Below are 72,089 nucleotides of genomic sequence, written 5' to 3' on the forward strand. Positions count from 1 at the left end.
ATCAAAAATACTTTTTTTACTCTATTTTTTTCTAATTACTGGAAAAATTAATGAACATCAACATAAGCGTTTGTTGGAACTAAATTAAATAACAGTTCGAGGTCATTGCTTCTATGAAATGTTCGAATACAGTAAACAAAAATAGATGTTATATTTCAAAGTAAGGATATCTCGTTTTGAATATTGAGCATTAAAATCGATGGCAAATTGAATAATACCCTTTTTTAAAAGATTTGTTTAATTATGCATGCAAGAACTGGAGTGTAGGCCAGAGGTGCAGTGGGTGAGAGGACTCAACAGAGTGGGGAGCAGAACAGGTGGATCCACTGAAATCCACAACTGAGGGGAGCAGTGGGGAGATAGGAGAGGTCTCCTGCCCTCTCCTTTGTGGGTCAGCTCCTGGGCTGGGGATCAAACTCCTGAACTTATGCCTCAGTGTCTGGTGAAAGCTTCCATAGCATGGCGACTTTAACTCCTGCACCCCCAGGGAGGGCCCGAATAATACAATTATAAACCAGAATAAACTAGGGTTTGATGGGTTAATTCTACCAAACTTTAAAATTTTTTTAAAGGTTTATTTATTTATGCACACAAGAACTGAGGTACAGGCCAGAGGTACAGGAGGTGAGAGGATTCCCCAGAGAAAGAGCAGGGAGCAGAAAAGGCAGACCGACTAAAATCCACTGCTGAAGGGAACAGCGGGGAGACAGGAGAGGTCTGCTGTGCCCTGTGGGTAGCTCCCTGGCCAACCAGGGATGGAACTCATGCTGCAGAGACTGCCCATAGCTTCACAGTGCTGTGCTGAACCCCTTGTGCCACCAGAGTGGCCCCACTTTTGAAAACATTGTACAAATTCTCTACAGCTCTCTGAGTGTCTTTCTGACAGTAGAAGGTACATGAACACTTCAACATATAGAAGCACCCACATACACACACATGTACAGGCTCACATGCACACACTTGCACAGACACTGTGAAATGCACATACACCTAAAGAACATAGTGCAAATACCTAATGACATACTCATTGGCAGCTCTGCGCACTCTCCTATCTCACTGTGCTATCACCGTGTGATCCACCTGACTTCTAAAATTTTCTCAATGCTTTCTAAAATTTTCTAAATTTTCTTAAATTTCCAGTGCTGATCATAGGAATTTTAAAGCAAATTTAGGTATCTGATGACCCAGGTGTTGGAAGTGCGGGCACGTTCATAAATGAGAAGCAAATAAGGTCGGTTTCAAACAATGATTTAATGAGTCATGGCATAGATACGCTAACAAAGCAATCCATTTCTGAGTGTCTCCATCAGGCCGAGAAACAGCATTCAGATGCCTCCACGCCCCAGCGCCCTAGAGGCAGAGCCGGTCACCTGGAGGTCCCCTCTGCAGTGGGAAGCCAGTCTGCCCATCGCGGCCACCTCCTGCGCCGTCCGGGACCTGCGTGGGAAGAGAAGAGCCAGTAAAGCCCAAGCAGAGAGTGAAGTGTTCAGGATGCTCGTGTGTGAGTGAAATCCCCCGAGGAGCGTTGCACAGAGGTGATTGGGCAGGGCTCAGAAGGAAACCAGGAGGCCCTACCACTAGCTGGCAGGTGAGCTATTCTCCAACTTGGAGCTTCAGTTTTTAAAAGGGGCCCAAGCCAGGGGGACTTCCTACCGTGTCCGTCAGTCAATGACAATGCCACTCAGACCGCAGAGCTCCTGCATCCTCTGCGCCATCCGTGTGCCCAGGCGCCAGCAGCAGGGCTGTCCCAGCAAGGGGGCGGGGAGGCCTTCACAGGACAGAGCCTAAGGTGGGAAGCGAGGCCGTGGGTTCCCCGCCGCCTCTGGCCCTGGGGCCTCTGGGAGCTCCGCCCCTGCACAGCTCCACTCCCCCCCCTTCATCTGTTCAGCTGCCTCCAACCTCCACTCGCCCCCCTTCACCCGCTTTGCTCACCCACCCCTTTCACCGGCTTTGCTCGCCCCCACCCCAGGTGCTGCACCAGTTCCATTGCCCTCCTGGCCCTTCACCTGCTCTGCTCCAGGACATCTGTGCTCCGCGGACATCTGTGATCAGGTCCTGTGTGCGTCATGCTTCTCCTGGCCCCTCTGACTGGGCCCAGGCCCTGACCCCTCTCCAGAGCCTCGCCCTCCCCTGGCATGCTCCTGCTCACTTGGTGGCTGCATTTTGGGCGGGACATCTGCAGGGTGTGGCAGTCTTATTAGCTGTCGGGTGGGTGAACACCCTTGCTGTGTTTTCAGTGGTGTGGTCGGCAGAAACAGCACAAATTTAGCAGGGCATTCATTATCCTCCTGCTGGCCCGCCCGCCTTGGCTAGAGCTAATGGATGGGACTGAGCTTTCATTGTCTTCATGGCTTTCTGCAGGAGCCACCGCATTCCTGCGGAACTTGAGGAGCCAGCGGCCTCTTTGGGGAGGTCTGAGGTTGGTGAGGGGGGGCTGGGGGGCAGGACTGAATGGTCCGTTCTTGCTTTCCTGTTCACCCTCCACCAGGGGGCCTGGCATGGTGGTGGTGCTACCACGCTCCTTGGTGTCCTGCACCTGGGGGCCCAGAATGGATGTGGCGCTTTGCTCTGGGGCATCCTCCTGCAGGGGGTCTAGAATGGAGGTGGCGCTGTCCTCTGCCTGGGGGCCTGGAATTGAGGTGGCGCTCTGATCTGGGGCACCCTCCTGCAGGAGGTCCGGAATGGAGGTGGCGCTCTCCTCCCAGGCATCCTCCTGCAGGAGGCATAACGTGGAGGTGGCGATGTCCTCCACCTGGGGGTCCGGAATTGAGGTGGCACTTTGCTCTGGGGCTTCCTCCTGCAGGGGCTCTTGAATGGAGGTGGCGCTGTCCTCCGCCTGGGGGCTTGGAATTGAGGTGGCGCTCTGATCTGGGGCACCCTCCTGCAGGGGGTCCGGAATGGAGGTGGCGCTCTCCTCCCAGGCATCCTCCCGCAGGGGTCGTGACCTGGGGGTGGCGCTGTTCTCCACCTGGGGGCCCGGAATTGACGTGGTGCTGGGCTCCCGGGCACCCTCCTGCAGGATGTCCAGAATGGAGGTGGTGCTCTCCTCCCAGGCGTCCTCCTGCAGGGGGCCCGGCATGGGGGTGGCGCTGCGCTCTGGGGCGTCCCTCTGCAGGAGGCCTGACGTGTGGAAGAGTCCTCCCAGGCATCCCCCACCTGGGGGCTTGACGGGGAGCTGGCACGGTGCCCTGAGGCTCGGTCCTGCGGGATTTTCACGCAATTGGTCCTGCGGCCGGGGTGGCCAGGAGGCTGAACACAGCTGACGCAACGGCATCCTCTGTCTGTCCAGCCTCCTGGCTTTGTTCATCCCCGGACACCTGCAGGAGGCCCTCCCCGGAGTCCCGGGCACCAGGGGTCACGGCGCGTGGGCAGGGCTCCTGGGGGGCGGGGAGACTCGGCCACGCCTCCCCCTCCTCGGGGCTCCCCTCCTCCCCCCCGCCTCCGGGACCCAGGATGAGGTCCGTCCCCATCACCTCGTCGAATCTTCGCTCCACCACGGCCGTCTGGCTCTGCTGTCTCTGATCGCCCATACTCACCATGGCCTCCGCCAGGGCCGCGTCGTGGTGGCTGGGCGTCGGCTCGCGGACGGCCAGGAGCCCCTGAGTCGGCCGCACCCACGGGTGCTGCTGGATGGCCTCCAGGCTGCTGCGCTCCTGGGGGTCCAGCACCATCATTCTGCCCAGGAGGTCCCGGCACTGGGCCTAGAGGTAGGGGGGCAGGTGGAAGTGCGCGCTGACCACGCGGTCCCGGAGCTCCACGAGGTTGGAGCCCCGGAAGGGCAGCGCGCCCGTGACCATCCTGTAGAGCACCACCCCCAGGCTCCACACGTCCACGGCGGGGCCCGCGTACGGGCGGTGCAGGAAGATCTCGGGCGCCGCATACTCGGGGCTGCCACAGAAGGTGCTGAGGGGCGCGCCCGCGCACTCGATGCTCAGCCCGAAGTCGCTGAGCTTGAGGTTGTGCTCGCGGTCCATGAGGATGTTCTCCGGCTTGAGGTCGCGATGCACGATGCCCCGCGCGTGGCAGTGCGCGACCGCCGCCAGGATCTGCTGGAACTTGTGGCGCGCCTCGAGCTCCTCCAGGCGCCCGCGCCGGAGCAGGTAGTCCAGCAGGTTCCCCCCGCCCGCATACTCCATGACCAGGAGGAGCTCCTCCGGGGTGTCCAGCACCTGGAACAGCTGGATGATGTTGGGGTGCTGCAGCGCTTTCATACAAGCCACCTCGCGGGCCAGGAACTCGAGGCGCGCCTGCCTGGCCTTGCAGATGAACTTGATGGCCACCTCCGTGCCGGTCACCAAGTGTAGCGCCAGCTTGACTTTGGCGCAGGCGCCCGCCCCCAGCGTGCGCAGCACCCGGTAGTTTTTCATGCTGGGGGCCCCGAGAGCGCAGGGCCTGAACATAGCGAGTGCCGACCCGGCGGGCTGTCCCCGCGGCCCTGACTGCGCTGGCGGCCCTGGCGCTGCCTCTCCTGACCTCACGCTCTCCCCGATAGTATTTACAAGGGTTAATACTATATTAACTAACTACACTAACAATATAGGATTAATAGTATACAAAATTACCCACTAAGCTAACTAAATACTAATAAAGCTACCTTAACTCTACCTACAACTACACTAGTCTTACTATGCTAACCTTACTAGAACACTAACACTAACACTAACTATCTACAGCAAAGATAAATGAACATACACAACCAAAAAAATATAAATGATATAAACATTTAAAAACACAATCAAAACAAACCAATCACAAACAAGCCATTACATTCACGAATACAACGTAGAACAACAGCAAGGACAAAGAACAGACAACAGTACAAACAATTAGAAACTGACACCAACAACAAAATAGACCGACGACAAAGGGGAAAAACGAACACACGACAAAATAACAGAAGGGAGAAGGGGGGGGAGGGGAGGGACACGGGACTGGACGGGACGGGGTGGGGGGTGGGGAGGTGACACAAAAAGGAAAAATAAAAAACTAAAATAAAACAGCACAAATTAAAATAATAAAGAAAAAAAATAAGCAAGTAACAAAACAATACAAGAAAACAAGACAAAAATAAAAATACAGTAACTAAAATAAAGAACTAAAATAAAGAACTAAATAAGTAAACAGAAAAACCAGAGGAAAACCACATAAACCACACCACCACGCTACCTTCCGTCCGAGTCTGCAGGTCGCTATCCAGAGGCTTCCTGGCTCTTAAGGACACGCAGAGGCAGCCGGGCCGGGCTTATATAGGCAGGGCCGGGGGCGCCATCACGGTGGCCCTTTATGCGGTCGGCCCTTTATGAGCCGAAGGTGGCCGCTGCCCTCGCAAGGGAAACCCCAGTGGCTTCTCGGCCTTAAGGGAAACGCAACTGCCAAGAGGTGTGTTTCCAGGGCTTCCTGGAGATGGACCTGTCCCCAGCTAAGGAGAACCCAGAGAAGGCTTGGAGGCCGCTTGATCTGTAGCGAGGAGACCTGTCCTAGCTTTTTTGTCCTGCTCTGAGCGGGCGCTCCACACAGTCACTGCCTTCCACGCTGCTGTCTCAAAGCCACGCTCCACCACAACTGACATTGTAAACGACGTCGTGTTGGGCGCAGGAGACCCAACATAGCCCGTTCGTCACATGCCAACATTGCAAGCTCTCTGGGCCGGAGTTTTCCTCCATCTTTGCCCGTGAGCTGAGCGCACCCATCGGCCACCTCCAGGCCAGGCCGGAGGCCGGGGCGGCTCTGGCAGGCGGGCAGATGCTGTAAAGCTCGGCCTCTCGCTCCCCTCTTCCCCGTGTCTGCTGCTCGCCTGGCTTGCCTGCTGGTGCGAGCCCACAGCCCCTTCCCTCACTGTCAAGAGTGTCGCCAGCAGAACGACACGGGGGGTGTGTCCGTCACTCAGTGCTGCCTGCCATGGTCGCGCCCCGCAGTGGGGACACCCCCCTGACCTGACTCAGATCGGGCTGCGGGCAGCGGGGGTTGGTCAGCTCCCACTGAGATTTCTGGCTTAGAAATAGCTGCTTCTTGCTGGAATTGGGGGCAGGTTGGTTGGCCAAAGACAGGTCTGGACGCTGTGACCCTGAGCCCTGGCAGGAATGACCTGCCATCTGGAAACAGTGGGTTCAGGTGAACAACGGGGGTTCTGCTGCTACTCAGACTGCAGATTCCTTTCACCTCCCCCACCCCAGGCCTACCCTGATGGTTCACTCACTGTATCAGCTGAGGACCGAGTCTCGCCTGAGCAGCCTGGAGCGCAGTTGCAGCCCCAAAACTCAGAATCACTGGCTCAGGGGTGTCAGATCTGGGTCTGATATTGCTCCAGTGTCTCTTTTCCCGGGTCTGCAGAGCGGAGAGCCGGATTTGTCTCAGGGTGTGAGGATACGCAGGGCAGGCTCCTGCTGGCCCACGTCCCCCTGGGGACCTGACCCATCAGTGGCTGTGAGAGGTTCTGCTGCTCCCTCCTGCCAACTGTTGCTGCTCCTGAGTTGCCGCGCAGAGGGAGTTATGGTCACGTCCATTTCGGCTGCCAACTCCAATGCTCAGTCCCGCTTTTATCTCAAGCCTGCTTGCATCTCTCCTTCTCTGCTTTGCTGTCCCTGACTGAACTAATCCATCCTGTGGCTTCCAACATTCTCTACAGAGCAGGGGTGTCTGCTAGGGGTGGGGGAATGAGGGGATTCACCAGAGACACAGTGGGGGAGCAGAACAGGTGGATCCACTGAAATAGACTGCTTGGGGGCCAGCGGGGGAGAGAGGAGAGGTCTGCTGCACCGTGTGGGTACCTCCCTGGCTGGGGTGGAATGCAGGCAGCAGAATTGATAGTGTTGAGCCTTCACCCCTAGGCCACCAGGGAGGCCCGACATGGCCCCCTCATAGCCATAGTTATCCACCCGCCCAGCTACTCTGGCCGGAGGGGAGCTGCTGTTCTGCCTCTCTCAGAGTGGGAGTCTTGTGCTCTGTAGCTTGCCTGTGCACACGACCCGTCTCAGCCTAAGGGACTGCAAAACTCCACAGAAGGCTCCACATTCTCTTTGGGAACTGACAATGCACCTACCAGCCTGGGATGGCTGCAAGGTACTAGGACAAGACTGATGCCCCCTCACTAGTTATCCCGCCTTCCTTAAACATCCTCCATCCCACAAGCAGTTGAAGAGTGAAAGCATAGATCACTCGTTCTGCTGCTTCAAGCCTTTCCGTGGTCTTGCTGTGCTTGGAATGTCACAAAAACCCTTTCTTAAAGCCTTCCCTGTCCTCACTGGTCTGATCCTGCCCATCCCCGCCTCCTCTCCCTGTCTCCAGCCCTCCTGGGTGAGCTGTCCTTCTTCCTGACACATCCTGTTGCCACCTGGGACCTTCGCTCTTGTTCTTGCAGGGTCCCTCCCCCCCCACCCCGTGTCTGCCCCTAACCAGCTCTCTGACCTTGCTTTGCTCCAACCCAGACAACACCCGTCTGACTGCCTGCAGGCTGGAGCTACACGTTTCGTCCTGAACCACATTCTCCCTTCTCAGTGTCATCCACACCGAAGTCACACTAACATGTTTTGAGAATTTCACGCTAAAATGGAATTCCCACCTATGCCTTGAGCTCCTGAGACAGTTTAGTTTATGGGAAGAATGCTGTCGGCTGACTCAAACCTAAGACAAGAACATTCTAAGGAGCAGTACATTTTGAATGTCCCCTTGGCTTTTTTTTTAATTTATTTTTATGCATATAAGAGCTGGGGTACAGGCCAGAGGGGTGGGAGGAGGGGGTGAGAGGATTCACCAGAGACAGAGTGGGAAGCAGAACAGGTAGACTGACTGAAACACACTGCTGAGGGAGCAGCGGGCGAGTCAGGAGAGGTCTGCCGCTCCATGTGGGTTGCTCCCTGGCTGGCCGGGGATCGAGCTCGTGCTGCAGAGGCTGCGGACAGCGTCATAGGTTGCGTCTTAACCCCCTGCGCCACTGGGGAGGCCCTCCCCTTGGCTTTTTACATGTGAACATTTTCTCATTCTACATCAGGAAATAGATTCTAACAGTTTTGATTAGGGAAGCTTTGTTTTAAGCGATATCTCAAAGTGCTTCAAATGACAAATGTCACGTGCGAGGTCATAAAGGTTTACATCATATGCCACATTGAGTTTCAAGTGCTCTGTTATGTAAAGCGTTTGTTACATGAATCTATGTGACTGGGGAAGCAGTGAGGGATTCAACATCAAACATAGCTTCATCCCTTAAAGGAGGGTATCTTTTTTTTTTTTTTAACTTAATTTTAACCTGTTGGCTTACTTGCCTCACGGTCCACATCACTGTCAATACCTATGTCTAAACATAAAGGGAAAAATGAACTGAAATGAATGGAGAACATGATGGGTCATTTATTTTAGGTGTAAGCTGAAATTTTAATTCACCCGCCACTTGGGTTTATCTGGTACTTCTAGCCCCGCTAGTACAAGTTCCACGTGATGACTCTTTGGCCAAAACCCGGCCGGCAGTGGCCAGAGTCCCTGTTCATTGGACCATCTCACGCGCTGCCCTGTGTTTTTCATGAACGATGGGCTTTCGGTGTTAGGAGGCGAGGTTCCCTGGAAGTAGGGGAAAAAGTGTAACAAGGGCCCATATGAGCTGAGTTTGGGTGTGCTGGGGCAGGGGTGTGTGGCCGGCAACCAGCAGCCAGACGAGCTGGGTTCCAGGAGGCGCTCGGGTCCGAGGGACCAAGGGCGTCCCGTGACGGGTATTTTCATCAACACTTGGTCCCTCCTCCCGTCCTCTCTCCTTGTTCCATCTCCAAGCCTCGGCGCTTCCTGGCATCTGCACAGAGCCCCCAGGCCTGCCTCTCTCAAGCATCTGTGAGCCCTGCATCTTTCCCTCTCAGATTTGATCTGCCGAGGCTTCCTCCAACTGCAGCCTCCACGCCATGAACAGGAGCCCAGACGTGCCTCACAAGGACCCTGTTTGGAATCATTTGGCCCCTGAACGATGGGGGTGGGGGGCGGTGTTGTCTGTGTTTCTTTCTTCCCACCCACTATAGACTGGTCTGGGCCGGAGCAGAGGTCTGTTCCTTCAGTGTTGCCCACCGCCCGGCCTGACTCTCCGCGGCAGGTGTGTGTGTGGGGGTTTCTCTATGCTCAGGCTCTGTTGGACCTGGGGGATGAGCAGGAGAGGCTGCACTGGGAGCAGCACCCAGGGCAGTGACAGGGAGTGGATCAGGGCGAGGATCTGCCCCCTCATTTGTTCTCTGGGATCCCCTCCCAAAGCCTTGGGGTATCTGGTCTACAGTCACTGATTCTGGGGCTAAATATGGAAACCGTGTTTGGTTGGAGTTTGGACCTCCTGTGTTTGTGTTTGAGCTCAGAATCCTGCACTGTGTCCAAATGTTAATTCTTCAAGGGAACAGCTGTCTGCCTTCCTGTTGGCCTTTCACTCTGGAAAGGAAAGGAAGAAAATGAATTTCCTGAGTCTTCAGAGGCGGAGGGTGAGTCTGAGTGAGGAGGAGAGTCCGGTCCACCTGGCCTGCGCTTGCTCAGACCAGCCTGAGACAGCAACGCGCGTCTGCTCCGGGGGCAGAGGCCGTCCCTGCAGAGCACAGGTGTCCTTTGAAATGAAGCCTAATATTTAAAATTTGGGCAATTTCACACAAACATCTGGGTTTCTTTATTTTCTTAAAAAACAAAAACCTCCTATCCCGCTTTTCTGAAGTGACGTTTCCATGCAGTCACAATTAAATTTTGAGTTTGAAATTTTGAGGTTATCTCACCTCATCCTGAGCAGAGGCATGCGGCAAATTTGAATGTACAAACTCTCATTTTTTAAAGGATGATTAATACAATAGTCTGGGCAATATTTATATGACTGTGAGGCACCCAGTGGTGAGATCATGGCTGGATAGAACTGATCTGGCATCTTTATCGCCCGGCCTGTTCTCGAACATAGCTTTCAGATGATCACTCATTTGGCTATTTTTTTTTTTTTTTTCAGTAAGGCTTGATGTTCTAATCACAAAACACTTCTAACCCCGGAGTAGACAGCACTGTGTCCTTAGCCTAATCCTCAAAGCCTCTCTCGGGAGCTCTGCCCCCGAAAGTCCCAGCAGATTTTGTTCTGTTTGCCTGAACCATCTTAAAATACCCAGCACCATCTCCTGGCCTGCAGCGTGCTGGTAAGAGGAGCCCCACCCTCTCCTGCCTCCCCTTTGCAAGCCTCGTTTATTTGCAAGTTCCTTGTTTCTCTCTTATCCCCAGAATTTTAAAATCTCTTATTTACCTGAGCACTATAGATCTGCTGATGATGGGGTTTCCTTTTTAAGGAAGGTGATTTGTTACCTTTAAGAAGAATTGAGGGACATCATGGCTTTGTTCCCCCCAAGGCCACACATCATCAAAGCCCAGCCGCTCTGGCTTGGGTGAATTCTCTCACCCTCCCACACCTCTCACTGTATCCAGTGCTTGTATAAATAAATAAAAATAAATCTTAAAAAAAAAAAAAAAGAATTCACCAGAGACAGAGCAGGGAGCAGAACAGACAGACAACTGAAATCCACTGCTGAGGGGAGCAGTGGACAAGACAGGAGAGGTCTGCTTCACCATGTGGGAATCTTCCTGGCTGGCCGGGAATCAAACCTGTGCTGCAGAGGCTGTGGACAGTTTCACAGCACTGCGCTCAACCTGCTGTAATCAACCTGCTGCTGTCAACACGCTGCGCCACCGGGGAGGCCCTTCATTACCACAGTTTTATAGTAACTTTTGAAATTGCAAAGTATAAATCTTCCATTTTGTTCTTTAAAACTGTTTTGGTTATTCTGTATCCTTGTTTGCTCATAAATTTTAAGATGCCATTTGAGGCTAAAGAGCAAGTCATACAAGTGACTGCAGAAGAAGGCAGAGCTGACAGTGGGAGGAAGCAAGTGAAAAGGTCCTAAGGCGTGAATGTGCCTGTTTATAGAACAGTGAGGAGGCCAGTGTGGCCCAATGGAGACTAAGAATAATAGGAGAGAAGGTGAGAGAGGCAGCCTGGGCAGGGGATGGAGGAGGCAGTCGTGCAGGGTGTTATAGGCCCAAAAAGAAATTTAGTTTAACTCTGAGCAAGTGGAAAAGTGATTAGAGAGTTTGGAGTAGAGGAAGGACATCATTCAACTCATATCTTAACAGACACATTGTGGTTGCCATGCAAAGAAATTATCAAGGGAGCAAGTACAGCAGGGAGGAGACGAATCAGGAGATGCAGGACAGGGTAGTAGCCCGGAATAGCGTTTAACAGTGAGAACGAGCAGAAATGAGAATTCATAAGATTCTGGATGCATTTTGAAGGTAGAGGCTATAGGATTTAAGACTGATGGATGTAGAATACAAGTAAAAGGGAGGAGCCACAGTGTCTTCAATTTGGGGGCCTGAACAACTGAAAGAACAGAATTGCAAAGCCCAGCTCTGATGGGAGGGAGAGAATGGTATGGAGGGGAATGAGATCCATCTTGACAGGTTGAGTCTGAGCTACTCATTAGACATGGGAAGTTCAAGTCTGGGACTCAGGGGAGCAGTCTGACCTAGATACACACATTTGGGGTCATCAGCACTAAGATTGTCTTCAGGTGAACAGTTAAGTCTGGCAGCAGTCATGACATTGGATGAGAGCCCCTAGGGACAGGTGAAAAACAGAAGAGGTGCAGGGACTGAGCCACGGAGTCCACGGAGGTGAGAAGTTGGGGAGATGAGGAGTAACCAGCAGGGAAGCAGAGAGGGCTCTGAGTGACCAGAGGGTCTGCAAGTCTTCTGAACTCCAATCTCTGGAGGTGGATCACTCTGCATATTGGTACAACTGGGAAAAGTTATTAGCTTCTCTGTGGTTGGTTTCACCAGCAGCATCAGCTCAGAAGTGGATCCTCTTGAGGTCTAAAGTCCCCATAACTTAGGAGTGAGTGACTGACAGGTTTATCCTTCTCAGGGAATATACAATGAAGGAAAAGTTGGTTGAGTGAAACAAACTCCTATTTGATGGGATATGTCAGGAGAGGATCATTTTACACCAGAGAGAACTGTCTGTGTCCCTGGCCTGGGCAGCTCCTGTGATGGTGACAGAAGCCCCCTCCCAGCACGGACAGTCAGGAATCACTGGGAAGGGGAAACACGTGCTTGGGGAAGTATAGACACTCCTGGGCTGTGAGGTCCCAGAGGACAGGGGGCATCTGGGCCCCAAGCACAGATCATCACCCTGCGCAGGCGCACATGCTCCCCTCAGGCAGGGATAGAGAGGGCAAGACCGGGTCAAGCACCTTCCTGACAGAGTTTAACCTCAGCTTCTGACCCATCGGATACTGGTCCCCTTCCCCCGACCCTCCTCCTCTGTCTCTGTTGCCATCTCCTGTCCTTTCTCTCAAGCCCCAGCCTCCTTTCCACGAAACGTGGCAGACATGGAGAGGACGCTCTGCCCACTCAGGTCTCTTTCCCTGTCTGGAGTCTCCTCCTGATTTCCTGTAACTTCTCACGACTCCAAATTCCTCCCTGTCAGTCACCCAGACGGTGCAAAGCAGAGACTTTTTACACCAGTTTCTTCTGCCCAGATCTCCCCACCAACAGCTGCCTCCTCAGTTAAGAAAGGTGACAGGGACATGATGGCGACACAGATGAGTCAAAGGACAGAGCCACGAGCAGGACACTCATGAAGAGGATGCATGAATGGCCTTTAACAAGTGAACATAATGTTAACCACACAGCAAAGGGCAATTTAAGACAGAATGAGACGCCATCTCCCAATCAATGAGTCAGGGTTCTCACCCCCAAGGCTGGCAAGAGGAGGCAGTGCAGACCCCGTTGCTGGAGACTTACCTGGGACACTCAGGTAACAAAAGCCTTAAAATTATGTTTGTCCTTTGACCCTTTGTCTCTATGGGTCCACTTCTAGAATTTTATTCTGAGGAAATAATCAGACAATCATGCAAATATTTAGATTCAAGAATATTTATTGCAATAAATATTGAGATTTAAACTGAGATCTACCCAAAGGCCCTACAATAAGCAATTGGTCTCAAACAGTGGAATATTAGTTAGCCATTAAGAATGATATTGGCGGGCCTCCGTGGTGGTGCAAGGGGTTAAGCACAGCACTAGGAAGCTATCCACAGCCTCTGCAGCATGAGTTCGATCCCTGGCCGGCCAGGGAGCTACCCACATAGCACAGCAGGCCTCTCCTGTCTGCCCTGCTGCTCTCCTCAGCAGTGTATTTCAGTCAGTTAGCCTGTTTTGTTCCTCACTCTCTCTGGTGAATCCTCTCACCACTGCCCCCTGTACCTCTGGCCTGTACTTCAGTTCTTGTATGCACAAATAAATAAATATTTTTTAAAAAAGAAAAAAGGACAAGTTCACGTTTAAAAAAAAAATTATATTGGCTCAGGTGTCTCCTGGGGCCATTTGCTGAGAAGGACACAACATCATTTTTGCGGAATTCCTGCCCCCAAAATGCATAAACTGAAGAAACACTAGACCTGTGAGGTTAGACAAACATAGACAGCAAGTTAAGTTTTGTGTTTTGCTTTTGTGTTTTTTTCACCTTCCAGAGGCCTTCTGGAGGCTTAGCAAATTCAACAGATAGCCCAGAACCTGGACAGTATCTGGCATATCGGGAAAATGTATCAGCTGTAGCTGTGAGCACATAACTATAAGTTTCATCCCTGAACAGTACAAAAAGGGCAGATAGAGTGTCCCTGTAGCTTCACCCCCTGCCACCCTCCCCTTGTGGACTCAGCCTCCTGTTGCAGCAATAAAGCCTTTTGGTGGACCTGCCCAAGGCTCCGTGACTCTTCTGCTTGCTGCCATCCAGAACCTGGTCAGGCTTAGGGTCCTGGCACAATAGCAGACCTAAGTTTAGGAATAGCTACAAAATAAATAATCTGGAAACTTTTAGAAGGTCAATATAATTAATAAAAGCCAAAGTAAAGACAGAGGCTTGTACCCATGTTGAAGTTTTCTGAAAAGACACAACTAAATGCAATGTGTGATCCTGGATTAGCTCCTGGACCAAAAGAAAAAACTTATTATAAGGACATTAAGGGGCCATCAGCAAATTTTTCATATGGGCTGTGGGTAGTAGTGTTGTGTCACTCTAAGTTTCTGAATCTGATGGTTGTGCTGTGGTTGTAAAATACTGTTCTTGTTCTTAAGAAACTCACACCCATGTGTTTGTGATTAAGCGCACAGCTGCCCTGAGCCCTGAGAGGGTGAGGGTCTCCCCTTTCATGGAACACAGCACACACACCCCTGCATCTTGAACCAGAAGCTTTTCTTCTCCATGTGCCCCTCCATTCCTACACCCAGTGAGCCCTTGTTTGAAAGTTAGGGGACTCAATGCTCACATTCCCTAACTGGCAGGCATTTATTGACAGCCTCCTGTATGCATGCGGGGCTGAGGGGCTATCTCACAATCTGGCCTCATCAGGACAGGAGGTAAACAGAGAAAATCACAGAGGTAAGTGAACCAGAAGCTCAGACACACCCAGGGGAGCAGGAGAGAGGGGAACAGAGGTTGCTCTTGGCAGAGGTGCCCAGAGAATCACCCCCAGCTCCAGCCCTGACTCCCCAGGGGAACCCCACACTCCCTGGAACAAGCTGCACCTGCTGAGGAGACCCTGACACTGGAGGGGCCCAGGGCTGGCGGGGGAAGGGTTCAAGGCTGAACCCCAGAGGGGAGGGGAGCTCACAGCTGTAGTCTCCCCCAGTTTCTGCTGAGAGAGAGCCCAGTCCTGAGTGAGGAGAGTGTCCCCCATGGAGCTTCATCTACAATCTGTTAGTTTATTATGACTGCTCTATTTCCCACTTGAGAATACAAACTCACAAGGTGAAATATTTGTCAGATTCACTGATGATTCCAAGGTAGTTGGTACAGTGCAAACACTACATATTTGTGTTGAATGAATGAATGAATCTCCCTTCTTCATATATAGGAGGGTCACCCTTCTCTGGCTCCTTCTACCATTTGAAAGTGAAAGCTGAAATGCAACACCAGCAGACTCCACCCTGCCCTCTGGACAGTGCACCCCAAGGGTGTCAGCAGGGAAACAGCAGGATCAGAGGAGCCAGCAGAGGGGAGGGGCAGGCACCCTGATACCTCTGCAGGCACAGGTGAGGGGCCCACCCAGAACCAACTGTTGAGCACCCACTGTGCCCCAGGCTGCTTTGCTGCCAGACCCAGAACTAGGGATGAGTGTGGGCCCCAGTCAGGACTTACACTGAGCCCCATGCAGGGGGCTCAGCTAATGGGAGCCGCGCTACTCATGTCGTCTGACAAAAGTCCGGGCATGGGGCAGATTTCTGAAAAATCAGGAATCTCGTTAGCTGACTCCAAGATTCTCCTCATTTGTTTATGGCTAGTCTCTACCATTGCTAAAAATACGCATTTAAAAGTAAAACTGCAAATGCTTTTTGAGCAATTAATGAATAACTAATTTGATGGCAAATGACACTGCATGACACAAATATTACATTTTTTATAAAATTAGTCTTTCTCTGCCAAAAGGCAGTCAACATTTGGCCTTACATTAACAAGTAAAAAAACTTCTGGGAACAAAAGGCTGTAAACATCCCTTGGCCAAGTCTTTAATATGGAGATGTGGTCCTTTGAGGCAAGAGCTAATTGGAGAAGGAAATTCCATTACTTTAAAGATAGCAGTTGGGTGGCAGACGTGATCCATTCTCCAAGTGTAAGAACATTTCTGATGAGCCAGGAGGCGCCATAGCTAACTCCTGCTAAATTCTTCCTGTTTGTTTAGGGCTGATTCCCCTGGAGGTGACAGTGGTATGGTAGCTGTTAGAATATGCATTCAAGAATAAGTCAACAGCAATTTTATGACTGGTAGAGCTAAAACAATATAAATAATAATTTCTAAATAAAAGCCTTCTGTTTTTTACTTTAATCAATTAGTTGTATGTTGGTCTAAACTTCGTAGGTTAGTTAGAAATAATCTTTATTTCCCTTCCCCCAGGTAACTTCCTGCCCTTTGTTTCCCTCAGCCCATAGTTAATCGTTCACCATGGCAAACTTAGAAATGTTAATTGTAGACACATACACTTTTTGCCAGTAATACAATAACTGTTAAATTGTTTAAAGTAAATAACTATTTTGAAAACATTTGTTTAGCAACTGTGCCTTCTTTAAGACAAAAAATAATAAATGTTACACCTCTGCCGGAAGGCAAACAGACCCTTGGCGGCTCCTGAAAAGGGACATGTGATAATTGTTATCTTCCTACCTTATGCTTGTGTACTCACAATTTGCTTAGTATAAATAAAGGACTGCTGAGACCCTCAGTAGGATGATGTCAGCACCCTGATCAAGTGTCTGAGTCTCCTCATTCCCTCTTCCCTTACCATTTTTCTCTACTATTGCGCCGACGCCTTCCCATCCTTCAGGAACCCCTGACACCCAGACTGCTGCGGCTGGCTCGCAACACTCAGCCAGTGCCCGATGGTGACCACCCTAGTGACCCCATGGCAGCTGTCACCCCACATGGCAGAGCCTGTGAGCTGCCCCCAGGGGGCCTGTTTTCTTCTCCTCTCAGCAGCTGAGCCAGTAGTCCCACACCTTGGACACCAGGAGTCAGCACTGGGCACCAGGAGCTGCCAGGACCTGGTCCTGCCCACACTGCATGGACAGGGCCTGTGGCTTGTTCAGATGTTAATGTCACCCGAGATCTGGTCACAGTGACCAGACCCTGTCCCTCCACGACAGGGGGTCACCAGAAAGGCCCAATTATATGTCTCCAAGGAAACCATGAAGCCTGGGCCTTCCTCCCCTCTCACTTCCTGTGGTTTCCCCTCTTCAGTGAAGGGCACCTGTGTCCCCCCAGTTATTTCTGCCAGAGACTCCAAGGTCATCTTCACTGTCCACCCCCAACCCAGCCTATTTCCAATACACTGAAAAGATGAAGATGTTTCTCAACTCATATCCACCACCAGCACCCATCCCAAGCCACCCTCATTTTCTCCTGGCCAAGTGTTGATGTTCTTGAGGGGCTCTCCGCCCCACCTCTAGCCTCACCTCCCCCAGTCCATTTCCTTCCAAGGTCATGACCCTCTCCAGTCAGCTCAGGTCAGCTCCCTGTCTCATGCCTTCAGGGGATCCCTCTGCTTAAAGGAGGAGTGCCCAGTCCTCCCCCTCCCTCTCTGACCTGCTTCCCATTGCTCTCCCAGGGGCCCCCTCTGGCTCAGGTGACTCCTCCAATTCAGGGAACTCTCCCAGGTTCAGGCTTCCTTACAATCCCTGATTCTCCTGCTGCCTCTGCTCCCCAAACCCTCTCCTTTCAGGCCTCACCTGAAGTGACCTGCTCAAAGATACCTTCCCTGATCTCCCTTGTGCACCCGCGCCTGCTTATGAGTGTTGGGGGCCTGTTCTTCCCCGCAGCCATGACGTGTGTCATCTGGGGAACCATGTGGGACCTCAAGGGGAGCCCCTGTGAGTCCTGCTCCATGTCCAGCAGGAAAGGGCCTCACCAGCCTCAGCTGAGCTCAGAGGAGATGCTGCTGCTGCCCATCAGCCCCTCAGCCTAGTCCACTCAGAAAACCCCTCAGTCTGCTGAGAACACGAGACGTCACCTCTGACCTGAGCCCCACGGGACATGGCAACGTCCCTCCAGGTACGTGGGAAAGGCCACATGACCGTCAGAGGTGGAAAATGGAGGAAGAAGAGAGCAAAGGGACGTCAGGAGATGAGGCCCCTCTGACCTGAGCATCAGCCCCTGATGGACACAGACTCCACCTGCTCCCTTCTCTGTTTTCTATCACCCCAAAATATAAGGGGTCACTAACTACACGTCACTCACTTGGAACATTCAGCTCAGAAACTCCCTCGGCCTGTCCAGGACTCGGGGTCCCCAGGCAGGGACATTGGCCAGGGGCAACCACCAGACTAGACTCTCAGTCTCTTCAGAAACCTGAGGTCAAAACAGCACTGAGGGAAGGGCTGGGAGTGCAAAAGGGTCATGGAGAGGGGAGAGGAGGAGCAGAGGGGGGGACCAGAGCACAGTGTCTGTGGGGAGACTGTGGTCTTTGCTGTCAGGAAACTCCAGTGACCACAGCTGAGGGGAGAAGTACTATGTTGTGTAAAAAGAAACAAGGATGTGAAATAATGATGTGTTAGTAATATTAGGAAAAAAAGAAGAAGAAATCTGGGGTCAAGAGGGAAGAAAAAAATAAAAATTTCTGTTAAAAATCATATTGAAGTGAAAATTTATTATTGAGCAAGTGAATATAATAAAGATTCCAGCAGAACTTCCAGCCCAGGTGCAATGAACACTCCAATGCAGGCATCATCAACAAGTTTGCTGACTTACAGCTCCTTCCCTTCAAGATTCATGGCCGGGGCCTCAGCACTCTTATCTACAAGGCCGGGCAGCCGGCCAGCTTGTCTCTCTCTCCAAGACCATCCCCGAATACCTGCATCTTCCCCCCATGCCCAGCCCCCTTTGTCTGGGGACTTTGCCACAAATGGCTGTGCCTGCTGAAAAACAATGCTATCCCTGTAACAGACATGGAGACAGTTGTGTATAAAAGGAGCCCTTGGTCTTTAAACCGGTGCTCAGACCTTACGGGGCTGCCCAGGTCTGGGACCTCATGCACGAGTCATAAACCTTTTCCTGACCTCACCATTCCTGAAGTACCGCTTGTTCTTCCTCAGCCTGGTTAAAAGGTAGAATTTATTTCTACAACAATATAATCTCATGTGCTATTTAAATGTGTTATTTTCATAATCTGTGTAATGTTTTACATATTTGTTAGCTGAGCTGCATTTTCTTAAGATAGTATGGAAAGGATGAGTGATCGAAAGAATTAAGATCCCAGGGCCTCCCCGTTGGCACAGCGGTTGAGCGCTGGGTTGCGAAGCTGCCCGTGGCCTCTGTAACACTAGTTCGATCCCCCGCTGCTCCCTGGCCACCGGAGGAGGGTCCCACATGGCGGAGGAGGGTCCCACATGGCACACAGACCTCTCCTGCTGCCTGCTGCTCCCCTCAGCAGTGTACTTCGGTCCTTCTGCCGGCTCTGCTCCCTGCTCTGGCTCTGGTGAATTCTCTCACCCTCCGGCACTTCTGACTGTACCCAGTGCTTGTATAAATAAATAAATAAATCTTTAAAAAAAAAAAAATCCCAACTCCAAGCCCCCACCCCTGAGGGTCTCCTGCTGCCTCTGCTCCCCAAACCCTCACCTTTCAGGTCTCACCTGAAGTGACCTGCTCAAAGATGCCTTCCCTGACCTCCCTTGTGCACCTGCACCTGCTTGTTAGTGTTGGGGGCCTGTTTCCCCCCCACCCCCCACCCCGCAGCCCTGACATGTGTTATCTGGGCTGTGAGTCCTGGAAGCAGCAGGGCCCCCAGAGGGAAGCAGGGCCATCCTGCAGCTCCTGCCTAGGGGCACCAAAAAGGGGGGCTACTTGGTGGGGGAGGAGCCCAGGGGCCAATAGAAAGGCCACCAGGCTTGTCTCCAGGTTCCATGAGTCTCTGCTGCCCCCTGGTGGTCAGTGCAGGGTGGACACTGAGGGAGGGAAAGGAGGATGCAGACAAGGAAGCTTGGAGATGGGGACAGGAGAGCAGGAGACAGACAGACAGACACACACACACACCTGCATCCTGAAACTGAAAGCATTTCTCTCCTCTAGGCCCTCTCCTTTACCCCCAGCCATCCATCCAGGAAGAGCTCCTGCCGCCGACCGGCGCAGTGGCAGAGCAGCAAGGCTGACCCAGGGATGAGAGGCTGAGCTAGGCGGTCAAGGATTCGGCGCAGAAATGAGTGACAGACAGACACACTTCAAGAGTGAAGATCTGAATGTAATTTGCTCAAAATCATCATACACTTTTATACCTTTTCTAACAATGGATGATTTCATACAATTTAATTCTTTCTCAGCATAAAATACTTTGTAAGGCATAAGACATCTACTTTGTTATTCATGTTCATGTGATCGCTGTTCCATGACATGGCACAGTAAACAATCTCAAGGTACTGAATCTACACAATCATTTTTGCTTACACAGAACAGCATTCTTTAAGCTAGCTTTTCTTGATTTATATCCCAAAACCACAATGATCAGAAACATTGATATTTACCTACTGGCACCTTTTACTTTTAGTGATCACGAGCAATATATTCTCTACGTAAGCATTTTGATTTTTATGGTGTTGTCTCATGTGAGAAGTATTATGATTATTTTAAAACTACTATTGCCACACACTATTTTCTTTATCATGCATTTCCTGAAACTGATTGTACACATATAAAGAAAAAGCAAAGTAGGTGAAAAAGTAGTATGATTATAGACAGGTTGCTAAGTTGCTACTATTTCTGAAACAAAGACTATCTGGTTAATGGTTAAACTGCTTTGTAGGTAATTCCATCAGGCTTGTTTGCAGGTGAAGCTCTTAGCAGCCTTGTTTCCATCAAAGGAGTTTTTTTACTGCGGGCTTGTTGCCTAAATTAGGCTTATAGGCATGTAGGCCTTGTTTGATCTGAACGCCAAAGTTTATCATGATGATGTCTTAGGTCGTCAGGAGTCACAGACATGAGGCTGGCCAGTGCCTTCTTTAGTCTGCCCCGGATCTTACCCGTCATTGACTGTCCAGTCCAGCGCACAGGGGAAGGGGGTCTTACTCACTCGGATGTGTCTGAGTGAAAGCCTCCCTCTTTCCAGTAAGTTCACTGGCGTTCAGCGGCAGAGGCTGCAGCAAACTCCCACCAGCATTCATTTGTCAGAGACATTTATTGACAGCTGCTGTTATGCATCTGGGGAGAGAAAGAAAATCTGATCCTCACAGTCTGACAGGACACGTGGTGAAGTGGAGAAATCAGAGTCTAGTGGACCAGAATCTCAGACATACCCAGGGGAGCAGGAGCGGGGAGCAGAGACTGCTCCTGGCAGAGGTGCTTAGAAGCACCCCCAGCTCCAGCCCTGACTCCCCAGGGAACCCCACATTCCCTGGAACAAGCTGCACCTGCTGCTCAACTCCTGCCCTGAGAGCCTCTTCGTGCTGAGGAGACCCTGACACAGGAGGGTCCTGAGGCTCAGAGGGGAGGAGCTCAATGCTGAACCCCAGGGGGGAAGGGAGCACACAGCTGAAGCCTCCCCCAGTGTCTGCTGAGAGAGAGCCCAGCCCTGAGTGAGGAGAGTGTCCCCCATGCACACCAGTCCTTGTCCAGCCCAGTGAGGAAGAGGGAGGAGAAGAAGGAGAAATAAGGGTGAGGGGGAAGCACACACCTGAGCTGCATTCCTGCTGCCTCATGAGAGTATCAGGGATACTGAGGAGCCTGAGCTTCACCTCCTGCTGAGACAGGAAGGGACAGGAAAGGAGGAGCTTGTCAGGGACAGAGCCTGGGGGGACACCCCACCCCCTCCTTCCTCCCAGGGGCCTCCTGCTCCAACCCCAATAGGCAGCTGCATCAGGAGGCCCTGGTGTGATGGGTCCTTAGGGAGGGTCCCCCAGATCACACAGCAGCCATGACACAGGGGAGGATGGAGAGAGGAGGGACAGACAGACGGACCAACACAAACAAGCACAGGGGCAAGGGCAGGGGGCCCATCCCCAGAGCAGCCCCTGTGTCTCCAGACCCACAGCCCCCAGGCAGGTCACCTTGTGGGTCACAGAGCCCCTGCCCCTTCCCCACCCCCTGGGGCTGCTGAGACTCCTAGGAACATGGGTTCACTTTGCCTGGAAGGGTGGGAATCCCAGAAGTTCAAACAGTCCTGAAGTGTGAGATCTATGAAGTTCAACCCCAAATCCCAATCCCATCACCTCTGACATCACCACCACTGAGACCACTCAGGAGGAGCCTCTATTGTCCCTTTAGAGGGAATTTACTTAAACCACTTATTGAGGAATGACTGGCATGGAGAGCGCTGTACACACCTAATCTACACAGCACGATGCATTTGGTGATATATAGACATCTATGAACACATCCCCACAACCCAAACCACAGGTATATCCACCACCTCCAAAATTTTCCTCTCACACTCTTTATTAGAATTAATGTGTGTCAAGATTCTTCAAATGTGGGCTTTCCTGGGCCTTCCTGGTGGCTCAAGGGGTAAAGACACAAACTATGAAGCCATCTGCAGCCACTACAGCACAAGTTCCATCCCCGGCCAGAGAGGTGACCCACATGGCACAGGGAGGGGGCTCCTCTCCAGTCTCCTGACTCGCTCTGCTCCCCTCAGCAGTGTGTTTCATCAGTCTGCCTGTTCTGTTCCCCACTCTGTCTATGGTGAATCCTCTCACCCCCCACATCTCTGGCCTGTACCCTAGTTCTTGTACGCATAAATAAATCTCTAAAAAAAGATTCTTTAAATAAGATTCACTCTCTTAACAAATGTTTAAATATACATTACAGTAAAAATAAATAAATAAATAAATATACATTACAGTATTACAGCTGCAGGCCCTGGGCTGTCCACTGAGGTACTTTTTAAATGAACTTTCTAAATAAACAGGCAAGGGAGTAAATGCAATAAGGACACAGACAAGGTTTCAGGACCAGACTCTGAGCTCTGGGTCCACATTATTCTGAAACCAGGGGCAGCTGCCTGGGGACCTGCACCCTCACTGCATGGACCAGCCTTACCCCTCCAGACCCTCCTTCCCACATCTCCCCAGTGACCCCCAAGCTCCTCCCCAAGGCCCTGGCCTCACCCTCCAGGTCCCCTCTGTCCCTGTGCCCTTCCCACCCCCTCCCCCTGCACTGCTCTCATCATGGCTCCTGCCCCCTGCCCAGCAGAGACCAGCTCCCATGGGGGAGAAGCAGCCTCACTCTCCCTGTCAGTCAGCTCCGCTCCTTCCTCCTGGAGCTGCTCCTCCATCAGGTCACACAGGAGACCCAACTGGCGCCAGAACCTTCTAGTAACACCACATGTCCAAGTGGTCCCGCTGTTATAGGGCAGCCCCGATATTGAACGGGTTGCCTGGCTGTGGGTCCTCACCCGTGCACTTAAAAGGGACTTATGAATACTCCACTACAGGCACACACAAAAGGTTAATAAAAGGTTTATTTACAAGGGAAAAGGAAATAAGGAAAATGTACAACTCAGGGAGAAAATAGGGAAATAAAGTCTTTAATTAGTCCTACCCAATCCACGGACCTGGAATCCCAAAGGCACTCTAAGAGCTGGCTGGATGCTGTGAGCTGGCCAAGAGCCAAAATGGGGGACCCCCCCCCCAAAAAGCCCATGTGTTTGGCTTTATACCAAGCTGGCTGCTTAACCCCACCCCCAGTTCCCAGCCACCTTCCCTTTGGTGGTGATGGGATTTGGAGTTCCCAGTGTCTTTGGCTTTGACCTGGGGTGGGGGTGGAGTCCACAAAACCTGTATGGAATTAGCTTTAGGGCATCCTTTTCCCCCTAACATACTGAGCCCCTCACCATGCCCCCTCTATCCCCTCCTCCTCTGAGATGGCCCCTCCCTTGAATAAAGTGCAGGAAGGCAGAGGAGAGGACCCACTACTGAGACAGACTGTCCCTCCCCAAGGGGACCTGCCCCTGGTCCTAGGCCTTCCCTTCCCCTCCCCCTGCTGGGTGAGGCCTCCTCCTACCCTGGGGCTGCTCTCAGCAGGGGACACTCCTCCCCTGGAGCAGGGTGACCTCTGGCTTCCCAGGGCAGCTGGTCAGAGGCAGGATTCCTAATTTGGGGTTCATGTCTCTGGGGCACCTGAGAGGATGATGTCAGGGGGAACATGGATCATCTTCCTGATCAACACAGGCTATGACAGATCCCTCCAGGTGCATGGGAAAGGCCTCGTGACTGTCAGAGGTAGAAAACATAGAGCTCAAATCAGGAGGGAATGAGATGATCCCCATGGGAGTATCAGGCAGGAGCACCCCCAGGGCTGAAGGAGCCCTGTCTGCTCTGCCTGAGATCAGTGATGACATGGTCCCCGCAGAGCTGGTAGAGGATTGGGGTCCCTATGAGGAGAATCAGAAGCCATATTGGGAGGAGGATACTGAGGACACTGACTCTCCCAAATCCTGCCCTGCCCTGCCCACTTGGGGGCTCCTCTCCCTCTTGATGAAAATCTCACCTCCTCAGATGACTCTCCCTGAGCCCAGAGAGAGAGAGGGAGAGAGAGGAGGGAGGCGGGGTGGGGAACAGCTCACAGAGAATGAGGGGACAAATCCTGCCCAGGACTCTGGGGACATGGACTCTGGGGTTCAGCTGGGGGTAGACAAGCTCCTGAGGTGAGAAGGACCATGCCTTGAGCCAGTCACAGCTGCCTGGGTGTCAGGGGTTCCTGAAGGATGGGAGGGAGTCTACGCAATTGTGGAAAAGAGGGGGTGGGGGAGTGAGGAGATGCAGACACTTGGTCAGGGTGCAGACATCATCCTGCTGAGGCTCTCAGCAGCCCTTTACTTATACATTCCTAGGTACATAAGCATATGTATTGGAGTAGTAAGATTGTTACCCCAATATAAAAGGATAACAATCATCACATCTTTTTCAAGAATAGCCAAGGGTCTAATTGCCCTTCAGCAGAGGTTGTAACACTCTTTGTTTTGAAGCTACCATACCAATTGGCACTGAAAGGGAACTGTTCAGGAAAAGGAACTGTTAAGGAAATGAAAGGGAATTGTTAAGGAAAAAGGGAACTCTTGATGAAAAGGACTCTTTCCCTGCTAAAGGGCCAGGGACATGGAAATGTAAGTTTGCTTCCTTAATCAGCATATCTAAACAAGGCCTGGCAGCCCGCTGGGCTGGTTGTTCTCCCCGCCATTCTCAAAGAGCTGCTTCCTTCCCTTTTACCTTTGTCAAGAATTTGTATGCTAATTAACCAATGTTATCAATGAATCACCCAGTGCCATGTGCCCTCAAATTGGTTATTCAGTAGTTGATCAAACAGCATTTGCAGTTTTACTTTTAAATGCATATTTTGACAATGGTAGAAACTAGCCATAAACAAATGAGGAGAATCTAGCAGGAGTCAGCTAACAAGATTCCTGACTTTCCAGGAATCTGCCCCATACCCGGACCCTTGTCAGACGACTTGAGTAGCATGGCTCCCAGCAGGACCAGGCGTGTCAGAGAAGCAGCTTCAGTCTAGACCCAGGGTCTGCCCCGTCCGGTCTGGGGCCTGGTGTCTCCTCCTCTCCTCAGGCATCTCTTCAGCCTATTGGGGAGGGGAAGTTACCTATATTATAACTAATATTTCAGTTTCTCATTTTTATGTTAAAAGCCGGGTTTTTTAATGCATTTACTTTAAAATGACTAGCATAAAAGTTTTCTACTATAAACAATACAAAGTTTCCTGTATAAAAATCTGTCTTAAAATAAATAATCTTTTTTTTAAAGATTTATTTATTTATGCATACAAGAGCTGGGGGCTAGAGGTGCAGGGTGGTGAGAGGATTCACCAGAGACAGGCTGGGGAACAGAACAGGCAGATTGACCTAAGTACACTGTTGAGAGGACCAGTGGGTGAGTCAGGAGAGGCCTGCTGCACCATATGGGTCAGCTCCCTGGCCGGCCGGGGATCCAGATGAGACAGGGCAAGCTAGGGTTATTAGGCAGTTTTAGGGATAGTACAGGAGGGGACCTCTGAAAAATTTAGGGAGTCTTCAGAGATAAGGACAAGCAAGGGAAAGTAACCCATTCCATTAGGAAAAACAAACATGCCGGGACCAAGGACAACATTGTTAATGCTGGTCCTGGTTTCCTTCAGGTGGTAAAGGGAGGCGGAGATTGGAGAAATGGAGAGTGGTTTAATTTATGGTCACATTAGAAGGGCTCCTGTTTAACTTCAATGCAGGGATGCCCATCCAGAGGACTGGGCCATAAATTTAAAGATGCAACAAATGGGGAAAGAAAAAGCTGTTAGATAAGGAATGTGAAGATCCCCACTCAGTAGCAAATTAAGTGAGACAGCGGAAAACTGACCAATCACAAAGAGACTGGTGAAGTTTTAGAATAATGAGGAAAAAAAGGTATATATTCCCTGAGACACAATTCCACTTTGGCTTCCTTGCCCCTCCCAGGCCTGGTTCCCTGGCCTGGGAGTCCCACTTTATTTCTGCTCTTTTTCTTCTCAATAAACTTTTTCTAAACAAACCTGATACAGTTAACAAGTTTGTCTTTCCCTCATTTTTTGCAATTCCCCTTATCTAGCATCAACAGGATTGATGACTTGTCTTTCCCATTTGTTGCAGCTTCCCCTCCCCTTGGGAAGAAAAAAAAAGCTGGCGCCCACCGGTTTCCCTGTAGACCCTTCCCCCTCGCCCTAAGGAAAACAAGTTGGCTATCACCCGTCTCTGTGCCTTGACACCTTCCCCTTCCCTTAAGATGAATGAGCTGACACCCATCCATCTCCCTGTTGAGCTGGCGCCCACTTGTCTCTGTGCGGACTGCTTCCCCCTCCCCTTCGCGGACCTCTACCCATCTCCCCCTGTATAAATACCCCTGCCCACTGCCAAAGAGGAGGACGGTGGTTTTTCGGACATGAGTCTGCCTCCCTCCTCATTTGTTGACAAATAAAACCGCTTTCCTTTTCCTCAAACTCAAGTTTCCTTTTATTGGCTGAGGGAAACTGAGGCCGGCGTTCGGTAACAAACCTGCCCTGCCTCTTATTGCTTGCTTGCCTGAGCGTTTTGGAAGTTCCTGCTGTGGCTTCCTGAGACACCAACCCGTGGGGGTCTAGTGGCTGGGGCTCAGCACTGCCCTGCAGCCTGGAATCAGTTCCTGGCTGGGAGACTAGGCCTGACAATTCCGGCATCACAGAGACAGCAGACAGCTGTCAATTAATATTAATTCATCAGTGATAGTATTGGTATTATCACAACATGCTACAAAGAGGATTTTGAAGAATAGATCCTTTATTGTCCAGCATGAAAGCAACTTAAAATATTCTAAGAAAGAAGAAAAGTGGTAATATCTATGGATAAAAAATAATAGTCTTTGGAATTCTCTTTTTTGCTTTACAAACCACGTGTGACTTCACGGCAAACACCTCCTTAATTAATTATAAAAACCTAAGTCAAATCTTATACATTTTCTAAATAGTTACATAAGTTTGAATCTAATTATAAAATCTCTGTAATGCCCCATTAGATCAAGACATGACACACACCTTACTTATTTATCAGTTTTTAATAGTTTTTCAGATCAATAGAAGGAAAAATTTCATGGATAGTAGCTGAGGGTAAATCCTAAAAATGACAATCATCCCATTGTAGGATCCAGAAGAAAGGCAGCACGACCAGGAGAGACGCCTGTCCTCAGCTGTGACTGGAGTGTCCCCTCCAGGGCTCATCCTGACACTGTGCAGGGGGCCAAGGGACACGCTCCTTGGGTCCAGCTCCAGGTCACCCAGGAGGGCAATGGGGGATGTGGGCCAGGAAGCATGAATGGGTGATGGGAGAGTCCACACCTGTGACTACTCAGCTCCACACACAATTCACACATTTCAACAACCCACAACACAATTGTATGTTTTTAACTACTAAGAGAAGCTCCCTTTTCACGTCTCCAGAACAGACAGCGCCAATCTTTGTATCTATATTACTTATTTCTTAAGTTCAGCCACAATTCAATTGTTTATCTGTTACCCAAAAAATACATCATAAACATAAGGTATTCTTCAGCACACGGATTCCTCAGCACAAGCTAAAGTTGGAAAAAATCCAGTTAATTTAGGACCCGAATTCATAGCTCATCCCCTTCCTTGTCCAAACAGTATGAAAACCCCTTGAAATATTTTCTTCATGAAAAGAAAAATGATCTCCCGTGGTAATGTTCTTCCTTCCCCAAACAGGTTCAAGTCAGTCAATTTCACCATCTGGGGCCTCAGCACGAGGCATGACCTGACTGTTCTCACAGCTACAGGAGGAAATGGGTGATGGAGAGTCCACGCATTCGACTCCTCAGCCCCACACTTACAATATCTACACTGCTTCTCTTCAAATATCAAGGGAAAGCTGCCTTTACAAGTGAAGAAGTGCTCACCTTTCCCCAAAATGAGAGGCCAGACAGCCCCAATTTTTTTATCTAAAATGCCGTATTAGGCATTTCTCAAATCTGCTCACAGTACCTTTATCTATTCTGTTACCCAAAACTATATTATACACAATAACTACATCAACTTGTATAAAAGCACAAGGGAAGATGACAAATAAAGACAATGGGTAATAAATACAAATGAACACACAAAAGAGAAATAGTTAAAACTATTACAGTCTCTTTACAGTCACACACCATCATGATGTCTGACTCCTCCCCGCTCCCCTTCTCCATTTTCTCCTCTACCAGAACCAAGTCAGTGTCCCCTGGGGGAGGATCACACCTTCCTCCCTGCAGGTCTGGGGCTCAGGATCCTGCTTCCTCTGGCAGCTGTGGTTCTCGTGACCCTTTGCCTCAGATGTAGAAGGACTGAGTCAGCACAGGGGCACCTGGAGCTCAGTTCCCAGCTTCCCAAGTCTCTTCTTCATTTTCATCTTAATTCAGGGAGCAGTTCTCTCCTTTCCAAATGATGTTGACACAAAAGAGGAACCAGATCCTTCTCCTGAGGTCACCAAATTAACACACCACAAGTTTATCACTGGTCATAGGAATTCATCAGCTTTGATAAAATTAAGTGTATTTCATCCACTCCAGAGTAGGAAGCAGATAACAGAATATTAGGCTCCTCTAAAGTCCATCATCTGCCATTTCCCCAAATATTTTGGAGGCAGAAGTTTTCTGGTCAGATAGTCCAGCCCCTAAAAATAGATCTGGGGACTCTCCATCAGGTTCTAGGTTCCTCCACACAAAATCAACTTGGACAAATTAAACTCCAATTAATGTAGGAGAATCATTCAGAGCTCAACCCATTTCTTGACCTAACAGTATAAAATCCTTGTTAAATATTTTCTTTACCAAATGACAAATGATTTCCCATGGTAAAATTCACCCGAACCTAAACGGGTTCAAAGTTATGTCTCAGCACAAGGCCTGACCTGCCTGTTCTCACAGCCACGGCCCAGGAATCTGTACCCAGAGCAGGAGGATGAGACTCCAGCATCTGGGACTCACTCACAGGTTTTTCCACAGGGAACCTGAAGCCCCAAAAAGAGCCCAGGGCAGGGCTGGACAGGGAGGAGCCTTATAGGGACACGGTCTCAGGGGTGCAGGGGAGGAGGGCGGCTTCAGGCCCTGGGGGAGCCCCATCCACACCAGAGCCTCAGGGGATCCCCTCCCCTGGGGTATCCCCCAGAGAAGGAGGTTGGTTCATGGTGTTATAGGGCAGGGAGAGGGGCAGCCCAGACCCTGTAAACCTGCCTCTTTTAAATGGATTCTGCCATCCGCCCCATCAACACAAAACATATGAGACTTTAATGGGAAGGAACTTTAATAAAACTAGGAAACAATACAGGAAAGGCAAAGAATCTAGTTTCTAAATTAAGCACCCAAAGTTACCCATCCCTCGTGGGTAAAACTCCATCCAAATGGGATTGGCCCAGAGCAAGGCCCCAAAGCCTGCCACAAGTCCAAAGCATCTTCCAGTGGGGACCCACAGAAAAGGGTCAGAAACAACCAGACAAGCCCAGAAGGAAAAGAACAAAATCAACATCAAGATAAAAGCTGCCATTGTCCCCTCCCCACGGGTCTCACCCACATCTGTGTCACGCCGTCCACAATCAAACCACAAGCACAGTTTCCTCACGTGTCTCCCTATTCCATGTGCCTCCTCCAGGTCTCCTTCTGGCTCCATCCTGCTTCCTTCCTTCCTCAGTCTCTCCAGCTTCTTCTCTGCCTGCTCAGCTCCACCCTCCCTTGGGTGGGGCAGGGAACCTGGAACCTCCCCCTTTCCTGGGGACCACCCTGTTACAATGGCACAGAGGGCTTCTGGGGCCCAGCCACCAGGAGGCAGAGGGTCATGGACACGTCTCCTGAATAACACCCAAAGTATGGAAAGAGGGTTCCAAAGAAGGACTCCGGAGGGAAGGAGAAGATGTGGGAGCCATCAGTCATGTCATAGAAGGAGACATCCCCATGATCATAGTCCAGGAAAACCCCCAGCCTGTGGGGAACCTGCCTAAGGGGTAGCGGAGTAAGAGGGTCAGTGAAGGCTTTGAAAACGTTGTTGTGCCGGCCAAAAACCCATTTCCCGTTCAGTGGGCATGGAGCACTGTATTTAATTTTCTCACCTTTCCTACAAACCCCCAGAACCCAGGCAGTTCTGTCTGCATTCCTGACCTCTACCTCCCAGTAACAGCGCCCTGATGTGATGCCCTCAAGACCACAAACACTGTATCCTCCTTCCATTCCAGTGTGATGACAGGTCAGACTCTTCTTGTCATGAGAGAGGGCAATTCCCCAATGGCAAGAACATGGATCCAGAGTGACAGGCCCTGCAGAAAACCCATGTGCCAGCCTGACATAAGAGGACACACACCGCCTCACCCGATACTCAGCTTTATGGGGAGAGGGTTATGTTCCCTGAAATGAGAGCCTGGTGACCCCAGTCCACAGCCCCCAAGCAAGAGAAGGAGCCACAAGATTATTGGGGGTCAAGGATGTCACAGGATCCCTGGGGACCCGCCCAGACCCCAAGGACTAAGGAGCCCCTTTATCACACATGACCAATCACCCCCAGCCCAGCTGTGTGACGTCACAACTACACCCACCCGACCCCCACAGAGGGTGCAGAGTCTGTGCCCACACAAAGAACAGAAGGAAAGGCCAGAAGCTGAGCAGCCCCAGAGAGAACAGAGTCACTCACAGGCCCGGAACTGCCTCTTCCGCCAATCTGCAAGAGACACACATGTCACATGAGGGACTCTAGATACTGACACATCAGGGCCCATGCCTAGTTTTCTACAAGACAGTGACACAGAGTTCACAGGGGAAAATATTTGGAAACATTTAGTGGATGCATTCAACATTTAGATTCATACACACACACACACACACACACACACACACACACACAGTTGTTATGCTGCAAATTTCCATGATTTAAGACCTAAAGCTTAATACTCAGGGGTGAGAGGCTGAACACCAACTGCACAGAAAGGTCTTTACTCAGACACAACCATCAAATGATACTTTCCAAGTCACAGCCACAGGCCCATCCTGGAAACGAGGTTTTCTTGAACAATTTCTATGGAGATGAAACGCCCAGGACTGCGTGTGCGTGTGAAGAACTAACAGACCTAGACATGCAACTTCTCTCTGAGCCATGGCGCTTAGAGCTACAACCAGTCCAGGCCTGTGTGCAGCCTGAGGGGCCGTGCAAAATCTGCAGAAGCCTAGAGACATGGGGGCTGGTGGGCAGAACTTTCCCCTCTAATTGTGAATAAATCTGTTTGTCCAAGAAGGGGGGAGAGACAGGCAGAGAGAGAGAGAGAGAGAGAATGACATAATGTGACTGAGCTGCACGTGGTGGTGACTGTGACATGAGTGAGGAGACTCAGGACACTCAGCAGAGGGTCCTGCCCACTCAGGAGGGGGTGGAGAGGGTTCCAGGGGGAGAGTGACATGCAGAGCAGGGAACATGGACACACACTGAGAGGATCAAACACTAGTGACGACTTTCCACATTTTCATGTGTGGTGGAAACAAAACCATCCCCGCAGACAGAGAAGAACACAAACACATTGGATTGACACAACTGTTTCCTTCAAGAGGAGCCCAGAAAGATGGAAGCTTCAAAGTAAAACTCTCTCTAGAAGCAGAATAATGACTTCAAAGGTGTCCATGTCCCCATCCCATGAACCTGTAAACATGTGTCCTTGACAGAGGAAAGAGAAACCTGCAGGTGGGACAGAGACAGGGACCTGGAAACAGGGATGTTACTGAGCATCATCAGTGGGAACCAATCCCATGAGCCTTAATACCGTGACCCTGCACCTGTGCTCAGAGACAGTCACATGGTGATGGCAGCGGGGCCATAAAGAGGCTGCAGGGCAGACAGTGTAGACAGAGGATGGGGTCCCCAGTCAGTGCAGGGGGCCCTAGATCCTGGGAGAAGAAGGGGCTCCTGGAAGGAAGGAGCTGCCAGACCCTGGAGTTAGTCCCAGGACACGGTCTCAGGTGTCTGCCCTACAGGCGTGTGAGATGATAAACTGTGTGGGTGACGCTGCTCAGGGTGTGGTGATGTGTGTCAACAGCAGCTGGAGCTCTGATGCCCCATGTGGGGGCCCAGGCAGGGGAGGGTCTGGAGGGAGCACCAAGACCCCAGGATGCACGTGTACACATGAGGACCCCAATGTGTCACCTGCTTTGGGGGGAGATGAAGGAAGAGAGAGGAGCCTGGAGAGCAGGCAGGGAGGGAAGGACAAGTGAGGAGAGCAGGACAAGGACATGGGACAGGAGGAAGAAACCAGAAGGTTCATCAATTTACTGACAAGAAACAGACCCAGACCCTGACTCTGCTGTGGCGGGAGGGTCACCCATAATCCCTAATGACCAGACAGGACGAGCCCTGCCCCCCTCAGCATGTGCCACACAGGATCATAGACCAGTGGCCCCAGGGGAGCCCCTGAAATGACTGAAAGGGGAGCACAGGCACTTCTCCCCCAGGGCCCCAAGGCCATGTCATCCCCACCCCACACCTTCCTGGGAAGGAGGAAGCAGGTCATTCCCCAACACTCAGGTCAGACACAGCAGGATGCTGAGAGGCCATCAGGGGAGAGCGTGAGTTTCGCAATGGTGTGAGGAGAGAGTGGGAGAGAGGAGAACCCAGGATTCACATTTATAGGAATAAGGAACAACATCTTCTTGTGCACATGGTGTGTAAACGTGTGACACCAGCCACACCTGCACAAGCTCACTCTGAGAAACTGGCATTTCCATCTTTGCTTGACAAGAAACAAGATCACATGCAATGACTGGGTGGCATATATGTGACCTCTTTGTGAAAAAATGGAGATTATAAATTTACTTGTTTTTGCTGAGACATGAGTTGACATCCAGCTCTAATGCTCTACACCACGCTTCTTCATACAACAATAAAAAAGAGGGCGTGGAGGAGAACAGGAACAGGAACAGCAGGAACAAAAAGAGAAAATCAAAGTGGTTTTTTTTTTTTTTTTTTTTTTTTTTTTTTTATAGAGGCATGCTTTTATTTATTTGTTTGCTGGTTTGTTTGTTTGTTTTGTTTATACATGCACTGGGTACAGTCAGAAGCGCGGGAGGGTGAGAGAATTCACCAGAGCCAGAGCGGGGAGCAGAGCAGGCAGAAGGACCGAAGTACACTGCTGAGGGGAGCAGCGGGCGGCAGGAGAGGTCTGCACGCCATGTGGGACCCTCCTCTGGTGGCCGGGGAGCAGCCGGGGATCGAACCGGCGCCGCAGAGGCCGCGCGCAGTTTCGCAACCCAGCGCTCAACCGCTGCGCCACCGGGGAGGCCCAAATCAAAGTGGTTTTAATGTGAGACACAGCGTGCCCAGGACTGTGTGTGCACTGACTGTGCTAGTCAGTTAATTTTTTTGTAGCAAAATTTTAAGTAAAAAATTTTTATTAAATTTTACAAATAATACAAGCTCACACATGTCTCCATCTGTGAATCTGTCAAATGTTGATTCTAGTGTATTAATGGTTTTTCATTCAAACACATCATTCTCTTTGCGTGCCAAAGGAAAGTTTATGTTAAAATGCATGAGACATGAACTCAGCAGAGGCTGGAGTGATGGTAAAGAGGATGCTATGATCCTCACTGTGTGGAAATGAGCCCCAGGGGAACCAGGGAGACTCTCAGGAGGGTCCTCACACTCCTGGTCCCAGGACCCTCCTCCACAGCCCCCCTCTCTGTGGCTCAGGGTCTGTGTCCGGGACCTTAAACAAACCCCTGAGCAGGGAAAGGGTGTGTGACTCAAGCTCAGGAGGCTCAGATCTCCCTTCACCAGCATCTCTGACCTTCCCTGCAGGACCCTGTGCAGACCCTGCCCTGGGGTTACTGGGGAGCTCATGTGAGAAGCAACGCAATTACATGGTCACCTCAATAATGGTTTTTAAAGTGTGACTTTATCTGAAGTACTTCAAAAGGTGCACTGTGTTTCATTCCCAAGCCTTGCACAGAGTCTGCACAGCACAGATTCAAACTGGTGACTGTGCCCAAAACCTCTAGAAGGCTCTTTTCTCACACACCCCTCTCCTTCCTTCCCCTCTCTCTCTCCATCCAGAATTTTCTTTCAAATTTCCCCCCTGTTCTTTGGGAATAGATTATAATCATTTTAGGTTTGTTCTTTTCCAGTCTACATAGTTACCTCTTAAAGAAAAAATCCTACTTAATAGTGACCATGAGACAGACAAAATTCTCCTTAAAAAGATGATGGTTCTGAAAAATCATACATTCTTTATCTTGTTACAAAGACACAAAAAATACAGCCACATGCACTCACACACACACACACACACACACACACACACACACACACTGGATTTTACATGTAATTTCAGACCTTTCACAGGCCCCTGCCCAGGAGTCATAAACACCCCAGAAGCTCTGACCAGACTCAGACACCTGCTCTAAACAAATGATTGCTCAGCAACCACAAGGGATTACAAGAAAAATGCAGCTTGGACATGAATCAGAGCATGCATGAGAAGACAGAGAATCAAGAGGAAACAGGAAACAAAAACTAAATCCAAAATAGAATTGGGATTTGGGATCCAGAAGGATCCATAACCCAGGACCCCTTAGCAAGACCTGAATTAGAAGCAGGAAGTAGAATGTCTGGAATTTTCCAGAAATCAGTAAATCCTGCACCACACAGTAATCCTTGCTGCAGCCTCTCCTCACACTGACCCCCACTGTCCTCACCCACAGCAAGGACCAGGTGACAAGGGGTCAGAGGGTGTTCTGACCCCACATGACCTGCAGGGAGGGCAGGGCAGGTGGAGGCAGTTCTGTGCTCACAAGGGGAGCCCTGCAGTTCTCAGAAGGAGGCTCCAGAGTGAAGGAAGACCAGGGACCCCAGGTGCTTTCTGGTAGGGTCCCCTGATAGAGAAGGGACAAAAGGGAGACTAGGAGGGAGTCCCAGGACCCTCAGGGCCACTCACCTGCGTACAGCTGGGCCTTCCTCCAGGCTGAAAGGGAACACACAGGTGAGACCTCAGCATAACCAGCTGCTCATGTGACCCACGGGCTCTGGGCTCCCCCTGTTCTTCAGGTGAGACTCTCTAGGGGGTGGAGGGGAGAGGCTGAGAGGTCATGATCTCTTGCACTGTGCAGACAGCAGGGGGTGGTGGGAAATCCCTGGCTTGGGTCAGGAGCCTGCAGGACAGACTGACCCAGCCCTGTCTGCTGCTGCTGTGGGACTTTGGCAAGTCACTGAGCATCGTTGGGCCCCTCAGCTTTCAAAGCTCCTGCTTCACCTGCTACTCAGTGTTGCAACACAGGATCAAAAAGGGTATATGGGAAGATATTTTTTAATGGACATATTATTCCATAATTATTACATTTAGTATTTCCTTGGAAATTAATGGGAAGATGAAATAAAAAGACAACATGGACATCACACCAGCTCCAGAGTAGAAATAGCCCATCTTCCTCCAGTGCAGAATTTCTAGTGATAAACACTCTCTGCGAAAGTGAAAGTCCCCCCACCCCCTCCCAGGCACGGTCACCCCGTCCTCTCCCAGCACCACTGATCAGCATCTTCAGGAGCAGAGAGAACAGACTCTCCTTGGGGTTGTTTGGGGAGAAATGTCAGGAGGAGGTCACACTCCTAAACTTCAAGAGTCCATTTACTTTTCAAATCCCAGAGCAGCTGCTTCACTTCCAGGTGCTGACAAAGAACCAGATGCATTGAGAACTAGAAAGCCAGCACCGTGGTGGGAAAGCCAGGGCTGGAATGAGACGAGGACACAGGAGACTCCAAGGGTCACCACCCACCAGGATCCCAAGAATGGGGGGAAACAGCACCCAGATCTGGAGAGCCCATGGAGCAGGGTCCTGCCTCCTACCAGCTCCCACTTCCACCCGAGGGAAGGGCCCACATGTCTGTGCTGAGACACCCAAGGGGAGGGACCCCTTAGCACAAAGACAGGGACCCAGGACCCCTGGAGCATCACTCACCAGCCAGGTAAGCTGCCTTCCTCTGGTATGAAAGACAACACAAGACACAGGTGAGCTAAGAACCAGAATGTCACCAATAAAGGGGACACAGAGTTCAGGAGGGAGAGCAGAGCTTACCTAGAATTTCCTGGAGCTTATCTGCAAAAGAATTAAAAATATAAGTATTAACTGACCCTATGAACAAAATGTGTGCCTAAAGAAGACACAAAAATGAATCTCTCTGTATCCTAGAAGTTCCACCTTCAGACCAACATGAGCCTCCAAGCTCCACTGTCCCCTCTGGGACTCAGCACCTGCTCTGATCTCCCTGCGGAGGGACCCTGGGCTCTGGCTTTGGTGTCAGCTTGTCCCTCTCAGCACCCACCGCCACACTCACTAGCCTGGCCCTGCCCTGCCTTACCTGTGTCCTTCAGGGCCTCCTCCTTGGTCTGTAGGTCCCACTCCTTAACCCAGAATATAATGTTCTGAAGCCGCAGCTCCCGCATCTGTGTGGAATATTCTCTCTGAGTGCAGCAGGCAGCCCCCAGGAGCAGGAGCAGAAGCAAGGGCAGGCTCACCAGGAAAGCTGGCTTCCAGGGAGAGGCCCGGGGGAGGAAAGGCTCTGCAGACAGAGACCCCATCAGGACACAGCCCGGGACAGCCCAGTCCAGCTCACCTGGGAGTGCCGGCCCCTCCCTCTGACCCTGTAGGAAGTAGGGAACAGGGACAGCGCTGACCTGGGATGACAGTGGCCATGGCCTTCTCCTGGCCCAGGACAGGATTGAGGATGGAGCAGGTCACGCTCCCCACAGAGCTGTCTCTCACCACCAGAGCAGCCTCCACATTGAACAGCCCCTCAGTGTCCTGGGACTGGACCTTGGAGAACTCCAGGAACTGCTCCCCATGGGTGTCTCTCCACTGCACCTGGGGCTCTGGGAACCAGCCCGAGGTCATGCACTCCATGCGCACCCCGTCCTCCTCTGGCCCCTTGATGTGCACTTGGGGGGCAGAGCCCACATCTGCGGAGAGAAGATGAGAGCCAGGTAGGACAGGGCCCACCTGTGCACACCTCCAGGGGAGGCTGTTAAGGTGCATTTCGGGGCATCTGGGGGAGGTCGCCCCCTGGGGGCATAAAGATGATGACACAAGACCAGAAGGAAAGAGCATGAGAGGCTGGAGGGGCCTGGGCTCCTTCCCTAGCCCTGCAGGTAGAGAGATGATGCCCACAGGAGAGGAGAAGGAATCGCACATCTCTGCCTTTAAACACAGCCCAGGAACATAAATCAAAAATAATAGCCCAGAGAAGCCTTGGGGGGGAAAGGCACATATTACCAAAATTTTCAAAGGCATAAATTAAAATCTAGCATACATTTTTTAAAGATACATTTTATTTATTTATGCATACAAGAACTGGGGTACAGGTCAGAGGTACAGAGGGTGAGAGGATTCACCAGAGACAGAGTGGGGAACAGAACAAGCACAACTACTGAGACACACTGTCAATGGGTGAGCGGGCGAGACAGGAGAGGCCTGCTGTGCCATGTGGGTAGCTCCCTGGCTGGGGATAGTGCTGCAGTGGCTGCTGAGAGCTTGATAGTGCTAAGACTTAACCTCTTGCATCACTAGGGAGGCCCTGCCACACATTTTTTAAAACAGAAAATGTTTAGTGCAATTTTAGATTAAATAAATATATATATTCAAAATTAGAAAAAATATGCAATGTGTGTTGCTTTGTTTATTTTAATCACCCCAAAACACTTCCATAGCCAAACTGATCTCCCTCCCACCCTCCTGTGGTTCAGGAAGAGGGAATCCCCCCACCAAGGATGACTGTTCCCGGAACTCCTACCCCACAGGTCACCCTCTCCCCTAAGAGTTGGTCCCAGCATATTCTCTCTCTCCCTCCCTCTCTCTCTCTCTCTTGCTCCCTCTCTCTCTCCTCCCCCATCTCCCCTCCTTACTTCTTTCCTCCCCCCTTCTCTCATATCTTAGATGTGCTTACTCACGATTGCTTGTCTCTTGCTTTTTATCTATTATTTTTATAATTATGTAAACATATTCAAATCTTTCCAAAGTATCTGTTCTTTCCCTTTGATCAACTGTGGGTTTTTCTCTGGGTTATGATTCTTGATTTTTGTTTCCTGGGCTGTGTTCAAAGGCAGAGATGTGAAATTCCTTCTTCTCTTTCCACAGTCAACTGATTTCTCGCTCCTCACCCACATCTCAGCCACCACAGAGCAGCTTCTTTTACTGCTCCATCGAACCTGTTCTGGCGGAATCAGCAAATTCTACTATTTGACACCCCCAACCCCCACAGGCCTTCCAGTCAGTCTCCCTTCACCACAGGACACTCCGGACTTCACCTCGAAACCAGCTCCATCTTGGTTGGTTTCCATTCTCTTGAAGTCACTTGTTGCCACTTGGACCCTGCTGATCACCTTTCCTGGCTTTTCTCCCTGTACCTGCTCCTTGAAGGCAGTACAGTCCCAGGGTTCAACCCTTAAAGCCCATCTTATCTCACACCCTCTCCCAGGGCTTCTTCCCCCTCAGCTTCTGTGTCTCCTCACACATCACTTCCAGATATCACCTCACCAGGCTCCCCTCTCCCTCCCTGACAGCACATCCCTGTGAGTTCCATCTGCCAGGATTCCTCACATGGTCTTCACACTCAAATTGTGCACCTGACTCATGATTTTGCCTCATCTGTGGTAAACTGGTTATAAAAATAGTCCTAGGGCCTCCCTGGTGGCACAAGGTGTTAAGCACCACATTATGAAGCAATCTGCAGCCTCTGCAGCACAAGTTCAATCCCTAGCTGGCCAGAGAGCATCCCACATGGCACAGCAGACCTCTCTTGTCTCACCCACTGCTCCCCTCAGCTGTGTATTTCATCAGTCTGCCTGTTCTGTTCCCCGCTCTGTCTTTGGTGAATCCTCTCACCCCCACCCCTGCCACACCTCTGGCCTGTACTCTAGCTCTTGTATGCATGAATAAAGAAATCTTTTTTAAAAAAAGCCCTAATTTTTCATCCTTCATATCGAGCTCACATCCTGCCACCTACCTTGTAGGTCCCTAACACTCTGACCCTGGGTTCAGTCATGTGACTTCATGTGTCTGATGCAAGATCAGCTCATGTGACCCAGAAGTTTTAAAGTTGCATGTGCCATGGGTCTTCCCTCTGCCATCTCCATGGAAGGACATTGCAGTCCAGGTGCTGGAGGATGAGCTCATAGAGCAGGGCCTGTCACCAGCCTTTCCCCCTGAAGCTGTCCTCCCTCAGCCAGGAGCCAGTGACCACCCATGTAACAAGTCCAGTCAAGGTCCACGTGATAACCTTTCCATCTGACCAAAAGAAGTAGGAGTAAGGACAGTGTGTTTTAGTCATGTCCATCCCAGTTTAGCTAAAGTGCCCACTGGCCAAAAGTTATCACAAGACCATTGATACAGGCCACTGTGATGTTTTCTTTGATTCTTTGTTATATAACATCATTACTGCAATAGGCAACTGATACTCATTACTAATATGCGTAATGGAAAATAAAAAAGAGATGTTAAAAACTTGGAAGTCTCTATAATCCCTTCTTTTCCCTTTAAATACTCTGTGTTCCTCTGTTCATCCAGGAGTCTTATATCTAATCTTGCTGATGACTGACCTCCTGTCCACCCACTGCCACCGTGTGAATCTTCCTCCCCACCATAACTGCACTCCACGCCTCCAGGCAGTCTCTCCTGCCTTCTCCTTAGTACTCCAGAGTCATCACCGTAAGGCCTGTTCTACTCAAAACTTTCAATAGTTCTACACTCAAACACAATAACACAGCACCCCAAGCCTTCTCTATCTGCCAGCTGATTTCTTCCCATCCCTCTTCTTTCTGCTGCCTTCACTGTCTCTACCAACTGTGCCCTCAAGGTCCAAGACTCTAAATCCATGAAAGTAACTGCTATTACCAGAGTCACCACGCTCCCTGGATGCCCTCGTCCTTCTTCTTCTAAGCTAAAGAGCTTTATGGAAACTGGTCTGCTAAAATGAAATCCCAGCTCAAGAATCTACTTCCTACTGAGTTTTTATATTACCTTTGGTAGCATTAATCACCTGCCCTGGACCTGTGTGCCCTGTATCCATAGCATCATTTTGTGACAGTATTGTCATCTCTCATCACCATGACTCCTCACTCCCATGTGAGTCAGAACATACCGAATGCACACTCACACCAGGTCTTCACACCAACTGTTCCCTCTACTTAGAAATTCCATTCCAGGGCCTCCCTGGTGGCGCAAGGGGTTAAGATGCAATCTATGAAGCTATCCACAGCCACTGCAGCACGAGTTCGATCCCCGGCCAGGGAGCTACCCACATGGCACAGCAGACTCTCCTGACTTGCCCGCTGCCCCCCTTAGCAGCGTATTTCAGTCAATCTGCTTGTTCTGTTCCCCACTCTGTATCTGGTGAATCCTCTCAAGCCCCACACCTCTGGCCTAGACCCCAGCTCTTGTATAAATAAATAAATTAAAAAATAATAAATCTTAAAAAAAAAAAAAAAGAAATTCCATTCCCTTGGAGCTGGAAGGGATTATGCTCAGTGAAATAAAAAGGAAGGAAATAGTAAAATATTAGATGCTATCACTTATGGAAGGAATATCAGGAATCAGGGGAAAAAGAGAGAAAAAATACTTGCAGAAAACTATAAATCAGAGACATTCAGCAGGAGAGGGAGAGAGGGATTAAAACAGGGGTAGGAAGAGCACAAGAGACTGTGATGATGGTTCCTGGGTGACTTGGTGGTGGGAAATCTATGGGGAATATACCTGAGAGGAGAAATCAAACACTACAAAAATGAACAATGATGTTATATGTTATACACACACACAAACGCACACATATACAGATATATGTGTACAAAGAATTCCAGTCCCTGTAATCATCAACATAATGACTATAACTAACACTGCTGTGTGATATGTACAAAAGTTGTTAAGAGTGATGCCTAAGAGCCTCCCTGGTGGTGCAAGGGGTTAAAACGCAGCACCATGAAGCTATCAGCAGCCACTGCAGCACAAGTGGGATCCCCAGCCAGGGAAGTGACCCATAGGGCCCAGCAGACCTCTCCTGTTTCACCCACGGCTCCCCTCAGCAGTGTATTTCAGTAGATCTGCCTGTTCTGCTCCCCATTCTGTCTCTGGCGAATCCTCTCACCCCCCCCCACATCTCTGACCTGCACCCCAGCTCTTGTATGCATAAATAAATAAATCTAAAAAAAAAAGAGTAACTACTAAATGTTTGTTTTGTTGTGGTGGTGGGTTTTTTTGCGTGTATGTAATATAATAATTTTTCCTCTTTTGCTTCTTGTTCTTCTATCTATATTAGAAAATGGATTGTAGGGGTGTCCCTGGTGGCGGAAGGGGTTAAGCACAGCCCTATTCACAGCCTCTACAGCACGAGTTCTATCCCCGAGTTCTATCCCCAGCCGGCCAGGGAGCTACCCACATGGAGCAGCACACTCTCCTGTCTCATCCGCTGCTCCCCTCAGCAGTATATTTCAGTAGATCCACCTGTTCTATTCCCACTCTGTCTCTGGTGAATCCTCTTTCACTCCCCCATCCCTCTCTCACCTGTACCCCAGTTCTTGTATGCATAAATAAATAAATCTTTTTTTTTAATATTTATTTTTATTTATACAAGCACTGGGTACAGTCAGAAGCGCGGGAGGGTGAGAGAATTCACCAGAGCCAGAGCGGGGAGCAGAGCAGGCAGAAGGACCGAAGCACACTGCTGAGGGGAGCAGTGGGTGGCAGGAGAGGTCTGCGCGCGTTGTGGGACCCTCGCTGGCAACAGGGGATCGAACGGGTGCTTCAGAGGCTGCGGGCAGCTTCGCAACCCAGCGCTCAAACACTGTGCCACCGGGAAGGCCCAATAAATCTTTTGTAAAAAAGAAAATGGATCATAAGTAATGTATTGTGGCAATCATTTCACCATACATGTAAACCAAATCATCATGTTATATGCCTTATATTTTACACAATAAATTTATTATATATATCTATGTATTTTAATTATTTCTCAATAAAACTGTGTGGATAGTGACTCCAGATATCTATTTTGCTTTTGCCCAGTACTAGGGTCCATTTTTGTTCAGAAACAAATGATGAGCCAATGGGACCAAATGATGGTCCAATGGGACCATGCTGAGCTCCTATTATTGCATCCTGCCTTCACTCCACATTGCTGACCCAGTTCTCCTGTGCTATTTAGCTTATTATCCTCATCATTGATGACTTCCTAATCATTTATAACCTGTGTATTTATTATGATTGCTCTGTGTCCCATTTGAAAGTATAAACTCACTGAGTGAAGGTCTTGATTGGCTTCACTAATGTATCCAAGTGCTTAGAACAGTAGGTGCTGTGTATATTTACATGTATTGCAACAATGAATTAACAAGACTTTTTCCTCATGAATGAAATGAGAGACTTAATTATATTGTCCTTAGGTTCTTCCCTGCTCCAAACTCAAACCTGATATTTAACCATGTCACCCACCTGCCACCTACAGCTCCAAGCTGGCTAGCTCACAGAAGTCTCCATCTCTGAAGAAGCAGGTGTACAGCCCATTGTCAGAAGCCTGGACCTCATGGATGGTCACAGAAGCTTCCCCCTCACTGAGATTTTCTCCTTCCAGCGAGGTCCTCCCTGTGTACTGGGCCATCAGCTCATCATGTCGCTCCTGTCGGTCTTGATAGGTAAACACTGACTCCCAGAAATGTGAGCGGAACCACCTCAACTCCATGTCCTCTGCGCTCCTGGCTGGGTACAGGGAACAGGGCAGTGTGGCATCCTTGCCCAGCTCTGCCACAATGGGGTCTGTGGGGCCAAATACCCGGAACTTCTCTGTAAACACAGGTATAGGAGTTAGAAAACTTAGGAAGTACACCCAAAGAGCAGGGAACACACAACTTCAGTGGGGAAGACCCAGGCAGGCTGAGAAAAAGTGTCAAATGAGCAGACAGCTGATCTGAAAGAAAGAGCAGTTACAATCCAAACCTGGGGAAGATCTTCAAGCTACAAGTTACGGTCCAGAAATAACGTCAAAGACACTCCCTCATTCACTGGTGTACCTGACAGCAGGATGTTCCATGAACAACTCTGACTCCATGGTTCTCACCTTCAGCATGTACCGGAATCACCAGGAGGGCTTGTAAACAAAGAATGTGGGGACTTCCCCAGATCTGACTCAGTATATTGGGAAGTATCTAGGAATGCGCATTTCAAAAAGTGTTCCTGAGTGGATTCAGATGGTGTCAAAAGAGGCTCTTTCTTCATTCCCCAGAGGATTATCTAGGTTAACCAGTGGAATAGTGCACCCAGAAAATATCGTGGCTTGCAACATAATTGAAACAGCTCTTTGGAATCAGATATGAGAAAGTCAGCACCACAAGGGACACAGAGGAGATTCACATTTCCTTGAATAAGATGTAAGGGGCCTCCCTGGTGGTGCAAGGGGTTAAGCATCAGCACTATGAAGCAATCTGCAGCTACTGCAATGGTGCAAGTTCCCCAGCCAGGGAGCTAACCCACATGGCACAGCAGAGCTCTCCTGTCTTGCCTGTTGGTCCCCTCAGCAGTGTCTTTCAGTAGATCTGCCTGTTCTGCTCCCCACTCTGTCTCTGGTGAATCCTCTTGCCCTCTTGCACCTCTGGCCTATACCCTAGGTCTTGTATGCATAAGTAAACAAATCTTTAGAAAAAAAAAAAATAAGATGTAGGTGGAGAGAGACACTTGGAATCTGTGGTCAAGGATGGATGCTTCAGTACAAATTGTGGCACTGCCACTCAACCAGGCCTTGACCAGTTTTTAGGGAAGCACAGCTAAAAGTTGTGGAGATACAGATCCTTGGCTGAGAGGAAATACATGCAGACAAGCTGGATGTTCTCAGCAGACCAGGTCCCTAGTGAAAAGGACAAGGACATAGTGTGGAGTACACATCCACTGTCCCCTCCTGGGACTGGGGCTGACATCCTGAGGCTCACTGACAATGTGCACATGCAGTGTCTCAAGCCTGAAAAACAGAACAGGTGGGCAACAAGTGGTGTCACAAACCTGAGCTAGCATGTCCCCTGCCAGAGCATGTACTCCAGAGGTTAGATGACCCTACTCTACACCCACACCCTATGACACAGCATCTCATAAATTCTGTAGACCTGCAGAAGTCTAGAAAGCTCAAAAATCTAAAACTATAATACTACCAAATGGAAGTTAAAAAGTATTTCAAATCTCTAAGTTAATGCCACAAATGATTTTTTTAAAATAAGAAACCTAAATCAGGGCCTCCCCGGTGGCGCAGCCATTGAGCACTGGGTTGCGAAGCTGCCCGCAGCCTCTGCAGCGCAGGTTCGATCCCCGGCTGCAGAAGGAGGGTCCCGCATGGCACACAGACCTCTCCTGCCACCTGTCACTCCCCTCAGCAGTGTACTTCGGTCCTTCTGCCTGCTCTGCTCCCCGCTCTGGCTCTGGTGAATTCTCTCACCCTCCCGCGCTCTGACTGTACCCAATGCTTGTATAAATAAATAAACAAATAAATAAATAAATAAATAAATAAATCTTAAAAAAAAAAAGAAACCTAAATCAGCAAAATAGGCACAGATAAACATGCCAAATAGCAACTTGAACATGGGAAAATGAAATCACAAGAGGAGAACAACTCTCCAATATACAAGAACAAAAACATGGTATCTTCCTATCAGGTAGAGAGTTCGAAATTACCGTGACAAAGAAAGTCAAAGGAAAGGGATAAAACACAAAATGGCTAATCAAAGAGATACAACAAAATTCAGAGTAATAAATAAATAGATTGGGAAATAAAATTAGTGAACAGAAAATAGAAATTTAAGCCTTAAATGATAAAATAACAGAGTTATAGGATGCAAAAAGATCAACAGAGAAAATACAAATATCTGGAGAAAACTATTGAAGCAGAATAGACTAAACAGAAGCTGAAATATGTGACCTCAAAACTAATAATGCACAAAGGACACAGGACACAGGTGAAGGAAGAGGGAAAAATGAAGGAACATTTCAAGATCAAGCCAACTCACTGAGGAAATGGTATTCATTCCAGAAGGGAAGAGAGAGAGATGGGAGCAGAGAACTATTCAAAGAAATGGAAAAAAACCTGGCGATATGGGGAAGGAAATGAATATACAAGTCTATAAAGATAAAACTACACCTATTATTTTTTTTTAAACTACACCTATTAAATAAATATAATGAGACCTACACCAAGACATACAGCCATGAATCTACCAAGAGTTCAAGACAAAGAATACTACAGATGGCTAGGTAGGAAAAGCAGGTAACCTATAAAGGTACTCCCATAAGACAAACTCCTATCAGACTTCTTCAAGGAAACCCTATATGCAAGAAGAGAATGAAATGACATATTCAAAATATTGTGAAAACTTCCAGTCAACAATACTATATCCTACAAGACTCACTTGCAGATCTGAGGAAAAAATAAAGAACTTCCAAACAAACAGATAATGGAGTTTGCAAACAATAGACTTTTCTTATGAAGTATATTAAAAAGAACATTCCTATAAAAATCAGAAGAAGAAAATTAAAAAAAAATAAGTAAAAACAGAAAACTAAAAACAAAAATGGCAGTAGTAAATCACCCTATATGTAATCACCTTATATGTAATTGCACTGAATTCGTCAATGAAAAAGGCAGAGTGGTCGGCTGAAACAAAAAACAAAGGCCAACTTTCTGCAGTTTCAAGGAGTCTCATCACAGCACCAAAGAAAAACAAACAGGTTCAAAAACAGTGGCTGGAAACAAAATTAAAAAAAAAAAAATTGTTGCTCCAGATAAAAAGGCAGGGAGAGCCATATCAAATTAAATTGACTTCCAGTTCAAAAAAAGTAACAAAGGTAACAAGTGTCATGAAATCACACATCAGGAAGACCTAAAACTCATTAAGCATAGGCATCAAATAAAGGAGTATCAAAATATTTAAGGCAACTGTTAATAAACCTGAACTCGTATTAGTAGCAATATCTGACACACAGCAGTGGTAAAAGACTTCAGCACCCCACTTTCATCAATGGACACATCCACTAGACAGAAAATCAACAAGGAAACAGTTGCCTTGATTGAGGAAAAATATCATATGGAATTAATAGATATTTATAGTTCACTAAACCCAAAAAAAAGCAGAGTAAATATTTTTCTCAAGTCACAAGAAACAGTCTGCAGAACAGATCATATGCTGAGTCAGAAACCGAGTGTCCAGGCCTCCCTGGTGGCGCAAGGGATTGACACATAACCTATGAAACTATCCACAGCCACTGCAACAAGTGTTAGATACACGACCAAGGAGCAACCCACATGGCGCAGCAGACCTCTCCTGTCTTGCCCACTGCTTCCCTCAGCAGTGTATTTCAGTCAGTCTGCCTGTTCTGCTCCCCACTCTCTCTCTGGTGAATCCTCTCACTTCACACCTCTGACCTGTGCCAGTTCTTGTATGCATAAATAAATAAATATTTTTTTTTAAAAAAAGAAAGAAATCAAGTGTCAATAAATTCCTGGAGACTGAAATGATAGAAGTATCTCTCTTATCACAAAGGTATCAAAAGATAAAACAATAATAAAAGAAATGGTTGGGAAATTCTAATATGTGGAGACTGGAACAAAACACTACTAAATCATTATTGGGTTAAGCAAATTTGTAAAAATACTTCAGGACTAGCATTAACAGTATTAATATTATTCGTGGTCCTTGGGTGTTTGTTTTCCTAATGGAATTGGTTATATTTCTTTGGTTGTCCTTATCTCTGAAGCCTCCCTAAATTCTTCAGAGGTCCCCTCCTGCACTGTCCCTAAAAACTGCCTAATAACCTTAGCTTGCCCTGTCTCACTACCAATAGTAGATTCAATAGAATTCCAATAAAAAAATCTCAACATCATTTTTCAAAGAAATAGGATGAATATTACTGAAATTCCTAAGGAATCCCAAAAAAACCTCAGAAAGCCAAAGCTGTCCTGACAAAACGGGTAAGAAAGGAGGTATTACACTTCCAGAACTCAAACTACAAAGCCATAATAATAAAAATAGTGTGGTACTGGAACAAAAACAGACACAGACCAATGGAATCAAATTGAAAGCCCAGACATAAAACCACACACATATGATCAACTAGTTATAATAAAGGAGCAAAGAAGAGACACTGGACAAGGAGATGCTTTTCAATAAAAGGCGCTGGGTAAACTGGACAGCCACGTGCGAAGGAATGAAACTAGACGACTATCTCACACCACAGAAAAACCAACTCAATATAGATAAAAGCCTTGAATGTAAGACCTGAAACCATAAAATATATAGAAGAAAACATAGGTAAAACACTCCAGCACATACACTGCAGAAACATCTTTGAGGACTCATCTCCAAAAGCAAGGAAAACAAAGAAGAAAATAAACAGCTAGGACTACATCAAACTAAAAAGTGTCTGTATAGCAAGAGACAGTAACCAACACCAAGAGACATCCAGTAGAATGGGAGAAAAGATTTGCACAGCATACAAGTATCAAATGGACCGATATCAAAGATGTGCAGAGTTTACACGACTCAAAAAAAGAAAGTGAATGATGCAATAAAAAATGGGCAGGAGATCCCCAGTGGTGCTAGGGGTTGAGCAGAGCACTATGAAGCTGTCCCCAGCCTCTACAGCATGAATTCCATCTCTGGCCAGGGAGGTGACCCACAAGGCACAGCAGACCTCTCCTGTCTCGCCTGCTGCTCCCCTCAGCAGTGTATTTCAGTGCATCTGCCTGTTCTGTTGCCTACTCTGCCTCTGGTGAATCCTCTCACCACTCCCCCCTACCCAACCTCTGCACCTCTGACCTGTACCCCAGTTCTCCTATGCATAAACGAATAAATCTTTAAAAAAAATGGGTAGGGATCCAAAAAGACACCTCTCAAAAGAAGAACTGCAAATGGCCAGTAGTCAAATGAAAAACGTAACTTATTAGGCCTCCCTGATGGTGCAGGGGTTAAGACGCAACCTATGAAGCAATCCACAACCACTGCAGCACAAGTTCGATTCCTGGCCAGACAGGGTGAAACCCACATGAGTCCTGGCCAGAGAAAAGCAGGGGTTTGGGGAAACGCAGGTGATGGTTCTTGGAGGGCAGATTCTGGGGACTGACTGTGAGTCCCCTCTGGACTGAGTTACTCTCTGTGTGACCATCTTGTTCGAGTCTCTTAACCTTTCTGCCTCAGTTTCCTTATCTGCAAAGTGGAGATAGTAACAGTATCTTCCTTCCCAAGGCTGGAAAAAGAATTACATGAAGTTGTATTGGAAGAGTCACTACATGTCATTAGAACAGGGTCTGCCCCAGTGAGTGTTACAGACACATTGTTGAAATAAGTGAAGTACAGCCCTCAGTGAGGTTGTGCTGGGTCTTCTTAGAGCTGCACCATTTCCAGGGCCACCTCCCTCTCCACTCCAGGCCCATCACATCCAAAGCTCCATCCTTAACAGCCAGCTGCTTCCCACTTTCTTCTTCGAAGACGGCTGTCTTCAAAAAGAACATACCTGATTTGAAAGGGGGAGACTTCTAGAGCATCTCTTGAAGCTTGAGAGGTTTCAGGGTTGCAGCAGATCCCAAATCTTCCTGCAGAGTTTGAACCAGCAGTTAGCTGCTCAGGAGCCAGACTGGGAGCCAAGAGGTTCTCACAGATGAGAGAAGGTGGTTCCCAGGAGAGCAGAGAAACAGAACCTCTCTTGGGTTGAGGAGTGTCTGTAGAGACCAGCCCTGGGACCCTAACAAAGCTCTCCCAGTGCAAGGAGTCTCCCTTCTCAGATTCTTTCCATGACTTGAAAGTGAAAGCTGAAACGCAATCCCAGCAGACTCCACCCCTGCCATCTGGACAGTGAATCCTGGTTATTAGCAGGGAAACAGCAGGATCAGAGGAGCCAGCAGAGGGGAGGGGCAGGCACCCTGACACCCCTGCAGGCACAGGGGAGGCACCCACCCAGGACCCACTGTTGAGCACCCACTGCACCCCAGGCTGCTTGGCTCCCAGACCCAGAACAGGGGTGAGTGTGGGGCCGTCAGGACTGACACTGAGCCCCGTGTAGGCCTCTGCCTGTGCCACCCCAGTGGTACACCAGATGGTGACCTCCCCAGTGACCCCATGGCAGCTGTCACCCCTCGTGGCAGGGCCTGTGAGGAGCCCCCAAGGGAGCCGTTTTTCTCCTCCTCAGAGCAGCTGACCCAGGAACCCCCACACCCTGGACACCAGGGGTCAGCACTGGGCACCAGGAGCTGCCGGGACCTGGTCCTGCCCACACTGAGTGGGCGGAGCCTGCAGCTTGTTCAGATGTTAATGTCACCCTAGACCTGGTCACAGTGACCAGACCCTGTGCCTCCAGGACACAGGATCACCAGGAAGGCCTGATTCTGTGTCTCCAAGGAAACTAGGGAGCCTGGGCCTCCCCTCCCCCTTCACATTCTGTAGTTTCCCTTCTCAGTGAAGGGCACCTGTGTCCCCCCAGTTATCTCTGCCAGAGACTCCAGGGTCATCTTCACAGTCCACTCCCCCAACCAGTCTATTTCTAACTGCCCAATGAATTCAAGATATTTCTCAATCCATGACCCCAGACAGCACCTGTTCCAAGCCACACTCATCCCTCACCTGCCCAAAGCACCTCAAGTGACCACCCGCCCCACCACCAGCCTCACCTCCTCCAGTTCATTTCCTTCCAAGGCCCTGACCCTCTCCAGTCAGCTCCTGTTAACTCTCTGTCTCATCCCTTCAAGGGATCCCCCTGCTAAAGGAGGGGCTCCCAGGCCTCCCCCTCCCTCTCTGGCCCCCTCCCATTGCTCTCCCTCCCAAGGCTGGAGTAAGAATTACATGAAGTTATATTGGAAGTCACTGCATGTGAGTGTTACAGACTCATCATTGGAATAAATGAGGTACAACCCTCAGTGAGGCTGTGCTGGGTTTTCTTAGAGTGGCACCATTTCCAGGGCCCCCTCAGACCCCACTCCAGCCCCATTACAGTCTCAGCTCCCTCCTTAGAGTCAACTGCTCCCCACTTTCCTCTTCTTGGAAGACAGCTGTCTTCAAAACTAACATACCTGCTTTGAAAGGGGGAGACTGAAAGGGAACTGCTAAGAAAAAGAAATCTTTCCCTGTTAAAGAGTCATAGACCTGGAAATGTAAAGTAAATAACAAGTTTGCTTCCTTAATAAGCATATCTAGGGGCCTCCCCGGTGGCGCAGTGGTTGAGCGCTGGGTTGCGAAGCTGCCCGCAGCCTCTTCGGCCCCGGTTCGATCCCCGGCTGCTCCCCGGCCACCAGAGGAGGGTCCCACATGGCGTGCAGACCTCTCCTGCCGCCCGCTGCTCCCCTCAGCAGTGGACTTCGGTCCTTCTGCCTGCTCTGCTCCCCGCTCTGGCTCTGGTGAATTCTCTCACCCTCCCGCAATTCTGACTGTGCCCAGTGCATGTATAAACAAAACAAACAAACAAACAAATAAATAAATAAATAAAACATGCCTCTATTAAAAAAAAAAAAAAGCATATCTAAACAAGGTCTGGCAGCAGGCCATCCTGGAAGATCTGTGTCCTTCCCCTTTTCCTGTGTCAAGAATTTGTATGCTAACTAACCAACTTTATCAATGTAAAGTGCTTGTGTGTAAAAGTAACTCTTTGTCTCTAGACCGGTGCTCAGACCTTATGGGACTACCCAGGTCTGGGACCTCATGCATGAGTAATAAAGCTTTCCTGACCTCACCATTCCTGAAGTACTGTTATAGGACAGGGAGAGGGGCAGCCCAAACCCCGCAATCCTGCCTATTCTAAATGGGTTCTGCCATCCGCCGCATCAACACAAAACACATGAGACTAATGGGAAGGATCTTTAATAAAACTAGGAAACAATACAGGTAAGGCAAAGAGTCTAGTTTCTAAATGAAGCACCCAAAGTTACCCGTCCCCTCGTGGGTAAAAGTCCATCCATATGGGATCGGCCCAGAACAAGGCCCCAAAGCCTGCTACAAGTCTAAAGCATCTTTCAGTGGGACCCACAGAAAAGGGTCACAAACAACCGGACAAGCCCAGAAGGAAAAGAACAAAATCAACATCAAGATAAAAGCTGCCATTGTCCCCTCCCCACGGGTCTCACCCACATCTGTATCAACCAGTCCACGACCAAAAGACAAGCACAGTTTTTTCACATGTCTTTAGGCTCCATGCGCCTCCTCCAGGTCTCCTGGCTCCATCCTGCTTCCTTCCTCAGTCTCTTCTCCAGCTTCTCCTCTTCCTGCTCAGCTCCACCCTCCCTTGGGTGGGGCAAGGAACCTCCCCCTTTCCTGGGGACCACCCTGTTACAGTACCACTTGTTCTTCCCCTGCCTGGGTAAAAGGCTAGGATTTATTTCTGCAACATTTTTTTGTTCCCTGACCGGGAACCAACAAGCACGTTGGCCCTTTGAGCCATCAGGTCTGGAGGAGACGGAGTGGGGGAGGGGAAGGAGAGCCAAGGAAGGGGAAGCTTGCTCCGCTGAGGATTTTCTGTGGTCTCTGACTTGGTTGCTCCTGCCCAGCCCCCATGTCGGCTTCCCAGCTGGACTTCCAAGGGGCTGGGTGAAGCCAGGACTTGGTGCAGACGTCGAATCAGTTAAGGTCCCGGGATCCTGGTTCCCATGTGGCCTGCCCAGAGTGGAAGAAGGAGAGGCTGATCACCTCTCAGGGAGGCCTCAGTGGTCTCATTTGGTAGGGAACTTGGAACTCCCAGAAAGGGAGGGATGGTTATAATCTCTGGTGTGTGTGTGTGAGAGAGAGAGGGTGTTTATAGGAAATCTCCACAGCTGCAGCTGCGGAGATAAACTGGGCTTTGCCTGTGGTTCTGTCGACAAGTCATATTGTTACAGGGCAGGCAGAGGGGCAGCCCAAACCCCGCAAACCTGCTTATTCTAAATGGGTTCTGCCATCTGCTGCATCAGCACTAAACATATGAGACTTTAATGGGAAGGAACGTTAATACAATTTGGAAACAATACAGGAAAGGCAAAGAATTTAGTTTCTAAATCAAGTACCCAAGTTGTTAGGGGGAAATAATGTCCTGAGTTAATCCCATACAGGCTTTGTGGAGCCCATCCCCACTCCAGACTAAAGCCATCAAGACATTGGGAAAGACAAATCCCATCACCACCAAGGGAGGGTGGCTGGGACCTGAGGGTGGAGTTGGGTAGCCAGGTTGGATATAAAAACCAAACACGTGGGCCTTGGGATGGCTATCTGTCACTCGCCTCCTGGCTACACAGCTCCTAGCTCACGGCCAGCTCTTAGAGCGCCATTTTGGGATTCCTAATCGGGGGATCGGGTAGGACTCATTTAAAACTTTGTCTCCCACTTTTCTCCCAGAGCTGTACATTTCCTCATTTCCCCATCCCTTGTAAATAAACCTTTTATTAACCTTTCACGTGTGCCTTCAGTATGTTATAGGACAGGGAGAGGGGCAGCCCAAACCCCGCAAACCTGCCTATTCTAAATGGGTTCGGCCATCCGCCGCATCAACACAAAACACATGAGACTAATGGGAAGGATCTTTAATAAAACTAGGAAACAATACAGGTAAGGCAAAGAGTCTAGTTTCTAAATGAAGCACCCAAAGTTACCCGTCCCCTCGTGGGTAAAAGTCCATCCATATGGGATCGGCCCAGAACAAGGCCCCAAAGCCTGCTACAAGTCTAAAGCATCTTTCAGTGGGGACCCACAAAAAAGGGTCACAAACAACCGGATAAGCCCGGAAGGAAAAGAGCAAAATCAACATCAAGATAAAAGCTGCCATTGTCACCTCCCCACAGGTCTCACCCACATCTGTGTCACCCAGTCCACGAACAAAAGACAAGCGCAGTTTCTTTACGTGTCTCTAGGCTCCATGTGCCTCCTCCAGGTCTCCTGGCTCCATCCTGCTTCCTTCCTCAGTCTCTTCTGCAGCTTCTCCTCTTCCTGCTCAGCTCCACCCTCCCTTGGATGGGGCAGGGAACCTCCCCCTTTCCTGGGGACCACCCCGTTACAAGTAGCGTGTTGATAAGTCCTTTTGTTATAGAGCAACCCCGATATTAAACGGGTTCCTGGCTATGGGTCCTCACCCGCGCGCTTTAAAGAGACTTATGAATACTCTACTACAGACACATGCAAAAGGGTTAATAAAAGGTTTATTTACAAGAGAAAAGGAAATAAGGAAAATGTACAACTCAGGGAGAAAATAGGGAAATAAAGTCTTTAATGCGTCCTACCCGATCCGACGACCTGGAAACCCAAAGTCACTCTCAGAGCTGGCCGGACGCTGCTGCTGGCCAAGAGCCCAAAAATGGAGAGCCCCCAAAGCCCACGTGTCTGCCTTTTGTATCCACCTGGCTGCTTAACCCCACCCTCAGGTCCCAGCCACCTTCCCTTTGGTGGTGATGGGATTTGGAGTTCCCAGTGTCTTTGGCTTTGACCTGGGGTGGGGGTGGAGTCCACAAAGCCTATATGGAATTTGCTTTGGGACATCCTTTTCCCCCTAACACTTTTAAGGGCGCGGGTGAGGACCCACAGTCAGGCACCCCATTTTGTATCGGGGTTGCTCTTCAACAAAGTTACCCATCCCCTCGTGCTGCAAGTCCACCGCAGCAGCCTGGGTGTCAGGGTTCCGTGAAGGATGGGATGGTGTCAGCGAAGTAGGGAGGAAAGTGGGAAGGGGGAACAGAGTGAGGAGACACAGACAGGGTGCAGGCATCGTCCTGCTGAGAGTCTCAGCAGCTCTTTATTTATACATTTCAAGCAAACTGGGAGAGTGCATAAGCATATGCATTTTGGCAAGATAACAATCACATCTTTCCCAGAACAACAAGGGTTTATTTACCCTTTCATAGAGGCTGTGACATTTATTATTTGATTTAAAGGAGGCACATTTGCTAGAAAGAAGTTTCTCAGAGTAGTCATTTTACCTTAAACAACTAGCAAATGGCTTAAGTGGCTGTACCAACATCTCTGTGTTTACTAAGGTGAAGGGATTAACTAGAGGCTAGGAGAAACAAAAGGGCAGGAAGTTACCTGGGGGGGAGGGAGTCAAAGGTATTTTTCCTAACTATCTTATAAAGTTTAAACTAACATATAACTAATTGGTTAAAGTAAAAAACAGAAGGCTATATATAGAGGCTATTATCTAAAGTATATTGTTTTAATATTGTTTGGATATTAAGGAACTAAGGGCCTGGAGGGTGTTAATGCCAGGCAAGCCACACTGACTTTTCCCTAGCCCCCGGCTCTCAATTAAGGGAGAAATTCTCCTAATCTAAACAAAGAGTTTTCTACCTATCACTCTTCTACTTATCCAGTCAGCCTAGTTTCCGTATCTAACTTTATGATCAAGGGAAAATTCCTTTCTCTGTAAAATAGCTGATCATTGTTTGTAGTTATTGTGGAGCCAAGCATAGTATTCTTAGCCATTGCTTTGTCATTTTGTGTATAACTACCATTTTAGAATTTCAGGTGTTGCAGGTCTTGCTGTCCTGGGAAAGACTGCATTCCAGAGATAGTTTCGGTAATTGGAGCTGCAGGCTGGAGCTGCATCTTGGCCTGGACAGTCAGCTTAAACTGATAGCCAGGCAAAGTTGGAGAACACATCCTTGTAGCCAATGAGTAACTGCCAGCATAATTTAACCTTATTAAAAGACCCCTGCTTCCTTTGTTCGGGGCTCTTGGTTTCTCCTTTTCCTCCTGGGAAGGCATTTCATGAATTTGTTCTATTTACCTTTTACCTAATGAAGTAAAACTGGAAGGGAAGCATTGTCACTTGGGAAAATGGTAAAACTTTGGTATGTACAAAATGTTAACAGTAGTATCTGGTATGTATGTAAATTGTCAATGGTGATTGTCACCTTGTAATATTGTATAATTCAATTGTTTCACACCTACAGAAATTGTTTCCGGAAATATAGGGAGAAAAGGTCTCAACAGATTCCTATTGATGGAACTGTTGAGAGTAAAAAAAAAAAACTTTCCTACAAAGGACTGAATAGACCTGGAAATACACTTGACATTTACTAAGGTTTCTTTGACATACTGGAAATTTTTTTATGCATTCTGTCCTGAATCCACGAAGTTTTTTGTTTTGTTTTGTTTTGTTTTGAGTAACCAGGATCTGCAGAAAGGTTGTAATTTTTTTTTCCAGCAAAACTAACTTGTCACATTTTCTCTCCCCTTGATACCAACACAGCATACAGATAGTGGTAGTAATTTCTGCTACTTATTTCAGAGTCTGTTTTTGCATAACTTCCATAGGGATTTTGTCTGTTTTAACAAAAAATTGGACGTGAGTTTGATTGTGTGGCTTTGTGTGGAGTTCTTCCAGAAAGTTGAAAAAGAGCTGAACCAAGAAGAGGAGAACCTGTTTGCCTTGTTTGTAGGGTTCCAGAGACCTCCAAAGAAGGTGAGGAAGCTTGCCTCCATTGGCAGGACTGGACAACCCGGCCAACGAAAATGCCCTGGTACCCTCGAGAAGAGGAAAGCCCAGGTGGAGTCTGATGAGACCAACTTTATACCTGAAGCCTACATCGACTGGATGCCACCGGTTCGCTCTGATCCTGTATGGAATATTTCAACAAAGCCAGCTAAAAATTGCTGTTAGTTATTTCTACCCTGTGATTTTATGCAAAAATAGGAAAAAATGGTTTAAAAGTAGATTTAGTTTGCAAACTTTTGCTTTGCTGTTAAAAGTTTGGGATCAAGGTTGAGAAAATTTGTGGTTTTTTTACATCAGTTGAACCATTTTAAGATTTTTTTTTCCTGTAATTTTTACATATCTGCTGTCTTGTTTTGGCTAACGTCTCCACATTTTTTTTTGGCTTAAACTGATGAACTATTTTTCCTGGAGTGGAGGACTTTTTTTGCTTTCCACAATGGACAAATACCTGGAGAGACTGGTTTTCTTTCACACTGGAACCTGACATAATGTTCATCTGAGACTGCATCCCAACCTCCATATATTCTATCTTCATCACCATGGAAATGGTGGCAACAAGTGAAAGGGGGGAATTGTTAGGGGAAAAAGGATGTCCCAAAGCAAATTCCATATAGGCTTTGTGGACTCCACCCCCACCCCAGGTCAAAGCCAAAGACACTGGGAACTCCAAATCCCATCACCACCAAAGGGAAGGTGGCTGGGACCTGAGGGTGGGGTTAAGCAGCCAGGTGGATACAAAAGGCAGACACGTGGGCTTTGGGGCTCTCTCCATTTTTGGGCTCTCCGCCAGCTCGCAGCGTCCGGCCAGCTCTGGGAGTGACTTTGGGTTTCCAGGTCGTGGGATCGGGTAGGACGCATTAAAGACTTTATTTCCCTATTTTCTCCCTGAGTTGTACATTTTCCTTATTTCCTTTTCTCTTGTAAATAAACATTTTATTAACCTTTTGTGTGTGTCTGTAGTAGAGTATTCATAAGTCCCTTTAAAGCGCGCGGGTGAGGACCCATAGCCAGGAACCCGTTTAATATCGGGGTTGCTCTATAACAGTAGGAGTATTTATTTGTAAATGTAATTGTCAATTTGTGTATTTATTCTTCAGTTCAGTCACTTAATGCCTTATCTATTGTGGAACTCTGTAATGAGGTATTTAGACAAGTGTTTCTTTAGTCTTTTTGAGATATTTACCTATTATCATTACAAAAAGTCCTTTTTGTCTCTAGCAACATTTCTTGTCCTAAAGTCTATTTTGCTTCATGATAATATAAGGATTCCAATTTCATAATACTTTCTATTTTCTTGAAATATTATTTCACGCTTTGATTTTTAATCTATTTTTTGTTTATGTTGAAAGTCATTCTACAAGTCACAGAATAAAAGTCTGCCTTGATGTTTATCCAATCTGACAAACTCAGACTTTTGCCTTGAATTTTAGGTAATTTATATTTAATTTGATTTTTTGGTAAATCAGAGTTCAGTCTATCATTTTGCTATTTAATTCTCAATTGTCTCAAATCTCTTTTATTCTATGTCCTCTTTTCTAACTTTCTTTGATTCAAGCAAATATTTTTGTGCGTGATTGATTTTTTTTTAAGTAATCTTTGACACTTTTTTTAAAGATTTATTTATTTATGCATACAACAGCTGGGGTACAGGCCAGAGATGTGGGGGTGGCAGGGGTGAGAGGATTCACCAGAGACAGAGTGGGGAACAGAACAGGCAGACTGACTGGAACACACTGCCAAGGGGAGCAGTGGGCAACATAGGAGAGGTCTGCTTCGCCATGTGGGTTTCTCTGCTGGGGATTGAACTCATGCTGCAGAGGCTGCAGATTGCTTCACAGTGCAGTGCTTAACTCCTTGCGCCACCAGGGAGGCCCTTCAAGTGCATTTTAGATATATTTATTTAAATACTATTTATTGTTGTAAGGATTTAAATCTATATCTTTTACTTTTCACAGGCTACTTAATTGTACTGAAAGGTCCATGCAGGAGGCCGTAATGCAAAAACCCACTTGGTAGTCCACCTGGGAACAGAAATGCAGAAGCCTGCCTAGATGATTCAGACAATGAGCCTCCCTCCTCCCTCTACAAATCTTTTCTCAGACAAAGAAACTCCCCCCCACCCCACCCTACCAACTTTTTCCCGCCATAGGAACCCAGTTTCCCACCTGACCTCTCCTCACCCTATAAAAGCCTGCCTCCCCCTGACAACGTGCTTGGCTTCACTGACCCCCACCTTGGGTCCCTAAAGTCTGCCCGGGGTGCAATAAATTTTGTTGCCAGCCAGCCATAGCAGTCTGGGTGTCAGGGATTCCTGAAGGATGGTTCAGCGTTGGTGAAATCATGAGGGAGGAGGGAAGGGGAAATGAGGAGACAGGGACACCTGATCAGGGTGCAGGCATCATCCTGCTGAGGGTCTCAGCAGCCCTTTATTTATACATTTCAAGCAAACCTGGAGAGTGCATAAGCATATGCATTAGGGTAGGAAGATAACAATCTTCACATCTTTCTCAGGAATAGCCAAGGGATTATTTGTCCTCCTGCAGAGGTCCTGACATTTATTATTTTTTGATTTAAAGAAGGCACATTTGCTAAACAAAAGTGTTCTTAGAGTAGTCATTTACCTTAAACAACCAGTCATTGTTACTAGCAAAAGGCTTTTGTGACTGTAACTAACATTTCTGTTTGGCATAGTGAAGGATTAACTAAGGGCTAGGGGAAACAAAGGACAGGAAGTTACCTGGGTGAGGAGAAACAAAGGGATTTTTTCGAACCTACTAAGTTTAGACTAACATATAACTAATTGATTAAAGCAAAAAAACAGAAGGCTTTTATATAGAAATCATCATCTATAGTATATTGTTTTAATATTGATTCGATATTAAGGAACCAAGGGCCTGGAGGGCGTTTATGCCAGGCAAGCCACACTGACTCTATCCTAGCCCCCAGCTCTCAATTAAGGGAGGAATTCTCCTAATCAAACAAAAAAGTTTTCTACCTATTACTCCTCTACTTATCTAGTCAGCCTAGTTTCTGTATTTAACTTTAAGATCAAGGGACAATTTCCTTATCCATAAGATTGCTGGCTGTTGTTTTAAGGAACTACAAATATTTCATCAGGGGCAGGGCTGGAGATGGTTATAGCCTGTGATTCTCAAAAATGGTAGATATGTGACATATCAGTGGTTGTAACTGTGGAACCAAGCGTAAGTATTCTTAGCCATTGCTTTGTCATTTTGTGTGTAACTACCATTTTAGAATTTTAGGTTTTGCTGGGGAAGTGCATTCCAGAGATAGTTTCGACCCTCACTCCACCCTTACTCTCTGGTCACCAATGAGGGTGAACTTGATGTAATTGGAGCTGCAGGTTGGAGCTGCATCTTGGCCTGGCCAGTGAGCTTAGAATGATAGCAGGGCAAAGTTGGAGAATTTATCCTTGTAGCCAATGAGTAACTGCCAACATAATTTAACCTTATTAAAAGACCCCTGCTTCCTTTGTTCAGGGCTCTTGGTATCTGCCACTGCGTTGGTAGGTGCCGTGAACCCGGACTCGAGTCTGAAATAAACTCCCTTTTGTGTTTGCATCAGCTGTCTTTGGATTCTTGGAGGCTATGCTCACCCGAGTCTGCTGACCTTGGGCACAACAGTAACATTGACTATTTCCGAATGCATTATTTGTGCTGCCATGGTTACTAGCTCAACCCGTCACAAAATTGCTGTTAACTTATTCTTGAATGCATACTCTAACAGCTACCATAACAATTGTCACCTCCAGGGAAATTAGCCCTGAACAAACAGGAAGAATTTAGCAGGAGTCAGCTATGACGCCTCCTGGCTTATTAGGAATTTTCTTATAGTTGGAGCATGGCTCACCTCTGCCACCCAACTGCTATCTTTAACTTTAAAGTAAGAGAATTTCCTTCTCCAATTAGCCCTTGCCTCAAAAGACCACTTCTCCATATCAAAGACTTGGCCAAGGGATGTTTACAGTGTTTTGTTCACAGAAGTTTTTTCACTTGTTAATGTAAGGCCAAATGTTGAATTGCTGTCTTTTGGCAGATAACTACTAATTTTATAAAAAATGTAATATTTGTATCATGCAGTGCCATTTGTCATCAAACTGGTTCTTCAGTGATTGATCAGTATTTGCAGTTTTACTTTTAAGTGTGTATGTTTGCAATGGTAGAAACTAGCCATAAACAAATGAGGAGAATCTTGGAGTCAGCTAAAGAGATTCCTGATTTTTCAGAAATCTGGCCCATGCCCGGACTTTTGTCAGACGACATGAGTAGCGTGGCTTCCCATAATTCCCCCTTTCTTGTTTTTGGCCAGAAGTTGTAACATTTTTAATTTGATGTGTGTTTGTTTGATGGCTCTGCTGAGGAGTTGGACGATGACTGGAAGCAAAAACAAAAGAAAAAGAATAATTAGTATTGATACGCCAAGGTTGATAAGAGATGGGAACCAAGTGGCTTTAGTCATAAAATGAAATGACTCTGCAGCCTCAGAAGGAGTTGAAGAAGGAATGTAAGCTAAACCAATTGCCTTAATTGAATTCTGAAGGGAACTTAAATCAAAAGAAACATTATTATTATTCCAAACACCTAAAAGGTGGTGTTTTACATTATCCCAAGGAATGGAGGAGGAAGTTGTAGGAGTGTGAAGTCACACAAATTCATCTAAATTTAGAATGACACCTAGTGGTTAAGTGAGTTTAAATATGCTGAATTTGATTACCTATATACAAAAGCGTCTCCTCAAAAACATTTAAGGGAGCTTCAAATTTTTTATCGATGTGTTCTTGAAGAACAAGGGCATGGGATATATTACGAGATAAATTATCAACATGAGAGGCTGTGTGAACTTGCTGAACTAAAGCAGTAGTGGAAATGGCAAAGGAGCTAATAACAGTGATGAGAGCAGTAATACCTAAAATTAATGCAGCAACAAATTTTTTAAGACAATGTAAAGTCTGTTCTAAAAGTTGAAGAGCATAAATACCCGAATTATTATACCAATACTTTTTTTAAATTTGCAGGCAATATAACATAAGGAGATTGATAAACAATTACAAAAGCAATTTGTTTTCGTTATCTTAAGCACTATTTAAATCAGCAAGAAAGATTTCACACAAGGGAAGAGAGGGAGGCAGGTTACTGCTGCATAGCAGAGGTTGATGAAGTAGGACTGGTCTGTGACTTTTTAAGTTGCAATAGGTGAAGAGGAGGAACCAAGGTGTTGAATTAGTCTCTTGTGGATCCAGATGGGTGAATCAGTGTCCTGTAGAAAAACACAAGCATAGCCTTGCCCGTAGGTTAGCAGAGAATCGGGCCCTTTTTGGAACTTGGTGACAGATCTTTCCACATAACCAGTGTCTTTGGGTTAGGATTATTAGGATTGTAATGTTTACTAGCTAGAGAAATATCGTGTGAATTGTAATTTAATAACAAAGTATGGTTTAAAATATGATGTGCAGAGCTATATTTATACTCAGAATGGTGCAATTTGAAAATTTGTGCTTTCAAGGTTTGATGGGCTCTTTTAACTATAGCTTGTCCTTGAAGATTATAAAGGATCCCCATAGCATGAGAAATTTTAAATGAGGCACAAAATTTCTTAAAAGGCGGCTGAAGTATATGCAGTGGCATTGTCTGTTTTAATAGCCTTAGGTTTCCCTGAATAAGAAATATAAGCCTTTTTGTTAGGGGGAAAAGGATGTCCTAAAGCTAATTCCATACAGGCTTTGTGGACTCCACCCCCACCCCAGGCCAAAGCCAAAGACACTGGGAACTCCAAATCCCATCACCACCAAAGGGAAGGTGGCTGGGACCTGAGGGTGGGGTTAAGCAGCCAGGTGAAAATAAAAGGCAGACACGTGGGCTTTGGGGGAATCCCCATTTTGGCTCTCTGCTAGCTCGCAGCATCCGGCCAGCTCTGAGAGTGACTTTGGGTTTCCAGGTCGTCGGATCGGGTAGGACGCATTAAAGACTTTATTTCCCTATTTTCTCCCTGAGTTGTACATGTGGAACTGTAACAGGGTGGTCCCCAGGAAAGGGGGAGGTTCCAGGTTCCCTGCCCCACCCAAGGGAGGGTGGAGCTGAGCAGGAAGAGGAGAAGCTGCAGAAGAGACTGAGGAAGGAAGAAGCAGGATGGAGCCAGGAGACCTGGAGGAGGCGCATGGAGCCTAGAGACACGTGAAGAAACTGCGCTTGTCTTTTGGTCGTGGACTGGGTGACACAGATGTGGGTGAGACCCGTGGGAAGGTGACCATGGCAGCTTTTATCTTGATGTTAATTTTGCTCTTTTCCTTCCGGGCTTGTCCGGTTGTTTCTGACCCTTTTCTGTGGGTCCCCACTGGAAGATGCTTTAGACCTGTGGCAGGCCTTGGGGCCTTGCTCTGGGCCAATCCCATTTGGATGGACTTTTACCCAAGAGGGGATGGGTAACTTTGGGTGCTTCATTTAGAAACTAGACTCTTTGCCTTACCTGTATTGTTTCCTAGTTTTATTAAAGTTCCTTCCCATTAAAGTCTCATGTGTTTTGTGTTGATGCGGCGGATGGCCGAACCCATTTAGAATAGGCAGATTTGCGGGGTTTGGGCTGCCCCTCTCCCTGTCCTATAACAGAACCAAGCATAAGTGTTCATAGCCATTGCTTTGTGTAACTGCCATTGTACAATTTAAGGTTTTGCTGGGTAAAGACTGCATTCCAGAGATTGTTTGGACCCTCACTCCACCCTTAGTCTCTGGTCACCAATGAGGGTGAACTTGCTGTAATTGGAGCTGCAGGTTGGAGCTGCATCTTGGCCTGGCCAGTCTGCTTAGAATGATAGCAGGGCAAAGTTGGAGAACGCATCCTTGTACCCAATGAGTAACTGCCAGCATAATTTAACCTTATTAAAAGACATCTGCTTCCTTTGTTCGGGGCTCTTGGTATCTGCCACTGTGTTGGTAGGTGCCGTGAACCCGGACTCGAGTCTGAAATAAACTCCCTTTTGAATTTGCATCAGCTGTCTTTGGGTTCTTGGAGGCTATGCTCGCCGAGTCTGCTGACCTTGGGCACAACAGTACATTTTCCTTATTTCCTTTTCCCTTGTAAATAAACCTTTTTTTAACCTTTTGTGTGTGTCTGTAGTGGAGTATTCATAAGTCCCTTTTAAGCGCGCGGGTGAAGACCCACAGCCAGGAACCCGTTCAATATCGGGGCTGCTCTACAACATTTTTGTTAGTAGAGGAGCCATCTGTATATACAAGAGCTGCTGGAGGGGGTAGCGGTGAGGAACTGACAACATAAGGAAAAATGAGTTGCTGGGCCTCCCCGGTGGCGCAGCGGTTGAGCGCTGGGTTGCGAAACTGCCCGCGGCCTCTGCGGCGCTGGTTCGATCCCCGGCTGCTCCCCGGCCACCGGAGGAGGGTCCCGCATGGCGCGCAGACCTCTCCTGCCGCCCGCTGCTCCCCTCAGCAGTGTACTTCGGTCCTTCTGCCTGCTCTGCTCCCTGCTCTGGCTCTGGTGAATTTTCTCACCCTCCCGCGCTTCTGACTGTACCCAGTGCTTGTATAAACACAACAAACAAACAAATAAAGAAAGAAAACATGCCTCCATAAAAAAAAAAAAAAAAAGAAAAATGAGTCGCTGCCCCTATAAGAAATGCAGCAAAAGGTTGGAAGACAAATGAAACTTAATGTCTACCTGAAAGATTGGATAGCTATTTGTTAGTTATTATTAAACTGGAATAGAGTGTCAAGTTGCTTTTTTTTTTTTATAAGGAAAAATTAAGATCTGAAATTTATGCCCAAAAAGCTCAGTGCTCTGCATTTTGTCTTTAATTATCAGTAAAGGTGTAACAGGGTGGACCCCAGGAAAGGGGACGTTTCCAGATTCCCTGCCCCACCCAAGGAAGGGTGGAGCTGAGCAGGAAGAGAAGCTGGAGAAGAGACTGAGGAAGGAAGCAGGATGGAGCCAGGAGACCTGGAGGAGGCACGTGGAGCCTAGAGACATGTGAAGAAACTGCGCTTGTCTTTTGGTTGTGGACTGGGTGACACAGATGTGGGTGAGACCCATGGGGAGGTGACAATGGCAGCTTTTATCTTGATGTTAATTTTGCTCTTTTCCTTCCGGGCTTGTCTGGTTGTTTCTGACCCTTTTCTGTGGGTCCCCACTGGAAGATGCTTTAGACGTGTGGCAGGCTTTGGGGCCTTGCTCTGGGCCATTCCCATATAGATGGACTTTTACCCACGAGGGGACGGGTAACGCTGGGTGCTTCATTTAAAAACTAGACTCTTTGCCTTACCTATATTGTTTCCTAGTTTTATTAAAGTTCCTTCCCTTTAAAGTCTCATATGTTTTGTGTTGATGCAGCGGATGACAAAACCCATTTAGAATAGGCAGGTTTGCGGGGTTTGGGCTGCCCCTCTCCCTGTCCTATAACAAAGGCACTAATGAAATGTAAGCACAAACTATATATATATATATATATATTATGGTAACAGGCAAATTAATTTATTTAAGAGGGCTATCCTGCCACAGCACCCCAGTTGGGGTGTGAGGAGTAGGTAAAACCATGTATTTTTAGTTATATCGCCGAGCAATTTTTGGAAATTATTTAATGTGCACAAAGAATTAATCCTCAGTTGTACATGTTGAGGCGACACTGACCGTGTGTTAACAATGAGTAAGTGGCCCCTTATTTACGAAAAGGAGATCTTTTGTTCGTCACTTTTAGGCTTATTTATGTAAACAGTAAACAGGGGAGTTTGTCTCACCTCTGGGCTCCTTCAGAGAAGGTCTTCTGCACCCAGTTCTTTACAAGGTTCTTCACAGTCAGAGACAGCTGTGAGTCAAACCTGTCCTCCCTCTTGGCCCATGGTTTGGGCTGGCCCCTTCCTCCCTGGAGAGTAGGACAGTCCCTCTTTTCCTCGCCCTGTGCGATGGCACTGAAGGCATGGCCCTGGGGACAGTTTTTTGCAGCTGAGGTGTCCGGGTTGCTGGCAGTGGAAGCAAGCTGGCAGCCCATTAAGAGGTTGAGGTCCCAAATGCCCTAGAGAGCATGGGGCCCTGGGTGAGTCTGAGGTGGCAGGGCACTGACAATGGCAACTGCCATCTACTGGGCCCTTGTCTTGCCTTTTTCTTCTTTCTTCTTTAGTCTAGTGTCCTCTCTATATTGCTGTAGGTCTTGAAGGCCATGTCCAAAAATGTTAAAAGGATTTTAGGCCCTTGATTTAGTCTCTGGAGCCTGCACCTGATGTCAGAGGACACTGAGACCATTAAATTGTTTGTCCTTTTCAGGGTCTAGATTAGTATACCCTTCTACAGCCTCAGCAAATTTAGCCTGAAATGACTGGCTTATTAGGTTTTAAGAAGTCTTCTGTGTATTAGAATAATCTTTTTGTTTACATTTATGTTGAAAAGGTGAAACAATACTATGAGAATACTTTTTATGAGGTATCAGCATACCCAAATTGACTCAGTTTGTTTTCACAACAAAAAACAATTTTATATATTAAAAGAACTAAAGCCTGGTGCTGCACAGGTGTACCACTAACATTTAAGTCAACCAAAATATTTCATGGCAAGTCACTTGAGAACACAACATTTTCTGTTAAAAATCCCTCTCTCAGGGCCTCCCCAGTGGCGCAGCGGTTGAGCACTGGATTGCGAAGCTGCCCGCAACCTCTGTGGCGCCGGTTCGATCCCCGGCTGCTCCCCGGCCACCAGAGGAGTGTCCCACATGGCGCGCAGACCTCTCCTGCCGCCCTCTGCTCCCCTCAGCAGTGTACTTCGGTCCTTCTGCCTGCTCTGCTCCCGGCTCTGGCTCTGGTGAATTCTCTCGCCCTCCCGCGCTTCTGACTGTACCCAGTGCTTGTATAAATAAATAAATAAATAAGTAAGTAAGTAAGTAAATAAATAAATAAATAAATATAAATCTTTAAAAAAAAAAAAACCCTCTCTCAGACCTTTAACACTTTTTTGTTTTTGTTTTTGTTTTTTTTTTAAACACAAACACACCTCACTTTACTTGTATTCATAATTATTACACCCTAGTTTTTAATTTCTGCATTGTAAGATACCATAACAGCTGTTATACTATTATCTCTTTAGACTACACAACTTACACAAACACATTTTTTAATTTTTTTAGTTGAGATGACATTAAACTTTAGTTTCCTTACAATAAGGAGCAAAATGTAAACCTGAAAGTTCAGTAAATGATTAACAAATTTTTATTATTAAACTTAGCAAAACCTTAGTTTAGCCTTAGTTCTTCTTAGAACTGGAATTTTATGTTAACTGCAGAATTGTCACTGTAACAATTTTATATACCAAGTTTTTTCTCAGGCAAGCACTAGATAGATTGACAAAAGCAAGAAAAAAATTAGACACATAATATCATAAACATTTTTCAATAACTTGTCCATATGGCTTTAGATGTTACCTTGAATTTTATAAAGAAATCTATTCATTTACTGGGAGAAAAATATTGTTCTCTCCAAGGGGAAAAGATAAGTAGATCTGTCTTCCAGGAAAGAGACCTTATCAAGAGAAGTTTAGATAAAAGCCTAGAAGTCAGTTTGTTAGCATAGGCCAGGTTAGTTATCATTTTCTTTGTATAGCATGAATAAACACATTTAAACAGAGTAACGTGTTAATATCCAACATTAAAATCTTAAGGCATGTATGTTTTAAACCATTAAATTTTGAATTAGTTTTTCTTTATCACAATTTTAGATCGTGATCTCAAAATTTAGGATTTTCTATAGGCTCCATTTATAGTTAATCCTCCAGAGGCAAAAACAAAACATAAGGACAGACACAAACAGACATAGAGATCTCTTGATATACATTTAAAATTTTGGCCATGTGTATATATTTTAAGAAATAGTTATTTTATCAATATTTGTAAAGACACCGAGAAACTACAGTTTAGTAAGTTTTAGTTTTTAGTAACAATTTTTGAAGTTTGACACATCCATTTAGCCAAGTTTTATCTTTTTTATATTAAGTAGGTTGCTAATTAAGATAGAAACTAGAATTGTTGCATAGAACAATTATTTAATTTTAACTCTTACTTAAAATTTAGACAAAGACCCTTACTTAAAATCTAGACCAAGACCACAATAATTTTAGAGTCAAGCAGTTTGTGTTATAGGGCAGCCCCGATATAAAACGGGTTGCCAGGCTGTGGGTCCTCACCCGCGTGCTTAAAAGGGACTTATTTATACTCCACTACAGGCACACACAAAAGGTTAATAAAGGGTTTATTTACAAGGGAAAAGGAAATAAGGAAATGTACAACTCAGGGAGAAAATAGGGAAATAAAGTCTTTAATGCGTTCTACCTGATCCACCAACCTGGAAACCCAAAGGCACTCTCAGAGCTGGCTGGACGCTGAGAGCTGGCAGAGAGCCAAAATGGAGGATTCCCCTCCAAAGCCCAGGTGTCTGGCTTTATACCAAACCTGGCTGCTTAACCCCACCCTCAGGTCCCAGCCACCTTCCCTTTGGTGGTGATGGGAATTGGAGTGGGGGGTGGAGTCCACAAAGCCTGTATGGAAATAGCTTTAGGACATCCTTTTCCCCCAAACAAATGGAATAATGAGATATTTTTAAAAATATGTAATCTTGCCATTTTCAATAATATAAATAGAATTGGAGGGAACTGTGCTAAGTAAAATGGAGAAAGACAACTACAGTGTGTTTGCACTCATTTTGGACTATGAAAAAAAAAGTAATCAACAAAAAAGCAAAAACAATTATTTTGATTGTGTCAACAAAATGGCAGTTACCAGAGGCTAGGAGGGTGGAAGGAAAAGCTTGGTAGAGGACTGTTAATGGACTTTTGATGGTGAGTGTGGAGTGAAATATACAGGTTTTTAGGGTGAGAAATTGCACAGCTAAAATCTATACATTATGTAATTAATGTTCCACAGTTATAAAAAATTAAGGTTTAGCCAGTCAGACCCCTTGACCTGACGAGGCCTGGGAAGGACAGGACAGGACTGAGAGCCACTTCTCACCTGTGCTACCCTTGCTTGGCCTGAGCCCCTCCTCTCTCACCTGGACACACAAACTAGTCTCTCCTGCCACCCCCAGTCTGGGCCCCTTTCACCTGGGAGCTGAACCAGGTCCTGCTCTGCTCACAGCCTCACAGGGGCTCCCCAGCCCTACAGTCACCCCCAGCCCCACAGGGTGACCCTATTCCCAGGCCTCCAACACCCACTCCTGTGTCCCTCCCTCTCCCTCACCACCTCTGTCCTTGCACACCTGGCACCAGCCAGCTCCCCACAGGCTGTTCCCTCCATGGGACTCTCACCCCCCAACATCCCCCCAGGGCTTAGCTCCCATCCCACACTCACACTGACCCTCCTTGATAGACACAGCTGCCCCCACACCCCTCCCTCCCCTGCTGTCTGACCTGCTCCCTGCCTGTCCCTCCTCTCATCCCCTCTACAGGTGGGGGTGGGGTGGGTTTCCTGTCTTTATTTTTCACTGTCTCCTGCAAGAAGTATCTCTCTGAAATGGGGCTCTGTCTGTTCTGTACACAGCACTGAGCACATGGATGATACCCTATAAATAATGGTGGAATGAAATGAGTTAGTGATTGACAAGTGTTTCTGTTAGGGGGAAAAGGATGTCCTAAAGCTGTTTCCATACAGGTTTTGTGGACTCCACCCCCCCCCCCCACTCCAAATTACATCACCACCAAAGGGAAGGTTGTGGCAGCCTCTGCCGCTGAACGCCAGTGAACTTACTGGAAAGAGGGAAGCTTTCACTCAGACACATCCGAGTGAGTAAGACCCCCATCCCCTGTGCGCTGGACTGGACAGTCAATGACGGGTAAGATCGGGGGCAGACTAAAGAAGGCACTGGCCAGCCTCATGTCTGTGACTCCTGACGACCTAAGACAGGCTCAGTCCCTGAGGGGCTTCATCATGATAAACTTTGGCGTTCAGATCAAACAAGGCCTACATGCCTATAAGCCTAATTTAGGCAACAAGCCCGCAGTAAATAACCCCTCCTTTGATGGAAACAAGGCTGCTAAGAATGTCACCTGCAAACAAGCCTGATGGAATTACCTATAAAGCAGTTTAACCATCAATCAGTCATTGTTTCAGAATAAGTAGCAACCTAGCAACCTGCCTATAATCATACTACTTTTTCACCTACTTTGCTTTTTCTTTATATGTGTACAATCAGTTTCAGGAAATGCATGATAAACAAAATAGTGTGTGGCAATAGTAGTTTTATAATAATCACAATACTTCTCACATGAGACAACACCATAAAAATCAAAATGCTTACGTAGAGAATATATTGCTCGTGATCACTAAAAGAAGAAGATGCCAGTAGGTAAATATCAATGTTTTTGATCATTGTGGTTTTGGGATACGAATCAAGAAAAGCTAGCTTAAAGAATGCTGTTCTGTGTAAGCAAAACTGATTGTGTAGATTCAGTACCTTGAAATTGTTTGATGTGCCATGCCATGGAACAGCGATCACATGAACATGAATAACAAAGTAGATGTCTTATGCCTTACAAAGTATTTTATGCTGAGAAAGAATTAAATTGTATGAAATCATCTATTGTTAGAAAAGGTATAAAAGTCTATGATGATTTTGAGCAAATTACATTCAGATCTTCACTCTTGAAGTGTGTCTGTCTGTCATTTATGCGCCGATTCCTTGAGCATCCTCACAGTTTCTCAATCCTGAGACAGTCCTGCAAGTCTACCGCTGCGCTGGTCCACGGCAGAAGGTGGCTGTGACCTGAGGGTGGGGTTCAACAGCCAGATTTGTATAAAGCCAGACACGAGGGCTTTGGAGGGGTCTTCCCCCATTTTTGTCTCTCTGCCAGCTCGAAGCATCAGGCCAGCTCTGAGAGTGCCTTTGGGTTTCCAGGTCAGCGGATTGGGTAGGACGCATTAAAGACTTTATTTTCCTATTTTCTCCCTGAGTTGTACATTTTCCTTATTTCCTTTTCCCTTGTAAATAAACCTTTTATTAGTTTTTTGTGTGTGCCTGTACTGTAGTATTAGAAAGTCCCTTTAAAGCACTCGGATGAGGACCCACAGCCAGGCAACCCGTTTTATAGCGGGGCTGCCCTGTAACATTTCCAATACACATAGAGTCAAAAGCAAAAAAGGAGGCAAAAGGCATTTTCAATTTTTGACAGCTGACTTTTTAAAACACCGTAAACCCTTCACAGAGCAATTGCCATCCCTCCCCTTCATGTGACACCTCAGTGACTGCACTTAACTTTGTCATCACCTGAGTGGTCTGCGAGCACCCCCATCTTTCTAGAGCCAGGCCCCTACACAGCCATCCTTCCTGAAGGAGGAGCTCCCAGAGAGACACAGGACAGGGAGGGACACACTCACCTTGGGACTTTCTGGAGGGCAGCTGGAGGAGGAGCAGCAGGGAGGGGAGGAGGCAGAGCACAGAGCTGGGGCTGGAGTCTGGCAACATCTCCTCAGGGCTAGGGAGAGACAGGGCAGGAGGCAGCCAGGCCCACACAGAGGAGCAGGGCAGCTAGAAGGTCTGTGCTCAGAGGGGAGCAGTTCCCAGGGACCTCCAACCAACAGGAGCAGGACCTTTCCTGGTGAGCCCTTAGGTCTGAGACCAAGAAGGACAGACCTGGCTCCTCTCAGGGCTTCTGATCCTCTGTGCTGCTGGAGACCATGAGGTTTTTTGGAGAAAAACATCCTCCCTTCCCTTCCCAACCTGGGGGACCCACACCCCAGACCCACTCTGCTCAGAACACCAGGCCCCTCCATTCTCAGCATCTGGGCCCGGGGTGCAAACTGTCCTCCCCTCCCCATCATCACACCCAGTGACTCCCCAGGACACTGGGCCAGACCAGGCCCCCATGAAGAACAGACCAGAGTCTGCTTGTGATCCTGCCCCTCTTACTGTGAGCAGGTGTTCCTGAGAAGCATCAGGACACACAATACTGTCCCCAAGGAGTCGGGGTCCCCCCACAGGCCTCTGTACTGCTCTGTCTGCTTGTTCAGTTCACCTGAAGGTCAGTCCCTTCCCAGCCCTGACCTGCCAGGGCCTAGGACAAGGTGCTGCCAAACACAGCAGGAGCCAGGTCAGATCCCCACTGAGAACTTGTCCTTGTCCTCTCTAACTCTGGGGGGCATTCTGGCTCCGGCTGAGGCACCTGATGGAACAGAGCAGCAGAGAAGGGGGAATGAGTCCAGGTGAGAGAAAGCATCCACTGGCTGGGGGTTAAGGGGAGCAGGTGATGGTCATGGGGGGACACATTCTGCGGGCTATGAGGTCCCCTGTGGACTTAATCACTCTCTGTGTGACCATCTTGTTCAAGTCTCCTAACATTCCTGCCTCTATCTCCTCATCTGTGAAATGAGAATATCTCCCTCTGGGTAACAGGACCTCCCTCCCAAGGAATAAGAATTACATGAAGACCACTTCACTTGAAATGTCACTAATGTCATTAAAACAGGGCCCTACCCCAGTGAGTGTTACAGACACATAATTTGAAATAAATGAAGTACGACGTTCAGTGAGGTTGTGCTGGGTCTTCCTAGAACTGTACAATTTCCAGTGCCCACTCCCACCTCACTCTAGCACCGCCACTTTCTCAGCCCCTCCTTACAGTCAGCAGTTCCCCACTTTCCTCTTTATGGAAGGAAAGATATCTTCAAACAAATATACCTGCTTTGAAAAGTTGGGATTTCTAGAGCACTTCTTGTAGCTTGAGGAGTTTCAGGATTTCCGGCAGACACCAAATTATCCTGCAGAAACCCAAAGGCACTCTCAGAGCTGGCCAAAATGGGGGAAACCCCCAAAGCCCACGTGTCTGGCTTTATACCAACCTGGCTGCTTAACCCCACCCTCAGGTCCCAGCCACCTTCCCTTTGGTGATGATGGGATTTGGAGTTCCCAGTGTCTGTGGCTTTGGCCTGGGGTGGGGGTGGAGTCCACAAAGCCTGTATGGAATTAGCTTTAGGACATCCTTTTCCCCCTAAGGGGATCAGAGGAGCCAGCAAAGGGGAGGGGCAGGCACCCTGACACCCCTGCAGGCACAGGGAAGGCGCCCACCCAGCATCCACTGTTGAGCACCCACTGTGTTCCAGGCTGCTTGACTCCCAGACCCAGAACTAGGGGTGAGTGTGGGGCCCAGTCAGGAGTGACACTGAGCCCCGTGCAGGCCTCTGCCTGTGCCCGATGGTGACCCCATGGCAGCTGTCACCCACATGGCAGAACTTGTGAGGAGCCCGCAGGGGAGTTGATTTTCTTCTCTTCACAGCACCTGACCCAGGAGCCCCACACCCTGGACACCAGGAGTCAGCACTGGGCACCAGGAGCTGCCAGGACCTGGCCCTGCCCACAATGCACAGATGTGGCCTGCAGCCTGTTCAGATGTTAATGTCACCCAAGGCCTGGTCACAGTGACCAGACCCTGTCCCTCCAGGTCACGGGGTCACCAGGAGGATCTGATTCTATGTCCCCAAGGAAACCAGGGAGCCTGGGCCTCCTTCCCACCTCACTTCCTGTGGTTTCCCTTTCTCAGTGAAGGACACCTGTGTCCCCCCAGTTATCGCTGCCAGAAACTCCAGTGTCATCTTCACAGTCCACTGCATACCCAGTCTACTTCCCATGCACCCAAA

The 72,089-nt window shown here is 48.1% G+C and overlaps 1 protein-coding gene across 1 annotated transcript; it reads right to left on the minus strand.

Annotated features, from left to right (window-relative positions):
- Positions 1–30,663: 30,663 nt before the first annotated feature.
- On the minus strand, positions 30,664–43,118 carry LOC311167616 (butyrophilin-like protein 1; the record flags this gene model as incomplete). The annotated part of the gene is given in 7 exon segments (XM_084228695.1): positions 30,664–30,698; positions 34,954–34,980; positions 36,372–36,572; positions 36,688–36,969; positions 42,488–42,494; positions 42,498–42,835; positions 43,055–43,118. Coding segments are annotated over 7 exon segments (954 nt in total).
- Between the last annotated feature and the right edge of the window lie 28,971 nt (positions 43,119–72,089).

This window comes from Talpa europaea (genome assembly GCF_964194135.1).
Source record: "Talpa europaea genome assembly, chromosome: 2".
Taxonomy (NCBI): Eukaryota; Metazoa; Chordata; class Mammalia; order Eulipotyphla; family Talpidae; genus Talpa; species Talpa europaea.